General features: G+C 34.4%; 3 protein-coding genes across 4 annotated transcripts; 1 reads left to right on the top strand and 2 right to left on the bottom strand.

Annotated features, from left to right (window-relative positions):
- Positions 1–26259: 26259 nt before the first annotated feature.
- On the bottom strand, positions 26260–28906 carry LOC122291446 (inactive protein RESTRICTED TEV MOVEMENT 2-like). Its single transcript, XM_043099165.1, has 2 exons — positions 28610–28906; positions 26260–26968 (listed from the first exon to the last, which is right to left on the bottom strand). The coding sequence occupies exons 1-2, from the start codon at positions 28713–28715 to the stop codon at positions 26358–26360; spliced, it is 717 nt and encodes a 238-aa protein (XP_042955099.1). The 5' UTR covers positions 28716–28906; the 3' UTR covers positions 26260–26357.
- Positions 28907–36699: 7793 nt separating this feature from the next.
- Positions 36700–50636, top strand: LOC122292940 (outer envelope protein 39, chloroplastic). Of its 2 annotated transcripts, XM_043101510.1 has the most exons (12): positions 36700–36815; positions 36970–37011; positions 37169–37235; positions 37359–37394; positions 37831–37975; positions 38221–38379; positions 38497–38567; positions 38646–38724; positions 38841–38956; positions 39777–39924; positions 42900–42969; positions 50045–50636. In XM_043101510.1, exons 2-12 carry the CDS (start codon positions 36978–36980, stop codon positions 50200–50202), a joined length of 1083 nt encoding a protein of 360 aa, XP_042957444.1. In that variant the 5' UTR covers positions 36700–36815; positions 36970–36977; the 3' UTR covers positions 50203–50636. The 2 variants fall into 2 exon arrangements, with proteins under 2 accessions (XP_042957444.1, XP_042957445.1); XM_043101511.1 differs by lacking the exon at positions 36700–36815 and having other exon boundaries at positions 36822–37011; positions 39777–39928; positions 50045–50184.
- A 2587-nt stretch (positions 50637–53223) lies between these two features.
- On the bottom strand, positions 53224–56905 carry LOC122290737. The gene is made up of 3 exons (XM_043098350.1): positions 56503–56905; positions 53748–53855; positions 53224–53651 (listed from the first exon to the last, which is right to left on the bottom strand). The coding sequence occupies exons 1-3, from the start codon at positions 56806–56808 to the stop codon at positions 53340–53342; spliced, it is 726 nt and encodes a 241-aa protein (XP_042954284.1). The 5' UTR covers positions 56809–56905; the 3' UTR covers positions 53224–53339.
- Positions 56906–72089: the final 15184 nt, after the last annotated feature.

Genomic DNA, 72089 nt, shown 5'->3' with positions numbered 1-72089 from the left:
ATAGATAGCTATAGTCAAAACCACTATTTAAAACATGATAATTCTTAAATTACGTGCTATAGAATGCAAAGTACTAATCCTTAAATTCTTAATTATGTCAACTAAAATCTATATCTCTTTGAAGTCTAAGATTGAAGTTCCAAACTAATTTGCTTGTGAGAAAGTAATATAAGGTAATTTACATTGTGAACATCTCCAGATATGTAGGCACACTACAACAAAAGAAGGTTTTTGGACAAATGAAGATTTACTTGAATTGAAACAAAATTATTATCAAAAGTTTACCTTGTTTTGGAGAGTTAATCTCTAATGGTGAATCAGACGAAGAGCTAGGAATGGGTGTAGATGGGATGTAAACTTCCTTCTTCATTGGTGGCATGCATTTAAAGCACTAATATATTCATCACATAAAGGATTTGTCATCAAAACAGGTCAATCATCCATATCAGCTTCAGTTGACCATTCGCCCTTATCAGTATCTTCCCTATATAATGGAATCATCTCATACTGGATCAAATCAACAAATAAGTTAAAGACGAGTTGACTCTCTTGGTATACTTCATGGAGAAAACTTTTATACCACACGCCATTGATTTTCTAACTTAGGATCATAAGTAAAATAGTTGAGATACTTGGAAAGCCAAAACAAAGGATCATCACCATACCATTTTTGCGATGTATTAACACTCAAGAAATATTCATCAACGCGCACTCTCCTTCGAGGATTGCTTAAAGCCCACCAATCACAGTTAAACAGATATAATACAAGCTCCCCCAAATATTTCAAGCCAATTATATTGACAATAACTCCATAGAAATCAATGTTTTCTCCATCAGTTCTTACTTCAACTAGGACACCACTATTTTTTGTTTTTCTATAACGTTCTCAATCTATTGTGTGATACCTACTTCCCCAGGAAATATATGCTAAATATTGAGCTGCGCATCTTGATGGACCATGCACCAATGCATACAATTCATGCGAGATATCTTTTGGATTGCTCACATGTATTTGTACAACTTACATATTGAATAAAGAATAAACATACAAAAAATTAAAAAAAAATAATAATATTAATGTGGTAATTAAAACTTGTATTTGTAATGTCATTACCTGTTGTTCAAACCATTTTGAGAACTCCTCTTCATGTTTTTGGTTTATTTCATTTACTCCATATTCTTTGAGCACGTTATTATAATCACTGAAATCAAAGATTACCAAATAGTTTATAATCTTTCATTTTTTAAGTAGATTACGATATTAATTAACAAATAATGACAACTAACTTCAAGTGGCTCTCTATCTCAGAGCAATTGTTTAGCACATACTATTGAGCTTTTTCAAACTCTCTTCCACACAAATCATAAGCTCACTTTGCATCAAATGGACGTATGTGTTGGGAAAATACAGAAAACCCATTTGTTTGTCTTGCTTGGTCAACATCAAAGTTTCTTTCCAACTGATCAAACCTCATGTCAACTCCATGAAAGTATTTGGAACAAAATGTATGCCACTCATCGTCAGTATATGCTTATGCAATTGACCCTTCTTGTCTGGCCTTGTTACAACCTGTGCATATCAACTTCTCCAAGAACCATTCAATGGACCTCCATCTATACTGAACTGGTCCTGCAAGTAGAGCCTCACTTGGCCAATGAATGGCTAAGTGAACCACGACATCGAAGAAAGACAGTGGGTAAATACTCTCCATCTTATACAATATTATAGCAATTTCCTATTCCATATGTTACAAAGCTTCTACATTCAACATTTTAGCATGAAAGTCTTTAAAAAATGCACCCAACTCAGTCAATGTCACACACACATCTCTCTTTAAGTACCAATAGATACCAACTGGCAAGATACATTGTAAAAACAAATGACAATCTTGACTTTTTAATCCAATCATTTTCCAATCATTTGTTTGCACACACATTGTTAGATTCGACGCATACCCATCCGGTAATTTAATCTTCATTAGCTACTCAAAAAATCTAGCACTTTCTTTCCTTGACAATGTATACCAACCAATAGGAATGTAGACAGATGAACCACTTTATTGCAAGTGCATTTTCGGTCTTATTCCCAACCATTTCTGATCTTTCAATGAGTTTAATGTATCCTTCGTTTTGCCTTCAAATGACATCAAAGCTCCCAACATAGACTCACATATATTTGTTTTGTGCAACATCAAGACTATGCTGCAATTTTAACGTCGACCAGTATGGGTGTTTAAAAAATATGTTCTTCTTTATCCACTTCAAGTCATTCGCAGTTCATTTTCATTACGTTCTTTTTTACCAAATTCATTACTACCGACATCCACCAATTGTGAAAGTACATCTTGACTAGAAAATAAGATGGAGGTTGCCGCCATTCAACAGTGCCATCAAACATTTTAGAGTTTCCATGCCATCTATGGTTACCAGGTAAATATCGACAATGACCTATGAAGCATTGTTTCCTCCCATACGTAAGCCACTTGGATTAGGTGTGCTTGTTACAAGTCGAACACGCCATTTCCCCTTATTACTCCAACATGACAAATTTTCATTTGCGAAAAAATCATTAATTGTCCATAACACTATAACATGTATCTTGAAGACTTGTCTACTGATGCATGAAATGTGCTCATTCTCCAATAAATCTTTCAACTATGCAATCACTGGTTGTAAGTGTATGTCTATATCATTTCCTAGTAATCTCGGATCAGGAATGAGCAAACTCATCATAAAATATAGATCTTTCATGCATTCCATGGTGGTAGATTAAACAACATAAATATCATCGGCCAAGTACTGTAACTAGTACTCATGATCCTAAACTGATTATATCCATTGTTTCCAACCCAAGTCGAACAGTACGAGGTTATTCAGCAAACCATAGGTGTTCCAAATCAAACTCCTTCCAAACTTGAGATCCATCTGGATGAGGTAAAACATCATCATTTCTAACTCTGGATAATGAATGTCATGTCATGTCTACAGCCATTGCACGTGACATAAATAGCCATTGTAATCTTGGTATCAATGGAAAGTGACGTACCACCTTTTAAGGCACATTTAGCTTCTCAAATTTCCATCTTGATTTATGGCACATGGGACATTTGTTCATTTGCTCATTCTCTCGCAAAAACATAACAGATTCATTCTTGCATGCATTTATTATGTTGTTGTCAAACATGAGTCCTCGATTCAATTGCTTTGCTTCATAGAAGTTGCAAAAAACATTGTCTCATAGAAGTGCCTCTTTAAATAGTTTGAGTAACATATTGACAACCTTAATAAATAGCCGGCACATGGTTTTTATTTGAAGTAGTCTAACTATAAAGGATAACTTACTATGCCTTCTACATCTTGGATATAGCTCATGTTGTGAATCATTCCACAAGCTTGCAAAACGGTTATGACCGGCATCATTTGCAGTTGATGTGTTGGTAGCACTTTCATCCATAAACATTCCTGCACCAATGTCACCCAGCATTTACTCCATATCCTCATCGTAATCATCACCACCAAACTCTATCTGTACATCTTCATGGATGTATTCTTCTTCATGTTAAGGCTCAAATATTGGATACGGTTCACCATGTAAGACCTAATCAGTATAACGCTAGTCAATATCACTGACAAATAGATGCTCTCCCACTAAGTCTATCTTATGAGAATGCAAATTCTTGCATCATTGACATGGGCATATGATTCGCCCATCACTATCAACTATACAGCATGCTGAAATTCCCAATATATACCCATGTGTATTCACGAAATTATTCTATAACTTGAACAAATTGGTTGGATCTCAATTTTACAATTATTTAATCAAATAAACATACAAAGTAAATGAATTGCATAACACCAAGATTGGTAATAAAAATCGCTTTGAACCCTTTAAAGGTAAATCCTAAAAGCAGCAAAATCCAGAAAAGTTAATTTCATTATTTTAAAATTAATTACAAACAAGTCTCAATTACAAAACTTTTGTCAATTGAACCCCTTACTTGACCTAAAAAATGACACGTTCGCCTTTACCGTAGTAGTAGCTAGAACCTTACAACTTTCAAATATTGATTTCTCTACTGGAACTCCACTGGCTAAATTACTATCAATCAATCTCCAACATGGAGCACGATCACACTCGAAGATATTAAAATAACGAGAAAATTCAATTTTCTCATACTCAATCACTTGGAATATACTCTTTTATAATTCCTAGCCAAAATCTCTCATTAAGTTATACAACTGAATCCCTTTAAATATTATATCTAGAAGAAGTTCCAATTGTAGTAGGACTCTGCTAATGGATAAAAACTTTCATAAAGACGTCTCTAGATGAAATGCTAACACCAACGATAAATTCTCTTTGCAGAAATTGAACCCAGTTCAACTTTTTTTTTTTTTCTGGATAAAAGCAGATTCCTTGTGACTCAGTTTTCACACTTATGACTTATCTAAACAACCTCTATTATTATAGATAAAGTCAATAAATAATTTACATTCATCCAACATTACAACTTTAATGATAGAATAAACTCTATTATTTTAATCAACTAGTCTTATCCAAACTTATCAAATCAATCACCTAATCTTAGCCAAACTCTTGCATCTACAATCTCCCCATTTGACGGATTTGTGACAAAATAAACTTTTATGAATGTAATATAGACTTGTCAAAACACAACCAACAGACCAAGAAACTGAATAGAAATTCTAAGAGAATAATCAACAATAAAAAAAATATTGACATAGAACAGTAGTTAAGATTAGTATTATTAGAATTTACAAGATTTAAAATCTAACTCAAAATCTAAGCACGTTCTAATCCAATATCAAAATTTTGTCCAGCACAAATAAACATAAATAAAATTAACCATCAAGTAAAAGTTTTTAAAGTAATTTTTGCAAACCAGAATTTAGTTCTCCCTCTTAATATTATTGTTAGCTCTCCCTCTCAATATTAAACTATCTCAAACAAAAAAAAGATTCATTCAACTCTCCATCAACAACACACTTACTCAAACTCCCCCTAAATTTCACGATACCAAAATAAATCAATATGCTCCTTTAACTCCCCCTTTTTGTCACTAATCTGCTGACAAGACTTAAACCTCCTCGTCATCAGAATCAAGAGACTAAATACCACTTACATGTGTTGAGATGAAGACACTAAGTAAAAACCTGATTTGACATTGCAAAAAACTCCCTCTGATCTTAACTCAACCATGCATTTTGATAAACTTAATGTATGAGTATGAATGTATATCAAACAATGAGCAAATAATTGAGATAACTTAGTTCAGACAAAAAATCAAACACTTGGTGGGCATACCTTGTAAACTGAAATGCATAATCACATAACCCACCAAAATCAAGCATTTATACATCAATAGTATAAACCCATGTGAACATATGTATAAATGTATACTCAGACCAACAAAAATCTAATCCCCAACTTCATACTCAAAAACCAAAATCCCAATCCCTATATATATACGCATCAAACCCTAGAACTTGAGCAAGAGATGGATGTGAATAAAATATAAGACTTACTGTGATAGAGAAACATAGATTAGGATGATTTGTTCTAGTTCTTAATCATGAAAATTTCAAACATGATAAGATGTGAAGAGAAATATGGCTAGGGCTCAAGAGAGGAGAGTGTCGTGTGTAAGTGAGAGAGTATATCGGGGAGGGGGTCTAGCTGTAAAGCTAAGTGGGGCAAAAAGACTTAAGTCACTTAAGTTACCCATGCCGTGCACGAACTCTTGGCATAGAGTCCCACTGGGACATATCCCATAAAACAAAGACTAACACTAACCCATACAAAATAAAAATAAAAATAAAACCATAAAAAGAATATAAAATATATTTTCACCACTTTTTTATTTTATATAAAATAAAATATTTTTATAATTGTTTTAAAAAAATAAAAAATAAACAAGAATTAATCTTTTTCTTTAAAAAAATGAGGCAAATAACATGCCTAGATGTATATCAGTTCAAGTATAATGTCAGTCACAAAAAAAAAAAAAAAAAATACACTCTTATTTACAACAATCACAATGGATGTTCTCACCTGATAACTTCATCAATGTATAAGTTCATGTGAGTGAGCAAACTTATACAAAATGATAACTTTTTATCTCTTTTTCTCTTAGATATATTATTGATAGTATTATTCATGAATATTTCCTTCTTATAGATGCTCTCAAGAGATTGACACTCACCTCAAAAGTCAAACTTTATGCTAGGGCCTAGATACATGAGTATCTCCTCCAAATACTAGTTTGCACAACTCTTTGATATGTCCATTTTTGTTGCTCATCTTTTTCCATAATGATTAGAACATTAATTTTTTTCTATAAGGACTTAAGGGGCAGATCCATGTATGGTGTTTGTCTTTTTCTACAATGATTAAACACCGACTTTTTCTATATGGATCAATTATTGGTGTTTGGCAATGGGAGATCTCTTTATTTTTGTACTAGGTTCAACTAGTATTAGTCAATTAAAAGCATAGACTCCCTTTATGGTGAGCATCTCAATAATAAATATGGAACATAATTATAAGAAACATAAATATAAGTTACTTATAGTGCATGTAAATGAACTTTGTCAAGATGACCCATAGGGTTAGTAAGATCAAAGTTAACTACACAAAATAGAAAGATGCATAAGTTCATGAATTTACATATATGTGAGAGCTCAAGTGCTTAAACCTTGACACACTAAGTATGCACTTTCCTTAAAAAATAAACTTAAAATAGACCAGAAAAAAATAATTTATTTTAAATTGAAAAACAGAAACATAGAACAAAACAAAAATGCATGTCCTAGACTAATGTAATAATACAAGACGCCTCTCACTTGATATCACACACACCAATGGCTTTCCTCAACTAAAAAAAAAAAAGATAAAATTGAGATTCAAACCAAAAAAAATAGAAAACAACTCAAACAAACCAAACAAAAGGAGATATGATATGAACCTGCGGGAATGGAATCCCTTGAACCCACAATCAATTTGAAGACTCACCCAAGAAAGCCAGAATTGGTCCACCTTGGTGCCCATCAAGATGCAAACAAATAAAGGAATGTGAAATGCATGTCCTAAACTAATGATGTGCAAGGAATGTAAGAGTATGCGAATAGTCCTATCAATTAATGTGACTTGGCATCTTCTTTGACAACCCACTTTGCTTTAAATTTTGGCATATTCTTTTCGTCAACACCATTTTGTATGATTTTTTCTTTGTTGTGAAAATAAAATTCTATTAGTTTACCAAACTTGAGACTTATGAAGATGATTTGTTAACTCATCTCGTCAACTTGATTTTCTAGAGTCTTTCCCTTCCATTTTAACTTTCTTTCACCTCCATTTTTCTTCACTTTATTCAAGTTAAAGCAACATGGCCAGCCACACCACAGTGATTACAAGTGGGAATGAACATGCCTTCAAACTTACCTCGAATCAGTCTTTCTGAGGTTGATTTTCCCTGAGTTTTGTGAGTGACTTGGCTTGGATACGGCTTGATTTTGAGCATCTACAACTTGGGTTCTCTTGACAAAGGCAATATCTTTAGATGTAGTGGTAGCAAATGATGAGGCTAGATGTTCTTTGCCTTGAGAAGTTGTATACCCTAAGCTTGTTCTATCACAACTGGACTTTTGAAGGCTCAACATTTCCTCCAATTTCTGTGTTGCCGTTCTTTGTTTACAATCTTGAAAATTTCTCTGTTCTTCTTTTAGTGCAGCCTTTTGAGCATTTAACCTTAATATTTCAACATCAAAAATTTTTAGCGCTTCAGCAAGGTTATTTTTTTCATTCTCCACAGTTTTGAGTTTATTGTATAGCTTCTTGTTGAGCTTTTTTAGCTTGACCACCTCTTCACATAAATCATTATACGCTTTAAGTACACTTAACTCACGGTCAGAATCAACAAGAGCTACATCGGAGTCATTGTCATCACATTCACTATCAAATTTTGTTAGTATAACCTCAGAAAAATCATTTACATTAGTAGAAAAACCCATGAAAGAATTTTTTTCATCAGATGATGAAGTTAAAGTTTCAAATTATGCACTGTCACTAAGTGTGACTTTCAATGCTTTTCCTTTTTTTTTTTTGCCTTAAAGTTTAGGCATTCAACTCTTATGTGACCATATCCTAAGCATTCATGGCACTTTACTTTATCATTTTACTCTGATTTTTCTTTATTCCAATTTTCAAAATAATTTTTCTTTGCAGAAAATTTATTACCTTGCTTTTGTTTTCCAATAGGTTTTTTGTTAAACAAGAATTTTCTGAATTTCCCTGCAATGAGATCTTGGTCCTCATCGTTCAGATTTTTCTCAATAGGAAAATCATCTCAATCTTCTTTCACAATTTTTAAAGCAATGGACTTACCCTTCATTGTTTGAGGAAGTGAGGATTGATATGTTTGCAAGGAGCCGACTAGTTCTTCCACCTTAATAGCATCCAAATTCTTGCTTTCCTCAATGGCAGTAACCTTTGGGCGAAATCTTTTAGGGAATGACCTTAAAATCTTTCTCACGACCCTTGAATCCTCCACCTTCTTGCCAAGATTAAACCTGGAATTAACAATATCATTATGTCTAGCATAAAAATCATTAAAGCTCTCATCTTCCAGCATTTTAATCTCTTTAAATTTAGAGGTTAGCATCTGCAATTTCAAATTTTTTACAATTCTTGTGCCTTCATGTGTAACCTCCAAAATACCCTAAGTTTCTTTAGCAATCTCACATATTGAAATTCTTTTAAATTCATCGAGAGTACAATCATTAAAATAACGTTAAGTCCTTTACTATTCCAATTACAATTAGTGATCTCATCTCTAGTCCAAGCATCAAAAGATATCTCAGACTTAGTCCATCCTCATTCAATTACATACCACACACATTCATCCAAAGACTTGAGGAAATCCCTCATATGCATTTTTCAATAAGCATAGTTTTCCTCATTGAAGTATGGCGGGACATATAGCGACGATGACATGATCTACAGATGAGTGAACCACGCTCTAATGCCAATTGAAATTTCCAATGTACCCTTGCGTGTTCATGAAATTATCCTACTAATTTGCTTGAACAAATTGGTTAGATCTCAATCTTATAATTATTTAATCAAATAAATATATAAAGTAAATAAATTACATAACACTAAGATTGGTAACAAAGGGAAACTCTTTAAACAACTCTTTAAAGGTAAAACCATACGGGGCAACCAAACCCAGAAAAGTTAATTTCATTATTTTAAAATTAATTGCAAGCAAGTCTCAATTACAAAACCTTTGTCAATTGAACCCCTTGTTTGACCCGAAAAACGACTCGTTTGCCTCTATCACAGTAGCAGCTAGAACCTAACAATTTTTAAATATTGACTTTTCTACTGGAACTCCACTGGCTGAATCACTACCAATCAATCTCCAACATGGAGCACGATCACACTCGAAGAGATTAAAATAACTAAAAAATTCTCATGTGAGTTTTCTCACACTCAAGCACAATATACTCTTCTACAATTCTTGGCCAAAATCTCTCATTAAGTTATACAACTGAATATATTAAATTTGGAAGAAGTTCCAGGTTGCAGTAGAACTCTGCTGATAGAAAGAAAATGTCGCGAAGACGTTTCGTGATGGAATACTAACACTCGAGATAAATTCTCTCTATAGAAACTGAACCCAGTTCGACTTCTTTTTTGGATAAGTTGATTTTGTTATCTAAACAATTTTCACACTTATGACTTATCTAAACAACCTCTAATACCTCCTAGATGAACTTGATTTTGTTATAGATAAAGTCACTAAATAATTTACATTCATCCAAAATTAAAAACTTAATGATAGGATAAACTCTATTATTTAATCATCTAGTCCTATCCAAACTTATCAAATTAATAACCTAATCCTAGCCAAACTCTTGCATCTACACATGCAAACGCCAAGATTTTCTTACCACCTTCAGCATATACATTGTAATTCATACCCAATCGATCTTTAACTCACATACAACTCTTGTCCATACCTAAAATCCTATTACAAATAGTCGCATGGGCATGAACAAGTAAGCATGTACTTATCGATTGTGTAATTTCTTCTTTTCACTAGATAGTTGATCTTATCTCATTCGAGATTGTAAGATCATAGTGGCTAACCTACCAACTATTATCTATCATGTCCAACAAAATTTCAACAGCATCTCCCCATAATTCTCCAAATATACTCGTTTGGTTGGGTGCACTGACGAGTAATTCATTGATGCACCTTCATCTAAACTGCATATATGGAGAATAACACAAGATGATTCTACCAAAATCACAATTTAGAATGGGAACTGACTCAGTTGGCAAGTTTGCAACAATGATCTTACAATCTCAAACTGTCCACTTTGGACAATTCAAGAGTTATCAATCAACGTGGATTGATAACTCTTCAACAGGTCTAAGATTTTTTTTAATGCAATATACAAGACATGAGAATAATTCAAACAACACATTTTTTGGAGATTACAAATATAATTCAAACAACACATATTTATAACTGTGACGCCCCCAAATCCCCACGCACGGATACGGAAAAATCAAGACGTCTGGATGATGACATCACGGGTCACCACCCTATCGACGAGTGTCAAAGTGTGTGTATAAGCAACAAATATGCACGAGAAACACGCAACGAATAGCAAAGTCATAAACTAAGTACCAGAATTTTTCTTATTTAATACAAAACTGTTCAAAACTTACATATTAAAGTATTACAAAACACAAATATTATTTCAAAGCCAAATACAAAGCATAACCCAACTCAGAACTCCGACGGAGCCGCATCCTCGGGCTCAGCCTCCTCCTCCTCCTCGAACTCTGCACCAAAATCTACGGAACCAAAAATGGTGCCGCAGGTAAGTAAAATCCAAACACCACTAGATAAAAACATATAAAACTCAACAACATGCATGAAAGAAAAGCCAATGCACATGTCCCGTAAACCATATTTTTCCACGCACGCCAAAAACCCATTTGGCCCAAAAACATATCGCTTAAAACCAAGTCTCGCCATTATCCCAGATAATGGCCCAAACCGCCATTTTTCCAGAAAATGGATCAAAAGCCTCAAAGCCAAACCTCGTCATTTTCCCAGAAAATGGCCCGCATCTGAAAACCATAAAAACGATCCAATTATGCATGCACCATGATCTCCCCTAGGGATTATCCGCACACCCTGGCTTTGTGTCACACCGCAGGTAACGACTACACGTGTGATACCTAAATGAGCGATGCCTAGACTCGCACCTAGCACGTACCTGGCCAGGCCATCCTCTAGTCTCCGCCACTCTAGGGACTACGGAGTCGACACGACAGCGTTACCGTATCGTGCGATCCAGTCGTCACCCTGCGACAACCCAGGGGATGTCACTCAGTATTATCTACTCTCAAGTGACCAGAGGAGCTCCACCGAGATAATAACCCATCCCGGCTTGGGCTCGTGAGACACACGCACCCGAAATCCATTTACGCCAACAAAACATGATTTTCTCTCTTAAAATAAAATGCACATGTATGCAATATGTAACGCACGCCTCATGGCACAAATAATCAAGCAATCACAAACAACCAAAACCAAGCACTCCGTCCTCAATCCATCCGACCCCCGAACTTCTCGGACTCAGTCCGGAATCAACCAACCAACAGCAAATATTTATTGTAAAAGCATAATACATTTAAATCTAAAAGTAGAGTTTGGAAAATACTTATAGCGCTATATGGTATTTTTTGAAAGCTCGCGGCGTTACAAATGGCGGAGGAAAAGCAACATAACAGTGTATTTTACACTGTGGTCGTGGGTAATAAATTATCCACTTTCGAACGGGGACAAACCAAGGCACGAAATTGATAGGGAATGGTCTTGAGATGTTTATGAAGCTAAAGGAAAGGAGTTTTGGCCGTGGGTGGTGGTGGAAACGGCGGAGGAAGCAGAAAAATCTCAAATCGGAGTTGAGCTCGTAGGAGCTGCTCCGGCAACAGATCCAAGCGGGAAATGGGTGGGCTAGGTCGGCAAGAAGTAGGGGAAGAAGCTGTGAGAGATGCTGGCCGAAGGTGGTGCGACGGCGCCGGAATCGGTGAAAAACCGTGTGACTTGGAGGAGCTCGTGGTGGCTAACGGTGGTTCGGATGGAGGTGAAACTTGGTGGGGATGTTCACCGGTGAGAGGGGAAGAAAACTAGGTGGGTGGTGTAGGCCACGCCGCCAGCGAGCGGCGGTTTTGGGCTACGAAAGCAACCGACAACAGGAGAAAAAAGGGCTGGTGTCGTGACTTCCAACCGTGCGTGGTGGCTAACGGCTGGTCCGATGGCTCTGAAAATTGGTGGAGATGATCTCTGGTGGGAGGGGAAGAGAATGGTGGGGGTGGTGCACTACACAGCGGCTGGACGGCGGAGAACCGGGCGGTCAAAGGGGCGGCGACGGTAAGGAGAAAAGAGAAGGAGTAGCACACGGGGAGAGAGGAACCAGGGAAAGAGAAGAAGAAAAAGAAAAAAAGGAAAGAAAAGAAGGAAAAGAAAAAGGGAAATGGAAAAAGAAAAAGAGAAAAGAGAATAAATGAGGTCCAATCCTCACTTCGGAAACCAAAAATAAATCCGCCGAAAATGATATTAAAAATCGTAAAACGATTAAATAAATTAAACACAACATCAAATAAATTAAAAACCAATTTAAATACATTAATTTAAAATAAATAAACCAATATATTAATTAAATTAAAAACAACCCTTCAGTGAAAATACACGTAAAAGCGGGTCATCAGAATAACCGTGTTATATTTTTTTAAAAATAATAATATAATATTTATATAGTAATTAATTATGGAGTTAATTATTTTATATATATTTTAATTTAATTGGGTGTTTTTAAGTATTAAATTTCTTTTTCTCCCATTTTATATAAATGACCCCATTTTTTATATTATTACTTCTTCCTAATTAATTATATTGTTAATTGTGTTATATGATTGTATTAAATCTAATTGGGTATTTTCTTTAATTTTTAAATTTCTGATTTTTAGATATAATATATATAAAAGTGCATCATTTTTTTAAAGTATATTTACTTAGTAATTAATTACGGTGTTAATTATTTTACATATTTTTTAATATAATTTAGTGTTTCTAAATATTAAATTTCTTTTTCTCCAATTTTTTAAATTATCACTTATTCCTAACTAATTATGTTGTTAATTTTGTTATATGATTGTATTAAATCTAATTGGGTGTTTCTATGTTTTAAATTTCTGATTTTTGGAAATAATATAAAAGTGCATTATTTTTGTAAAGTATATTTACTTAGTAATTAATTACAATGTTAATTATTTTACATATATTTTTTTTATTTAATTAGGTGTTTCTAAGTATTAAATTTCTTTTTCTCCCATTTTTTAACTTATTACTTCTTCCTAATCAATTACGTTGTTAATTTTGTTATATGATTGCATTAAATCTAACTAGGTGTTTCTAAGTTTTTAATTTTTGATTTTTTTCAAAATAATATAAAAGTGCATCATTTTTTAAGGTATATTTATTTAGTAATTAATTACGGTGTTAATTATTTTACATATTTTTTAATCTAATTGGGTGTTTCTAATTATTAAATTTCCTTTTCTCCAATTTTTTGAATTATTACTTCTTCCCATTTAATTATGTTTTTCATTGTGTTATATGAATGTATTAAATCTACTCAAGTCTTTCTAAGTTTTAAATTTCTGGGTTTTTTTTTTTTAAATCGTATAAAATTCTTTTTTCTTCCTAATTAAGGTTTGGTTTGGTTTCACAAACATTTCAAACCATCTAATCTTATCTCAACATATATCTAAATAATATTCAAGCACAAATATTTTTTAATTTCAAATTTATTAATTTTTCATCTAATTATTACCTATTCTAAAACTTCCAAAAAAATCAACTTTTTCAAATTTCAAAACAAAAATAATATTATAATCTTCTTTTAATTTTATAATTTCTTTGTTCAACTTTTTTTCTCTCATTTTCTAAAATCTCATAAAAATCTTAATTCAAGTCATTTCACATTTCACCGGTTATAACTTCAACCCCTATTTGCTCTTTCGAGATCTATCCATAAATGATGTTGAGTTATGAGAGTTGCAACTGCTGGCCGGCCCCATTGATCACTTCCTATTTAGTGCATCAGCTACAACATTGGCTTTGTCAAGGTGATAGTTGAAGGCACTAGACCTGATAAAACCCTTGTCGAATAAATCTAATAGATGCTCTTTAAGTTCTGCTAGCTTGAATGGTGCCATTCAGTAAGGGGCCTTAGAAAGACGTGTCATACCTTGAGCTAACTCAATGGCAGGTCCTCAGGGAATACTTATGGATACTCTCACAACCTGAGCAACAGATATATAACTGGTGGGAGAGAATGCACTCGTGATCCCACAAGCTGAAACCCACCTCCCTTCGGAGGCTTGAATACCAAATCCCTTTCTGAACAGTTAATACTAGTATAGTTGGAAGTTAGCCAATTCATCCCAACATTACAATTGAGAAATGTAGTTTTCACATCCATTATGAAAAGCTTCAAATTTAAATGAGCAACTATAACCGGAATGAGATGAATTGAAGCAAATCTCACCACACGGAATAATTTTTCTTCTTAATCTACACCCTTTCTTTGGGTATAGCCCATCTTGTAGATTTACACCCACCCCCTATAGCAGTTGAATCTACCACAACATTGAAGTTTGTAGATAAAACAAACCCTTCTGTCTATAACGTAGATTAATGATTAAGAACTTCAAAACATATGGAAGGACAATATCACCACATAAAAAAGTCATACGAATTGAACAAATCAAGTATGTAAATTCAGTAGAGTAGTATGGAAGAAGTGATACTATATACGAAACAAACCTGCTTGGACTTTTAAACCAAAGAGTGATACTTGTCAAGAACCTCACCCTCGGCAAAAACCTCAGGTTTGGTTTAGGACAAAATTACTTTCTTCCCCTTCAAAATTCAAACCTAAATGAATCTGAAACAGTGAAGATTTAATAGAAAATCGATTATCTATTTTGAAGAAGTTGCATTTTCCTTTACCCGTCTATGGATACTTTCTTTAGTCTTTACCGAAAGATCGTTGGTTATTCCATCAAAAGGAAGGCTGGCAAGGCTAACTTTGCTTAAAGCTTCCCTTCCACAACTTTCTCAACAAATAGAGTATCAATATAATTTTGAAGAACCCACCTAGCTAGTTTCTTTCTATTATAGAGAATCAAAATTAAAAAAAAAAAAAATTGAAAAAAATATCATTAACTAGAATAACAATGCAAAAGAGAATACCAAATTTAGGGCAAACAAAGAAAAAACAGTAAACAAACTAATATCACTAACCCGCTTCAATGCAGTAGACGCTTGATTCCACCCCTAACAAATAGTCTACAGCAACTGATACCCCAAAGCAAGAAAAATCAATAAATTTCCCTTTTAATAGATTAAGGATGTGTTTGGGTAGTGAGATCACTCCATTACTATTCAATATTTTATCATTACTTTTCAATACTTTTTACTATTATTCACTACCATTCAATATTTTATCATTACCTTCTTTATCATTTTTTCACTACTATTCATAAATAATCTGAGATCACCTCACTATCCAAACATAGCCTAAGAATTCTAATAGGGCGATGAAACAACACTACTTCTGAAAAATCTTTTCAGATGATATAGCATTATCATAACTACTATCATCAAATTTATCAACCAAGAGAGCAAATGCTATTTAGAATCTAGGTAATGAAGAAATGCATCAATCCAATTTTCTGAGTAAAGCAGTTGAAAGCAATTTTTTAGTACTAGCGCACAATCAAGCAAAAAGGAGAATTCATTTGTATATAAGAACCCAATATATATTACCAGAAAGAAACCAAGACTAACTAAAAGCAAGTATATGATAAACTAAACATTACAATATCTAAACTCTGGGCCATCTAATGCTCAGAGTTTTCATCCAGTAGTATGTTTAACAATAAAGGGCAGTTGAAAACGACAAAGGTTGACTAAAGAGTGCTTCTATCAAATCATTTTTCTCGATTTGATTGCTTAGATTATGGGATCAATCAACAAAAGTAGAAAATATGGGATCAAACCCTTCAAACCTCTTGAACCATTTTTTAAAAATTGAAATTAAATTAGATCAAGGGTCACTAAACAAAAACAATCCAAATATAATTATATGAACCTACCACAACACTGAGGTTTGTAGATAAAACAAATCCTTTTGTCTATATCGAAGATTAACGATTAAGAACTTCAAAACATATGGAAGGACAATATGACCATATGAATTGAACAAATCAAGTATGTAAATTTAGCAGAACAGTATGGAAGAAGTGATACCATATACAAAAGAAACCTACTTGGCCTTATAATCCAAGCAGTGATACTTTTCAGTAACCTCACCCATGGCAGAAGCCTTGGGTTTCGTTTAGGGCAAAATTACTTTCTTCCCCTTCAAACTTCAAACCTAAATGAATTTGAAATCTTGAAGACTTAACAGAAAGTTGATTAACTATTTTGAAGAAGTACTTGCCTTTTCCTTTACCCTTCTCTGGATACTTTCTTTAGTCTTAATTTACTGAAAGATCATTGGTTATTAAATCAAAGGGAAGGCTAGCAAGGCTGACTTTGCTTGAAGCTTCCCTTCCACAACTTTCTTAACAACTACAGTATCAATATAATTTTGAAGAACCCACCTAGTTTCCTTCTATTATAAAAAATCAAAATTTAAAAATTAAAAGAATCATTAAATAGAAAAACAATGCAAAAACGAGAATACTAAATTTGGGGCACAAAGAGAAAAAACGCAAATCAAAATAATATCACTAATGTGATATTCCATTTTTACGTATATTTTTACTGAAAGAGTATTTTAATTTAATTAATATATTTATTCTTTTATTTTAAATTATTGTATTTTAATTAGATTTATTTTAGTTTGATGTGGTGTTTAATTTATTTTAGTCGTTTTATAGTTTTTATATTTGTTTTCGTCGGATCAATTTTTGGACTCCGGAGGTAACTATTGGACCTCATTCCTTTTCTCCATCTTTTCTTTTCTCTTTTTATTTTTCCCTTTTTCCTCTTTTTTCTTTTTCTTTTCTTTCTTTTCTTCTTTCTTTCTTTTCTTTCTTCTTCTTTTTCTCTTCTCCCCCGTGTGCTACGTTTTCTCTCTCTCCTCACTAACACCGTCCAGCTTGTGCCACCCAGCACTGCTACTTACCGGCAAAGTGACCGACACCACCCACCCAGAAACTTCCCCCTCCAGCCGGCGCACCTCCCTACCAAATCTCACCTCCATCCGAGCCACCGTTTGCCGCCGAAAGCCCATCTAAGCCGCATGATTTTTGGCTATTTCCATCACCGTCGCTCCACCTCCGACCACCATCTTTTCACCACTTTATCACCTACCTCTTGCCGTCCTAACCCACCCTTTTCCGACCCCGATCCGTTGCTAGAGCAGCTCCCACGAGCTCAACTCCGATTTGCCTTTTTTTCGCTTCCACCGCCATTTTCACCGCCACCCACAGCCAAAATCTACTTCTATTAGCTTCATAAACATCTCTGGACCATTCCCTATCAATTTCAAGTCTTGCTTTGTCCCCGTTCGAAAGTGGGTATTTTACAAACCATGGCCACAGTGTATTTTACACTGTTACGTTATTTTTTTTCCGCCGTTTGTGATGTCGTGTTCCTTCGAAAAATATCTTATAGCATTGTAAGTATTTTTCAAACTCTATTTTAGATTTAAATATATTATTGCTCTTACAATTAATTATTTGACTGGTTGGTTAATTTCAGACTGAGTCTAAGGAGTCGGGGGTCGGATGGATTGAAGACGGAGTTGTTTGGTTTTGTTGATATTGTGATTGGTTGGATGATTTGTATCTTAAGGTGTGCATTGCATGATGCATTCATGTGGATTTATTTAATTGAAAAAAAATCTGTGTTATTTGCGTAAATGAATTTTCGGGTGCGTGTGTATCACGACCCCAAGTCGGGATGGGGTATTATCTCGGTGAAGCTCCTCTGGTCACTCGGGAGTGGATAATACTAAGTGACATCCCCTGGGTCGTCGCCCAGCGACTACTGGATCGCACGATACGGTAATGCTGTCGTGTCGACTCCGTGGTCCTTAGGGTGGCGGAGACTAGAGGATGGCCTAGTCCAGGTACGCGCAGGGCGCAAGAACTGGACATCACTCGTTTAGATGTCACATGCGTGGTCATTACTTGTGGTGTGGCACAGGAGCCAAAACGTGCGGATGATCCTTAAGGGAGATCATGGTGCATGCAATAAATTGGAACGGGTTTGAGATATTGGATACGGGCCATTTTCTGGGAAAATGGCGAGGTTATGTTTGAGGTTTTGTGATCCATTTTTTGAAAAAATGGTGGTATTCTTGATTTGGGCCATTATCTAGGATATTGACAAGGATTTATTTAACGGATATCTTTTGGGCCAAAATGAAATTTTGGCGTGCGTGGAAACTGAGGTTTTATGGGACATGTGCATTTGGCATTTTTTCATGCATATTGTTTGAGCTTAATATGTTTTTATCTTGTGGCGTTTGGATCTTTACTTACCTGATGCACCATTTTGGTACTGTAGATTTTGATGCAGAGGTCGAGGAGGAGGAGGAAGCTGAGCCCGAGGAGGCGGCTCCGCCAGAGTATTATTTTGGAGTTTATGCCTTGTAATTTGGTTTGAAACGATATTTGAGACTTGTAATATTTTATTATATATGTTTTGAACAAGTTTGTATTAAACAAAGAAAAAAATTCTGGTACTTAATTATAAGACTTTTTGTTATCTGCTGCATGTTTTTATTTGCTTATTTGTTGCATGTACACACACTTGGCACTTGGCGATAGGGTGGTGATCCGTGTTGTCATCATCCCGTCATCTCGATTTCCACGTGTCCGTACGTGTGATTTGGGGGCGTCACAACTAACCCCGCTTCAATGCAGTAGACGCTTGATCTCATGACAAAAAAAATAGTTTGCAGCAATTGAATGCCCCAACACAAGTAAAAATCAATCAACTTGCCTTTTAATAGATTAAGGCTATGTTTGGGTAGTGAGATCACTCATTCAATATTTTATCATTACTTCTCACATACTTTTTACTAATGTTCAGTATTTTATCATTACTTTTTCACTATAATTTACAAATCATCTGAGATCTCTTCACTATCCAAACGTAGCCTACGAATTCTGGCTGGGCAATGAAACAACATTGGTTCTAAAAAATCATTTCATATGATAACAATGTCATAACTGTTATCGTCAATTGTGTCAATCATGAGAGCAAATGCTATTTAGAATCTTGATAATGAAGAAATGTGCGTAGCAAGTCAGTTTTCTGAGTAAAGCAATTGAAAGCAATTTTTTAGTAATAGTGCACAATCACACAAAAAGGAGAATACATTCGTATAGAATAAACTCTAGGGCATCCAATGCTCAGAGTTTTCATCTAATACGTTTAATTAATAATAAAGGTTGAGTTGCAGTTGACAACTACGTACAAAGGTTGATTCGAGAGTGCTTCTATCAAATAATTTTTCTCAATTTGATTGCTTAGATAATGGGATCAATTAATCAACAAAAAAAAATCTGGGATTAAACCCTGCAAACCTCTAGAACCATTTTTTGTAAATTGAAATTAAATTAGATTAGGGGAATTGGGCATTCACCGGAAGAAATAAATAAATAAACAATCCAAATATAACTGTATGAATCTACCTCAACACTAAGCTAGGTTCGTAGATGAAACAACCCTTCCGTCTATATCGCAGATTAATGATTAAGAATTTAAAAAATATGGAAGGACGATATGACCACATAAGAAAGTCATACGAATTGAACAAATCAAGTATGTAAATTTAGCATAATAGTATGGAAGAAGTGATACTATATATGAAAGAAACCTGCTTGGCCTTATAACCTAACCAGCTTAATTGTCAGGAACCTCGCCCTCGGCAGAAACTTGGGTTCGGATTAGGAAAAAATTATTGTTTTCCCATTCAAAAATTAAACCTAAATGAATCTGAAGCAACGAAGATTTAACTAAAAGTCGATTATCTATTTTGAAGAAGTTGCCTTTTCCTTTGCCCGTCTTTGGATACTTTTTTTAAGGCTGTGTTTGGATGTTGAGCTGAACTGAATTGAAAGTTGAATAAAATATTATTATAATATCATTTTTAATATTATTATTATTTTGAAATTTGAAAAGGTTGAATTGTTTATTATATTTTATATTGTAATTTGATAAAATTGTAATGATTAGATGAGATAAGTTTGAGATCCAAACTGGCTTTCTTTACCGGAAGATTGTTGGTAATTCCATCAAAGGGAAGGCTGGCAAGGTTGACTTTGCTTGAAGCTTCCCTTCCACAACTTTCTCAACAACTAGAGTATTAATATAGTTTTGAAGAACCCACCTAGTTTCCTTCTATCATACATAATCAAATTTTAAAAAGTGAAAAGAATCATTAAATAGAACAAAAATGCAAAAATGAGAATACCAAATTTGGGGCAGAAAAAGAAAAAATGAAAAGTAAAATAATACCACTAACCCTCTTCAATGCAGTAGACGCTTGATCCCATCCCTTAAAAATAGTCTACAGCAAATGAATACCCCAAAACAAGGAAAAATAAGCCAACTTGCCTTTTAATAGATTAAGGTTGTGGATGGGTAGTTATATCACTCCACTACTATTCAATATTTTATTATTATTTTTTACATACTTTTCACTACATTTTATTACTGTTCAATATAATATCATTACTTTTTCACTATTATTGACAGATCATCTAATATCACCTCACTATCCAAAGTAGCCTAAGAATTTTGGCAGGGCGATGAAACAACATTACTTCTGAAAAATCATTTTAGATGATAGTAATATTACGAGAGCAAATGCTATTTAGAATCTAGATATATAATGAAAAAATGCAGAAAATCAGTTTTTTGAGTAAAGCTGTTGAAAGCAATTTTTTAGTATTAGTGCAGAATCACACAAAAAGGAGAATACATTTGTATTGAACCCAATATATATTACTAGAAAGAAACCAAGGCGAACTAAAAGCAAGTATCCGATAAACAAAACATTACAATATCTAAACTCCGGGGCATCCAATGCTCTGAGTTTTCATCCAGTATGTTTAATAATAAAGCTGGAATTGCAGTTGACAACTACAAAGTTTGATTCAAAAGTGCTATACACGAAAGAAAATTGCTTGGCCTTTTAATCCAAGCAGTGATACTTGTCAGGAACCTCACCCTCGGCAAAAACTTTGAGTTTGGTTCAGGGCAAAATTACTTTTTTACCCTTCAAAATTCATAAATGAATCTAAAACCGTGAAGATTAACGAGAAGTTGATTATCTAGTTTTCAAGGCTTGGCAAAAGAACCCACCCCGCCCTTTTGGTAAGCCAGTAAAGAAATTAGAATGCCCAAGAAAAAATATATACTAAAATAAACGTTCTGATAGAGTACCCAATGAAACCGATTAAAAATCATAAGGGCCACAAGAAAATTATCAAAGGATGAAAAAGAAAAAGGAAAATAAAGAGCAGAATTAAAAAATAATATTTTAATAATATTTTATTCAACTTTCCACTTTCATTTCATCTAATCTCATATCAACTCACTATTTAAACTAAACGGTTATTAGCCAATTTTCTTCTCTCATTCTAGCCCACTCGTAAATCAATCCCCTCCCTTAGCCTTGAAGACTCAATCTCTCCCACTACTCTCTGTTTCTGCTTTTGATTTTTCCTTAATTTTTCTCAATTCAAAGATCTTATTATTTTTGTTTTAAGATTTGAAAAAGTAGAATTGTTTATTGTATTTTGTTTAGAAGTTTAGTAAGATTGTAATAATTAGATGAGATAAAATAAGATGATTTCACTATCCAAACTAGGCCTAAAATCAGCAGTCATTAGCTATGCCCTGCCATAATTGTTTTGTTTCGTTGCAAAATAATAATTGGACCGCCATTACATTTAGCGATACAATCAATTGAAAAACGAGTGGTACTTTCTAGCCAAACTAATTGAGTTTTTCTACTCATCATCCATACACTACATACTTGCTAAGAAAAAAAGCAGTAGGTATATGGTATAGAAATAATGAGTAGAATTGTTCTTTAGAAATAATAGTTAACCCGAAGTTATATGAAATTCGAAGGAAATATGAAATGGGTAATGATACCCTTGTGTTTACTTTACCATTGTTTTGTTGCTTAGTCCACATGACTTTTTTCTTCTGAATTTTAACTTTGAGATTTAAAATTGTTGTCAGAATGTTGAGACCCATTTTCCCTTCACACCCAACACTCCCGCTCTCCCCCTCCAAGCTCAAGGTCTATACTCTCGCTCACGAGCACACTCTCCCTCTTTCTCATAGACACTATAACATATTTGGATTTTTATGTCGGTTTAAAATTTGTGATGGTTAAGAAACCGTCACCAAATATAATCTTTAGTGACAGTTTCCGCAAACCATCACTAAAATTGGAAAATAAATTGAGCAACATTCAAACGTTAAAAATACGCTAGCATTTTTTAAATCAATACATTAGAACGTATATCATTAGACATGCGAATGTAGACAGTACATTCAAACATATAGTTATACGTACGATTAGTTTTGTAGTTTATTTGAACGTTAAAATATTTAAGTGTGAACTTACTAGTTTAAAATTAAATTTATATTATCTAAATGAATAACATTTGAACGTTATTATAGACATGCATACCTTACTACTATATAGTTCAAATGTAATCTCTTCTCGTGCGAACGATATGTATTCATGTTTGAACATATGTGCTTAAGGTTCAAACGTTTGAATGCTAAAAATTAAATTTACAATTTAAATATCAAAACCAAAATAAATAATATAATATCAAATAGCAAATTGCAAATTAAAAGATTTTTGAGAACTGAATTACATAAACATGAATATATTAACTGATATTGTTCTTTACATAAAGAAAACAAAAACTGACATGAAATGATAAACAAAATGGATCAGTAGAGTTATGAGTACACATTGTTTAAATATGTACTAAATTCTTCTAACAACATGTTGACCTTTTTCGTTGAGGACATAGTGTCCTCTATAAGGATGAGTAGTGAGGGCCTACACCTAGCTACCTTGCCCCCGTCTACCCTACCCCACATAGTGGAGCAGGAAACCACGCTCGCCCATGCTAAGGCAAGGGGCCACATCGGGGTTAGGCATATATGTCATAATCGATGTTGGCAAGAAAATCTAAAATACGATAAAACTTGCATTCAAAATTACCAACAACGAGGTAGAGTATGAAACATTATTGGTAGGAATCGCCTTGGAGGAAATGTTAGGAGCAAAAGAAGTAGAAGTAACAGGAGAATACATGGCAAGGGGAGAAAAGCTTAAGGTGTACCTACAATGAGTATGGAAAAGGTGTGACCATTTCCAGTATTCGAAGCTCAACAGATACCACAGGAAGACAACTGGAAGATGGACATATTAGCACAAGCTGCCTTGAGCATTGATGAGTTAATCCCACCCTAGGAGGTGACCCCCAATACACTAGAAACCCCCTCAGTTGGGCTTGAGATATCAGAGATAAGGTCAGGAGCCCCTTCAGGGGGCACTCAATGTGATGAAGTATCTAACTGTCAATGAACTCCCAACAAGAAGTGGAAGGCGAGAAAGGCAAAGACAAGGCAACTTGATTCACTTTAATGGAGGGATATTATACCAATGGAGTCTTTCCTCATCTCTTTTGAGATGCATTTTATTAGAAGAAGCATAATACGTGATGGTGGAATTACACAAAGAGGTGTGCAGGAATCACTCTGACAGAAGGACTATGGCGAGAAAGGGCTTGAAGGCGGGTTATTATTGGTCGTGAGCTCTTGGTAATGCAAAAGAATTCATTAAGAAGTGTATAAAAACTACACATGCCAATGCCCCATTGCCTGTCAAAAGAACTAATGTCAATCACCGCATCCTAACCTTTCACGCAATGGTGGGGTCAACATCATAGTACCTATACCCCTGGCAAAAGAGGAGTAAAGTTTGCTATCATTGTTGTAGGCTATTTCAAGAAATGGGTGGAAGCAAATGACAACGATTACAACTAGGGACATTACAAAATTCCTTTGTAAAGTAGTCATATGCCAATTTGGTATACCTCGAAGCACAATTTTGGACAAATAGATGACAATTCGAGTCAAATACAACTCTCTGGATCATCTCCAGACCAATGGGTAGGTCGAGGCTACCAACAAAACCATGCTCAGTAGTTAGAACAACCATGAATCTTATGGACATTTAGGACAACCATGAAGACCTCGATAGGAGAAATTCCATTCACCATGGCCTATGAGAGTGAAGTCGTGATATCGGTTGAGGTTGGGATACCGAGCTATAGAGTTCAACATTATGACGAAGAGTCAAATAACAAAGAGAATCTTGACTTGCTAGAGGAAAGAAGGTAAAAGGCAGAAATCAAGATGACCGCTTACAAAAGAAAGATGGAGCACTATTTTAACATAAGGGTCAAACCTAGGTCATTCAAAGAAGAAGAATTAATGCTAAAGGTAACAAGAACGAAGATGCCCGCAGAAGGAAAACGCGGCCCTTGGTGGGAAAGGCCATAAGTGGTCATGGCCAGTCATAGACTGGGACCATACCGCCTCAAGGACATGGAAGGAAAGAAGTCAACTCACTCGTGGAACACTGGACACCTTAGGAAATATTTTTCTTAAATTTTCTCATGTAACTTGGAAATACAATAAAATTGACTTTGTTTCAAATGTACAATAATCCAACAAATCGGATGGCCAAAAACACCACTTAAAATAATTGTGTTAATCCTCGCTAGTGGGATCAAGCATCTATCCCGGCATCCTTGAAGCCGAGTGTTAGCAACCCTTATGTAATCGAGGCTACCATCGCACTTGGCGATCAAATGATAACACCACTTGAACAAGTGTGTTAGTCCTTGCCAATGAGGTCAAGCATCTCTCCCGCCATCTTCGAAACCAAGTGTTAGCAATGAGCATGTGATTGGGGGCTAACACTCCTATTCGGTGATTAGTAAGGGTGGGACTTCTCCTTTTTTCGAAGGCAACAAAAAATTTTCGCTATATGTGGGCTTTCCTAGTGTTTTATTGTTAAATATAGTTATGATTTTTTTAATCAATATGTCTATTCAGAAATAAAAAATAATAGTAATCTATCAATATGTATGGTCTTGGACTATCAATAATGACTTTTCATTAGAGTTCAGCTACTTGATCGATCCACTTACTTCTATTATGTTAATCTTAATTACTAATGATGGAATTATGGTTCTTACTTATGAGTTTTTTCAATACTTCAATGCTAGGATTAGTGACTAGTTCTAATTTGATACAAATTTATATTTTTTGGGAATTAGTTGGAGTGTGTTCTTATCTATTAATAGGTTTTGGTTCACACAATTGGAGAACTAGCATGCTCAAGCATCTCTTCTGCCATCCTCGAAACCGAGTGTTAGCAACGCGCATGTAATTGGGGTTAACACTCGCACTCGGCGATCAAAAGATAACACCACTTGAACAAGTGTGTTAGTCCTTGCCAACACAGTCGAACATCTCTCCTGCCATCCTTGAAACCGAGTGTTAGCAATGCATATGTGATCAGGGCTAACACTCACACTTTGCGATCAAAGAATATATAAACACCACTTGTACAAGTGTGTTAGTCCTTGCCAACACGATCGAGCATCCTTATTCTGCCAGTACAAATAGTGCTTGATTTTTAATTATTCCACTACTATTTAAATGTTTATTTCCTTACACATGCACTTTAGTGTGAACATTGTATGCTTATTCTCTATCTAAATCCATGGTGTTGCCGACCAGCTGGCACTCTTGATATCACGGATCCTCGCCGGATCCTTTACCGAGGAACAAGCTGGGTTCCACACATTATATTTTCTCCTCATTAAAAAAAATAATATTTTGATCATTGTCTCCTTTGAAAAACTAAACCTCACACAATGAGATTAGAGAGTGTTAAGATATAAAATAAATAAAAAAAATCTTCTTCTTCTCATCAGTTTAAGCTTTTAGGACAAGTGATAATTTCATATCACATGGTATCAGTTTAAGCTTTTGGAACATGGGGTGATTTCACAAGGAGAAACCTCCAATTTTGAAGCCCCTTTATTCAATTCATGAATCCATTATTTGAGTTTACATGCATTGAAAGTTTTACAAATATAACTACACTGCGGAATGTGTACTTTTAGATTGTCCACTAAGCTTCATTGCAATTATAATAGATAGCACAACTGCCAGAACCAATAATGCAACTACAAATAGGTTCATCAATGCCTTTGCCTTCTTCAAATCCCAGGTTAAGCCCCCAACCACTAGCTTATTACCTTCTGGCCCTCCAAGTAATTTACCTGTAGCATCTGCAACCTGCATGCAACTCTTTCCATCTCTACTGCTCGACTCCTCTTTCTTTGGTGCCTTATGAGGATCTTTGTTAGCATGGTCTAAGACATTTTCTTGCACAGTAGTTTTCTCATATGATCGTTTATCCACATTACTGGCCTTTGAAGCCACTTCTGGAGCAACCTGTTCTTGAGCATCCTTCCGATCTTGGGGTACTTCACTTTTGGGCTTGTGTTGAGAGATCACTTTCGGTTGTCTGACGTAAAGTTTGTCTTTTTCAAACTCTGCAGTAATTTCAGTTGTCTCTACATTCGATGGGACCAAGATTTCCTTCTCGAAACGCCGATATTTCTGGTCTGCAAGCGGACGTTCGCCGCTAATCCTAAGAGTATGGTTTGAGGTGACCTGAACCCTTAATTGCTCCTTTCGAAAACCTACGCCATCAGTACGGCAGATTGTTTAAATAAGAAACACAGACACAAGTTATGTTAATATTTTCTTGTCTTTTGTGGGTGCTTCTAGGTATATATCTTGCATGTTTTGAACATTTTACTTTTTGTGTGTTTCTAAAGGTTTGTCTTTTTCTCTTTTCAATCGATGCATAACCTAACACTCTTCCTCAAGTACTGTAAACAAATCTAGCATCTAAAATAACAAGTAAACATTATTAAAATAATTAAAATGCACAAATCTTATTTAAAAAGCATAACAAAAAGGCTGAATAACTTAAGGGGTAACCAACCACGTCCCCTGGCCATTGGAGACTCATACGTACGTAAGTCTCCACGACCATGATCAAGATTCACGACCCTTTGTTGGGTCTCCATCCAATTCTTGTCATCGGCTGTTCTGTAGATAGTATAATCATGGACATCTAGACTTTTAGTTCGGTTTGGCCACTAAGAATTTTGAAATGAAAATTTTGAGTTTTAAAATCAAATATTAAAATATTATATTTTAATATTATTATTATTTTGAAATTTGAAAAAGTTAAGTTATTTATTATATTTTATATCGGGATTTAAGAAAATTGTAATGATGATATAAAAATTTTGAGTTTGAAGTAAGAATTTCTAATGGCCAAACTGAACCTCGACCCACAATAGATCCTGATCAAGATCATTAGATACCATGGCCATGGTAGAAGGTCCATGGTATAGTTGTAGGTCTTCAATGGCCTGCATGGGTTAGTTATGAAAGACCAACAACAAGATCAGAGAACTACAATCTAGCCATAGGTCTTCTTCCATGGTGTGTCCATGGAGACCAAGCCTTGGAGACCATAAGTAAGCCTCCATGACCAGAGAGCTAGGTCCTGGCAAAAGACCAGCGGTTTTAATTTCCAAGTATTGCAATAGCCTGGTCTCTATGGGTCTGATTAGGGTGGATCAATCAGTTAACTTTCTTATTTAATTTTTATGCTTTCAAAGATTTTCTTTTTATCCTTGTAAGACTTGATTTAATTCTAAGACATGGACCATGTCGGTTTTTTAGTTCAAACGATGAATGTCATGTGTATTACCACATTAGTTTATAATATCATCGTAATGAAATATGTATATCAGATTATAAAATTTGTTGTTATATAAAATATATATAATCATCATATCAAATTATATCAATTTATAAATATTATTTTTTAAATTCTCCGTATAGGCCGAGTTGGCTCTCCTCTCATTACTAACAAGCTGATATTGGAGTAGCAAGGGCGCGCTTGTCTTGCTTGGCCAAGTCATAGAACTGTGAACAAATTAATAACTGTTAAGATATCAAATAAACAATAAAATTTATCTCTTCTCATCAGTTTAACATTTTGAGATGAACGATGATTTCATATAATATCAGAGTAGAGGTTCTGAGTTCAAATCATAACTCAACGATCTATCCCATTTAATTACATATTCCACGTATTGGGCTACCCATTGAGGGAGAATCTGACCCACACGTAAGAAGGATTGTTAATATATTAAATCAATAATAAAATCTATATTTTTTCATCAGTTTAAACTTTTAAAACAAGTAATAATTTCACAATAACTACGAATACTCTAGGGAGGATTGAAAAATAAACTCACCTGGCAGAAGAAGGATTAAAGTGTCGCAGTCCTCCTCATTAACCCACTCCATTTGAGGTTCAAAATCCTGATAAACGCGATCAACTATTCGTAGCTTGGTATCCATCTTAAAGTACTTAAGTAGTTTCTTTTATGATGAGTTGGCTATTGATCTATTTGTTCTGATAACTTCCAAATGAACTCAGGCATGAGGTTGAGTTTTATACACATGAAGGGATCAGCTAATTACCTAGCTAGCTAGGCTGGTTATTACAATGGGATCTCATGAGCTTATAACGTGTTTTCTTTGAATTTCGTTATTCCGGTCCTTTTCTTGTGTTTTCTTTGAATTTCGTTATTCCCTTTCCACCTACCTTAAACGTCTATCCCAATTGTTTAAGAATACAAAAATCCCTTGTTCACGTAAAGGTAATTACTTCATGCAAGGGGAAAGTGATGGTTCTTTCTTTGTCGCCTTTTGGAAGTCTTCTTATCAGAATATCTTCCTTGGAAGAAGAATTGCCAAGTTAATTGGGGGACACGATGCTCCTTATTCGTACTCATTTTGATAGCTAGGTGGAGTTTACAGGCTTGTCAATTATGTTAGCTAGGCTATATCGCCCAGTTCAAATTATTTATAACAAATTCACAAAAGAGAGATATCAGTCCATGCGGAGGCCGAGGGCATGCCCTAATTCTCACCACGGGTCCACTGGAACGAAGTAAGGAGACAAACTCCTCTGACCGATTTGGATACTTAGAATATTTGTGTGTAATAAAATTATTTGTCAATATTTGTGAAATAATTTAAATTAAGATTTTTTTTATTAAATTTTGAAAAATAATAAAGAAAAAATTGAATAAAAATATTATAAAATTAAAAAAATATTTGAATATAATTTTTATTTTAGATTTTGAAAAGGTTGTATTGTTTTTTATGCTTAATTTATTTGAGAGTTTAGAAATTTTATAATGATTAAATAATGATTAGATACAAAATTTGAATATTTAAAATTAAAAATATTTTGTGTTTGAGTGATATATATTTAAAAATGAAATATTTAATAATACTTAAGAATATTTTAAAACAGTTCCCAAACAAGCCCTTAGTCAAACAATTGAATTTGGAACCTTCAGCAAATTCTTTGAAACCCTGAAAGGCTTTTCCATATTTCAAGCACACAAGAGTTTTTTTCAGTGAAATCATTGAATTTGATGAAGAAACAATCTAGTTTGTTCATCACTAATATACTAATTTTAGGAGTAATGCTATTCTAAAATTTTAATATCTCCACACTACACATTACTTAGGTGTCGTAATTTGATTTGAAAGATAAATTATAAAATTTGAGTTTTATATATCAAATTTCATTATTTAAATGATTTTGATTACGTGCTCTACGCAGTACTTGAGATCGAATAAAATACACAAAACATAATATTACTTAAACCGCATCAACGTGCAAATATCATTGTGTAAAATATACTTGTAATCCTAATAATTTCCTTATTTTTTTTTCCCCTCAAATTAATCACATAGTTTTTAAGGGAAACAATTCCCATTGGTCATGCTCTTGGTCATAGCCAAACAATGAGCCCTCATTGGAAATCATCCAACGGCATTCCGAATGACACCTCTTATGATCTCTATCATCCGAGTACGCATCGAAATGATACCAACTGGAGTTGTCCCATCTCACATTGCAGTAAAACAACGTCGTACCCCAGAAATTGACAGAGAAGCTCCATTCGGTCTCGAATCCATCTTCCAGGACGACATTGCCAACATCATTGTCTTTGGATCGACAGTGGATGTTCATGCTTCGCCCATCTCCAAGCCTGTTAATGACATGGATATGCACTTTTGCATTAGCACTTGACCCAAAATGCAACAACAACAAAAGCATTACAAAGCTATATAAAGAGCTCATTTCAATAATTATTTATATATATTAGTTGAGCATCAAAAGAAAAAGATGTTAGGTGTCAGGTATATAGTTTTCGTTTTATATATGGAACAAAAGAGACATGTTCTTGGCGATATACTCTCTTATCATCATCACAAAGAAATGACAATTACCTGCCTCTCTTTAATTGTTTCTTTATATATATATATATATATATATATGTACTCTAGGGGTGTAACTCGGTCCAGCGGGACCAGATCGGATCGGACTAGTAGCTATCGGTCCGTTCGGTCTAACCCAATTTTTTTTTTCTTCTTCTTTTTTAATAAATAAATAATTTTAAAAAAAATTACTAAATTAAAATTAAGTGAATTATTAATGTTGATTATATAACTAACTAATTAAAAAAATATTTTATTATAATTATATTTATGATGTTGATAATTATATATACTAAAGAATAAAATCTAAGTTAGTATAAAATTTAAGTTAACTTAGACTTTATTAATCTTTAGTATGTAAAATTATTGATAATGTCATACATTTTATATATAGTTAATGAATATTAAATAATTTCATTGTACATAGATTATTTATGCTTGCTTGCAACTTAAGTATTTAAAAAAAAATTACCTAATTATTTTAATTAAGTGTAAATAGTAGAATATGTATGAATATATGATGTATCAATTAGTTACATATAATGACGTAAATTATCATATGATTTATGATGTATTATTAATTGATAGCATATATTATATTCTATTTTATATGGTTAATGATAATAAATTAGAACATCAACTTATATAATTACTATATAAAAATAATATATTAAATTATTAAAAATATTTTAAAATATACATATATATAAGGTTCACTCCAGTTCGGTCCGGTCCGGTCCAAAATTTGTAGACCCAGGACCAGACCGAATATCATCAGTCCACATATTTTGAGACAATGACCAACTAGTCCCAACTTCAGTCCAAACTGGTCCGAATCGACCGGCTTACACCTTTTAATCTACTTTATATTTTATATATATATATATAAAGAAAATACTATTTGTTTTGATAAATGGATCCCGACAATTTTTTTTTACTTATTAATTAAGTACATTTTTTTAAATGATTTTGTGAGTTTGTCTTTTAAAAAAAAATATGTAAGGATAAAAAAATAATAATGAAAAAAAATAAAAAATAAAAAACCAAATAGCCTTATTAGAACTCATCCTCAGGCTACACCCTCGAAGGGTGTAGCACTACTCATATATAAAAGCATCTATCCCCACATGAATAGCGGGTTTTGTTTGATTGAGAAAATTTCCTCTTTGTCCTTAGATTTGTAAATAGTTTGTTTGATGAAAAATTACATTTTTATCCTTGAAGTTTGTTAGTAGTTTGTGTTTGATGCAAAAATTACCTTTTGTCCACAAGGTTTGTGTTTGGTGAGCAAAACTACCTCTTTGTCCATGAGGTTCTAAAATATTTTTTATTTAGTAGGCAAAATTACCAAGGTTTCATTTTGATGATTAGTTTCTCTTGTGTTTTTCATTTATTTCTTACTGTCTATTTTGCCTTAATTAGATTTTATTGTCTCTTAAATAAAATTACATTTTTAACCCTAATATTTCTTTTGGGCAAATTTTACCTAAATTTGGTCATCACCTTATGCTATGACTCTCTTAAGATTAGGTTCAAGATGATCTTCATATATACAAAAAATGTAGACCTAGGTATGAGTCTTGCAGTAAAAGAGGATTATACATGAGTTGGGAAGATCAATTTTATGAACAAAACAAATTATCCATACTCTTAATAACATAATCATGTGTAAAATAAATACATAGCCTAAACTTTACAATGGTTGTGTATATATATATATATATATACATACTAGATCAAAACAACGTGTAAACCACATTTGCCTAGTTAAATTAAATAGTTGTTTTGCAAAAATAATATATTTTTTTACAAAACTTGTAAAAATAGTTGATGACATATATAGCTTAGAAGACATTGTTTCAACTTTTATACAAGTAATATAATTAATAGAGTATTACAAAGAAACTTTAACAAACAAATTAATTACTACGATCAGTACTTTCTTGCCAGCACACGTGCAACAAAAATTTGCTGGGAAACCATTAGGAGAAATATACAATTTCTAACATGCCTGGACGACCATTCATAGACTATGAGTTGCCCATCAGAGAAAACCCTACTGGCTGATATGGTCGCCTATCCCTGCCCCAACATAGTACGGTTCAAGGAAAACTGTACCAACAGGTTAGGCAAGTGCTTTCTTACTGCCCCAACATAATCGGTTCTTTTGTGATATTCCGTATTTTCGTATATTTTAATTAAATAATTATTTTATTTATTAGTAATATTAGTTCTCTTGTTTGAAATTTAACATGATTTTCATTGTATTATTTTGTGATTACTAAGTTGTGAAATTTATTTTAACGTGCTTTCTTGGTATTAATTATTATTTAGTATTTAAATTACTTTATATTTTAAATTATTTTATTGTTGGGCTTTATTGTTTTATTTTATTAATTTTTAGTTGTACTGTTTTTATTTTCCTTTTTCTCTATTTTTTGTGTCTTTTTTTTTTTTTTAGACTTGTATTTTTTGGATAGGAATTTTTTTTCTTATGTGAGTTTTTTCTATTTTGGGCCTAGCCCGTTTGGCTTTGTGAAGCCCAACCCTCTCTTCCTCAAACGGTGCCATTTTGGCCTGCCCTTAGGGTTTTCTTCTTTTCCTGAGTGACGATGCCTTCCTTCTTCTTCCTCTTCTCTGTTTCATCTCTTTTCTTCTTCAAATCAGAGTTGTCGCAGCTCCCTTGCTTCATTTTCGTCTAGTTTTATTTCTTTCCTATTTCTCTCTTTAATCCTCTTTTCTTCCCATATTGAACTCGTGTATTTCCCTTCTCTCAATTGCATTTTATTTTCTCTATTTTTTCTCCATTGCAGGCCTTATCCGTGAGCCTCCTTGCTAGCCTCTCTCTCTCTCTCTCTCTCTCTCTCTCTCTCTCTCTCTCTCTCTCTCTCTCTCTCTGTGCCATTTCTCCTCCGCGCCGCTTATTTCGGAGTGAGAACTACCATTTGCCCTCACCTTCATTTCTCCCCCATCCTGTGCTATGTTTTTTGGCCCTAACATGTGCCCTATTTTAACCCCAAACTGTGAGCATAGCTGAGCCTCCATACTCTCCACTTTCTCTCCGTCGTTCCCTTAGTATTTCGGGTTCAAGCTTGTGAAAAATCCCCTTGCATTTCCATTTCTTTTTCCCTCTACTTGTGCTTTGAGAAGATTTTTCGGTTTCATCTTTCTTCATTTGCAAATGTAGTTGTGACACAGCTCTCCTCCTCCATTTTCATTTGGTAATAGCTTGCATTTTAATCTCTATGATCTTGTTACTATTTTGTTGCAAATTCGAGCCTTCTCTTCTCCACTTTTGCATTATTTTTCATATGATTTACTCTTCTTTGCAAGTTTGTCTGTAAGCCTCCATGTTCGCCACTCTCTCTCCATCGTTCTCTTCTTTGTTCTTCAGTTATGGCTAAGCTATTGGGCGGTAAGGTGAAGTTGCCGCTTGAAGGAACTCACTTGTGGTGGCTGGCTTTGGTTACAACCTGGGGTTGGGCAAAAGTTAACAAATTTAACAGAAAACAAGAAAATTAACGAAAAAACAAGAAAAAACATTGTTCACAAATAGAATAGATATGTGCCTCTTGCTAAACTTATTTAGAAACCATGTTTTGATTCACATATCTATCATTGGTTTGCTAGCTATGCTACTACCAATTAATAAGTATTTTTATAATCGACAAAACTCGAGTTGATTTAGATAATGAGTTGAGATGAAAGTTGAAAGTTGAATAAAATATTGTTAGAATATTATTTTTAATATTATTTTTGTTTTATAATTTAAAAAAGTTAAATTGTTGTTTATATTTTATTTAAAAATTTGAAAAAGTTGTAATAATTAAATGAGATGAGATAATATGAGTTGAGATAGTTTTGATATCCAAACCACCCTTAAAACACTTTCACATTATTCATTATCATATTAACATTTATTATTTTTCCTCAATGATTCTCCGTCTCAATGATTATACTAATATGTATTTTAAATATTATATTTTTTCATATAAAAGATTATATTTTAAAGATTATATTTTTTTTCTCAATGATTCTCCGTTTCATATTATTTTATTATTTGTGTAATAAAATAAACCTAAATCAATTTTTTATTATTTAGTTGTATAAAATTTATTATACAATTAAGTTGTTAGCTTACAATTATTCTTTATGAAAATGCCCCACACACATGGTGACATTGGTGAGAGCTTATGAAGAGCCTGCTATTATATAAATAAAAAATGATATTTACAGTCGTGGTTGTGCAAGCGGCGTGCAGTCACTTTTAAAAAAATGAATTAATATGAGACCTACATTAAAAAAAAAAAACTAACTTTTTAATCGTGGACACAACTTTTTTTCAAAATGATTACGCGGCATTTGTAATTCCACAACTGTATATAATACTTCTCTATATAAATATACAAAGATGTGTATCGTACAAATTGTAATATAGCGTTTCAAATTGAAAAATATAAAGGATTCGGTGCTTGATTGATGTATTATTATGAAATACGTACAGCTTGTATATATGTCCTCGACTGGCTAGGTGGTTTCTTTGCGTGAAATTGTAGCGGTTGGATCTTATTCTTGGTTGACATTACAAAAGAAATAGATTTTTGTAATCAATTTATTATAATAAAAAGATTATTTATAATTAATTTTGATTGTAAATAATATTTTCATTACAATAAATTAATCATAAAAATCTTTTTTTTTTTTTAGTGTGACTTGATTGTACGTGCAGATCATGTGTATTGTCAATGGTAGTAATTAATGTATCAAATTCATTTTTTAATTTTTTCATATTTTTTAAATATATTTAAATATTTTAAAAAGAATTAATATACTAAAAATTATTTTTTTAATAAATAAATAAATAAAATAAATAAACTGTCAACTGAAGCGATACACTTAGGGCGACTTAGGGCCTTAGAGTAGTGTTTTCCCTGTCACATATATAATTTTATGGAATGTTTGTCCTATTTATTATTTGGAAAAATATAGTTATAAGTATAATTATACAATAATCTGTACATCAATATGATGTGATTGGTCAAAAAGTAGATTTTATTAAAAACAGTATTAATTTAAATTTTAAATATGAATAAATCAGTATTGATACATAGATTAGTACACGACTGTATTTGTATATAACAAAACTCTATTTATTTTGACTAATCGAGACTTTTCACCTTCCATAACGGTCATACGTGTAATGACCCTAACCTGTAAAGTACATTCCATCCCACTGGACTATAACGACGTAGTTAAATAACGAAAGAAGCAAGATACATAAATGAAATATCTAGATATGACGATTGATATTGATAACAAGACAAAATATATATCCAAATATATATAAAATTAAACAAAACTCATCATATGGGTCATTTCGTTATAACTATATTAGTAAATTACATTTTATTGTGCTAACATTTATGCCACGTCATGTAAAGAAATTAAAATATTGAAGAAATGTTAGAAATTTAAAATTTAAAAATAAAATAAATTAAAAAAATGTAAAATTATATCACAATTTATCAAAATAAAAAGCATTTAGTCGTAAATTAAAGATATGACAAAAAAAATTAAACTGTATTCAATTGAATTGAATCAGAACATTCGATCTAGTTTGTAAGTAGTTCGATTAGATTTCGGTTCTTAAGAGCTCTTAAGAACCAAAATTAGGGAAATATGGTGTATTGGCTCTTTTTATTTTTATTTTTTATAAAACATTGAAATTCATTATTATATTATCTTTGAACTTGAAAATTCTAAATACAAAAGAGTGACACGTCTTAAGATATTTATTGTTATCTATATAAATAATATTTTTTGGATAACATTACAAATGTTGCATGCTAGCTACTTCATTTATTCCTTTTACTCATACTTGAGGCCTTTAGAGCATAGAGACTCGATTTCTAGACATTTTCTATTAAAAAGAAAAAAGAGAAGCATTTCTAAACATTCTCTATTAAAAAAGAAAAAAAAGGGAAGAAGAGGGAAAAATAATATTTAAAAATGCCAGCTAAATATAAAAGATTTGTTAGGGTTTCTTCCTGTACTCTTTATATTATATTGTCTGAATGGAAATGTAAAATGGAGGAGAAGAAGAGGGGGAAAAGATAAAAACTATATATTCAATTATCCATTGCAATCTCTCACGTGCAGGTAAGAACAATGAAGAAGCAAAGGCCCAAGGGATAACAAACTTCACAAGCTAGGAACTTTGTTTCTTCTCTCTTAAACACCGAACAGTCTTTCATCCATGCAATCTCTGTCTTTCACTTCATAATTTCCGGTAAATTTAATGGTTAATGCACAGGTGACTCGATGGGAGCTCAGAAGAGCATCCATGCTGGCAAAGGTCAGTGTACTCAATCTTATCTTTTTTGTTTCTCTTCAACCCATTGGAAATAACCCTGTAGCGTTTCAATTTTTGGGGTCGAATATATGGTTGGAGTTGTGCTGTTTGTTTGTCATTCATGGTGATGAGTAATGTGTCCTCTTTTCGTATGTGACAGCCAAGATTGATGTTAATGTCGATCTCACTCACAAGCTATGCGCTTCGTTGATGCTTACTCCTTTCAGGTTTTTGCTTTTTTCATTCTTTGATTCCTTTTTCTTCCTTGCCCAGAACTTTTCATTCAGTAATTGGTTTCTTTCTGGTTTCTTTCTCGCTTCTTCTTCTTCTTCTTTTTGTTTTTTGTACAGGAGCACCGGTAGTCCTTTATCTCTGGTAATTGGGAGGTAACTTTTTTTGGATCGATCATGACGAGAATGGACTGCTCCAATTTTCGTTTTGAATTCCTTTCATCTTATTTATGTAAAGTTCGTTTGTTTGTCTGTTTTTTTTTTTTTTTTTTTTTTTTTGGTTTTTTTTTTTTGTTTTTTCAATCTCTATGGTTTCATTGGTTTTACAAACATATATCATGTTTTATTGATGAGAAAATGTTAGGAAACCGGAAACACTTTGCCACAATTTTTGGGTTTTCTCATTAATGGTTTAGATCAACGCCCAGATCAAATAGTTGGTTTGTTTGTGTTGGTTTTCTAGTTTCTGGAACCAAAAAAGTGTGGAACCTGAAATCAGAAGCATTTTATGTTATTTTAGTTTAACTATCTCATTAACCAAGTGTAGAACCATTTAACTGGTATAATAGCTCGTTCAGTTTGTTTGTTTCAGTCTTTACATTAAACACCCGAACTTATTTGGTGGAAGCGAGAAGCTTGATGTATCATGGGACAAGGGCCTGTATGATTCAAATGTCTTGGTAGCTTATAGGAGGCCGAGACCTGAATGGCTTGCTCAACAGTCTTTTATTATTCAGGTCTATTTCTGCTTTATTTTTGTTATTATGTTGTTGCATTTTATTGTTGTTATTGTGCAAGAAAACTTGAAAAGATAGCTAAATTTGAACTGAGCTTTAAGGGAAATTTCCAAAGCCGTTTGATCTAAATTAAGCAAACAAAATTGATAATTTGAAATGCAATTATTTTGAGTTGAAATTGTGCCATGATCTCATAGTTTGTAACTTTTTTTCTTTCTTTCTTTGAATTTTTTTCCTCCTCCCAGCACTCAATTTCACCTGAGATTGGGGTCCATGGTGTTCCCATGGACAATTTCTCCCGTTCAGGCAGTGGGAGTGTGAATTTGTCTCGATTATCACTTGGGTTGGATCTGAATGAGCCAGCAAGTTCCAAATGGAGCAGTGCAACCAGCATAAAATTTGAGGTCCGCTGTGGTGTTATCAGTATTTTTTAGGCATCTATTTTCATGTATTACATTCTTCTGCAGTTTTTTTCTGTCTGTCCTTAACATTTCGAAACTATTTACTGCAATCCTGTGCAGCATGTTCGTCCGGTGAATGATGATGGCCGCTCAATAAGCAGAGATCTTGATGGGTTTCCTGTGACTTGCAGGTAGTTGTCAAATAGTCTAGTATTTAAAAATTCGTTGATATGATTTCTAAACTTTTCTGTGAGCCACTTGCTATGCAGTGGCAATTTCCATGACAGTATGGTAGTGTTAAGGCAAGAATCTCGTTTTGCAAAGGCAGATGAATGTAGTTTTTCTCGTGTGAGTTCTCTTCCCCTGTTAATCTATGATATGAGATTCTTAGACTAAATTGGATTTGTATGTCTTAGGTTACAGTCCCATGTATTCTGCTAACTGCAAGTTTGTCTTGAATTCAGTTTAGTCTGCAGATAGAGCAAGGGATTCCGGTTCTATCGAAGTGGCTAATCTTCAACCGGTTTAAATTTGTTGCCTCAAGGGGAGTCAAACTTGGGCCAGCATTTCTTTTAGCAAGGTGCGTTACATTTATTTTCTGTATTAGAGAGATACTGCATAGTTTCTGGAGTCGGTGGGGAGAATGGTATGCCGAAGTGAGAAGCAGAAACATGAAATTATGGAATGAAGGGAAGCAAGCAGCATTGAGGACATGAATATGAATCATTAGAGAAGCTTTTAGAACTTTAATGGCACAAGCATTCATGATTTCCTTGTATCTTTAGACAGTCACGCATAGGTGTTGCAATTTCTTCTTCACTGATAAAAAAAAGTAGAATGCAGGATGTGTGTGAGGGTGTGAACTAAATGAATCACAAAAATTTACTAAAAGCATTAGATTATTTGGAAATATTATTATGCTAGATATTGAAACTGATAGCACTCTTAGAATGTACTTAGGCATTTCTTCTGTATACTTCCTGTGTACATAGGCTTTGCCTACTTTCATTCACTTTGATAAAATTTACTTCTTACTTATAAAAAAAAAAATAAAATAAAATAAAAAAAAAAGAAAAAAAAAAGAAAGAAAAAGATAATGAAACTGATAATTTCTTGAAAAAGGAAAAGTGTAAAAAAGAGAATGGCTTTTGCCATAATGGTGAAGAGGGACCTTAGTAAAGTGTGTGAAGAAATTGGTGAGTGTTAATTTGCATAAACAGAATCAATTGATTGTGCTCAAAAGCATGATGCCTACCCTATAGTGGAAGCTTCATTTAACCCGATTTGAAAACATGCAGGGCTTTCCTTAGTGCCCCCATGTGCTTTCTATGGTTTATGGATAACTAAATATGGTTTTATATACTTGTTCTACTTCGCTACTCTTATGTTTCCTATGACAGCTTGACAGGTGGTTCCATTGTAGGCGACATGGCTCCTTACCAAGCATTTGCAATTGGGGGTCTTGGCAGTGTTCGAGGTTATGGTGAGGGTGCTGTTGGATCTGGAAGATCGTGTCTGGTTGCTAACAGTGAATTGACATTACCATTCGTAAGTATGCCTTTATCAATATTTAGATGGTCTTTGAACTTTGATTTAATTTTCTTTTTTATTTGGGGTATGATCTCCATTTTAATTGGAGTAGTCATTGTAAAGTCTGCTTAGTCCTTAGCTTAAGAGAATCAGTTAACAATAACTATTTAGCACTGCCACACAGCCTGTACCAGAGTTATGTCTAAATTATTTTGGCTTAATTTTACCAATTTCCTGTGGCTGCAAATTTTTGCAATAGCCAAACCTTGATTTTTTAGATTATTACCGTATGTACTTACAGCCAGGCAGCTAATAGCTGACCACTCTACTACTGAGCTACTGAGGAACAATGGCAAATTAGATCACTTAGAGTTCAATTCCCGTTCTCAACCCATGATCGATATGCACCTCAAAGTTTCCTTCATAACTCAAGGACTCCTTTGTAGTGGCTCCATTCCATGCCTTATTGTGAACCTCAGAGCGACTCTATTTCATTCTTTTTCTATTTCTATTTAAAAAATCATCCAGTAATCCAGAAATTTCTATTGAAAGAAAGACTTTTATTGGAAATTTGTAAATCTAAATATACGGATAAATATACAAATTTCTTGTGGATGAACTTATCAATTTACACTCTCACTGCTGAGGCTTATGTATTGTCTGGTAACTTATATCTAGCTATCTACAAATATTGTATTTTCGAAAAAAAATGCATGTGTATAGGGATGCTAGCTTCTGAATGTGTGATTTCGTTTTCTGATAAGCATGCCGTGACCACAGAATGATTTAACTAGTTATAGTATTGGAAACATTGCTATTTGTTTTCTAGTAACCTGCCAGCGTACAATCATTGTTATATCTTGACATGCATTATTCATTTAAAAAAAAAAAAAAAAGAATCTTGACATGCTTTGCTAGCTGGGTCAAGGTTTATACAATCTTGTCACGCTCTGTCCAGTTAAGGGTGTTACCCATCCTATACCAACCTAATTTTCCCTGCACCTGCCTCTAAGTGAGTTATTTGTTCTTTGTTAAAAATAGGGTATAGAATGAAAATAACTTTCAGGGTTACTGCAATATAATAGATTGCACGATGGTATCAAATGTTTCTTAATAGTCAAAAGGTCGGCTAAGGGCTTTCTGTTGAAATAAATATAGTTATGTGCCTTTAAGCACTTTTAAATGATGCTAAGGCGGAAAAAAGCATGTGTAAATGACTGCCAAATTGTTCAGAAACCATTGCTTTTTGGTTTATAATTAAAATATGACTACTTCAAGCTTTAAGATAAAAGGAATAGTTATCATATATAAAGAAAAGCATGTGGGTATCTCAGAAGAGATTGCCTTGTTGAACAATACAACAATCCAGTGCAAAATCGCAGTTGTCTTTTTACCTGCCAATGAATGATACTTTTGTTTGAGTTGAAGGGCAAGGTTACTGGATGTATGTATAGCCTATATGTCTGAGTTTTGTTTCTTGTTCTACAGGGGTAGAAACATATTTTTTTTTTTTCCTTTCTCGTCCTTTTTTGAGAGGGGGGAAGGGGTTGGGGGGGGGGGGGGGGGGGGGTGGAGTTCTTAAAAGTATGAAAATAATGAATAGAAAACCTTCAAAATAAATTGTTGAGAGATTTTTTGGGAATCTTGCCAATGCATGGGTTCACACCTGTGTTCTTATCGCTCAACTGGGAAATAGAAGTATGTCTTCAGTGACCTTTTGACCATCTGAATATTGATAAATCCAGCACGTGATTTAAAAATACAAGAAGGTGGAATCAAGCCCTGAAATATGATCTTTTTCCTTGCTTTGTTTCAAGGTTTGGAGTTTGTAGAAGAGGGATATGTTTTGGAGCTTCAATCTCATCATCACTTTCATGGAAATATTCATCGAGTTCTCCATGCAAAATACCCGAGACTCTCTTTCTTTTCCCTAAGATGCTATTGTTGAGGACAGTCGCATATATTCTTATAGCATTATTAATTTTTAATGACTATGGTCATAGGTTGAATAGGTCCAATGCCTTTGGTGGCATCCTCACTTGCTTTTATTTTTTTTTGGGGGGGGGGGGGGAATGTCATTATGAATAGGGATGGCAATTCGTGTTCATGTTTGTGTCATGTCAAGTCATGAGTATTAGACTATATGTCAACCCGAACACGACCCGTTTAGTTAAATGGGTTAGATCCTAAAACCAACACAGTCCGTATAAATAACGGGTAACACAATAAGTTCTGTTTAACTCATTTAATAATTAACTTTTATTGGGTTAACTAGGATGTGACTCTATTAACCCATTTCATATAAATGGGTTGAGCTGATCCATCTACTTATTTTTTAACCCAATTAATATAATTTCATATATAATACAAGGATAACTATATAAATTATTTACAATTACAATTCAATTCATGATAAAATATTTTATTATCAATATCCAAACCAATAATATATAAATAAATTTATATATTCATTATAAAATTACATATTAACAACAAAGTTTAATAGTTTAGAATTTAGTCGTGTTAGACGGATTGATTGCAGATTTTGTGGGTTGACTTGCAATTGACTCATTCATTAATCGTGTCTGATCGGGTCAACCGGTGTTGGCCCAATTTATATCAAATCCAACCCCGTGTTGACATTTACTATGGTTTGGGCTAACCATTCTGTCTGTTTGATAGCTTGTAAGACTTCTCTTCATTTCTTCCTGCGCATGTATTTATCTGTTCATGCTATTGCTGGTACTGTCATCTGCACATGTTATTGCTTTCATCATGGGAAATTTGCCTACTTCACGTCTTTTGATATGAAAGCTACTTTCAAAAAATCATTTGATGGGAAAGCTAAATCTATAAATCTTTTGAGTAGAATCACTTATAATTAACTGTCAAACTCTTCATAATTTTGCATTTGATTCTTTAATTTTTTTACATATTATTGAATAAGCTACCACATTATTACTTGACCTGACACCCTTGCTTATTGTTTTTAGAACAAGATGTTGGAAGGTGCTATTTTCGCGGACTGTGGAACTGACTTAGGTTCTGGTCATCATGTACCTGGTGAGTTACAGTTCTTTCACTCCATTTGAGAATACGAATAAGTTGCAGTTTTCCCCCTTGCAGTTATAAAACTTTTTGTTTTTACTGCTGTTTACACAATGGCTTATTAAAGAAGATTTTTTCTTTTTACTATTACAATATGGGATATATGTCAGGATAATAATGCTAGAAGTGAGAACTGATGGTTGTGTATGATGAAGGCAAGAGAATTATGGTTTGATGATTTGGAATAGTTTTGAAAATATGCCCTGCATGTTTACAAAAACGACATATCATAAGTCTTGAATTTTGGTATTAAAAGCTCGTAGTTCTTGGAGGAACTCGCTGTTTAAGAGAGAAAAAAATGTTTACAAGTATTTGTTGAAAAGGTAATGGAGAAGAGATGCTTTGAATTGCTTGCTGCTTGGAGTGTACACAAACTGGGTTAGGTTGGGATCCATTGGCTGGGCCCACTGTTTGGCCCCATATTTTAAGCTCAAACGTGCGCTAGGTGAAAATTTCTAGGTTCTGGGCTGCTGGCCAATGCCAACCTCCCCCTTTGATAACTTTTTCCATTTATAGGTATTCTTCTTGTGCATCATCTTTAAAATAGTTGTGACTCGTATATGCTAAGCAATAGAGCCATGAGTTCTTGGGCTAAAATCTCTACGATCGGCACCATCTATTTTTATGAGATAGAAGTAAATAATTATTATTAAAATAAGTGGGATAACAACCTGCCAACTGAAAGAGGCTGAATTTTCTTTGGGCCTAATAAATTTGGCCCAACATTGCCAAATTCCCAATTCCCTTGGCGTAGGCCCTAGCTCTACCATTCTCTAACAACCAACCCCTCTTTGCTGCCTGATATTCAGATTGTCATGTGAGTGACTTAAAATGCCTTTTTAGGAAATCTTTGCTTCAAATTTTGTATAGATCGTTTGCGTAATATTTCTTATGATACTTATGATATGATCCAGTCTTCCCAAGTATATAATGTATTTGCCGATAGGATCGAATCATTGACGCTGGATTGTTTGGTATCGCAATTTTTTTTGTTTTTTTTTTATATGTTTTTTGGAGTTTAATTAATTTGCCGGAATGCTCTCAAATAAGGAAACATTGTCTCTGGTAACTGTTATATAGAGTTACTTTTCTTTTCAGTTATGGGTTTGTACAACAAGGAGAAGATAATACCTCATTTCTCACAACATTGTGTTACATAGAGTAGCACTAATCTGTACTGTTGACGTAATAGTTATAACCATGTTAGGTCACAAAAAGTGAGCCATCGCCATATGCATGACTCTGCAGTAGACCCAATCACCACTTTTTGTTTCTTACTCTTCCATGAAACCAAATTACCTCCTTGAAATGTACAATACCTTGTACTTGTTTTTTCTATCTGAATGAGAGCCTGCTGAGTCAGCATCAGTGAATCCGTCCACGTTAATATGTTCATTCGGTTTATACACTAACCAAGAGTAGGAACTCGCTTAAGGTAGTAGAAATGCTAACAACATTCCAATACAACTTTCTGACAATTGATCACCACACTGACTGCATACAAGATATAATATTTAGTAATAATAAGACTATTTAGCATATTTGTTTGGGCCTCAGCTTGTGTTTTTAATGGAGCCTGCTTAAATGATTTTCTTATATAATTTTCTAGCTCCTAATTTGTAATTAGGTGTATGTTGTTTGTATACATCCTGTGTACTTGGGCTATCCCTATTTACTAGTTTCTATAAAATGTTAATTTTACTTGTAAAAAAATAATAAGATTATTTAGCTTTCCAACAAGCTGACTATATCTGCTCAGTTTTTCATGTAATTCTCCCTCGTCCTTTAGGAGCTCACTACTTGGATCCAAAGGAGCATCAATATGTCAAGCTCCTAATAGATCTATCTCTTTTCTTTTTTCTTTTTTTAATTGGCACTGTATGTCTGAGAACAAAGTCCCGACTAATCCCAGGGGTGTATAGGCCATCGGTAAGAAGTTTCTTGTAAGTGCATCTCGGGTAATTCACAGGAAGTTCCCCAAGTCCGATGCCCCTTAGAAATTGTTTGAACCGACGAGGATTTGAACCTTAAACTTAGGGGGAGCATACCACCAAGACCACTGCGTTTACCACTTGAGCCAACCCCTAGGGGTTTATATCTATCTCTTCTGAAAATTCGAGAACATATTTACTCTGAGATGTGGTAATACCTTTCCGAGACGTAGGAACTTCATATTAGATCTCGGTATGATAAGAAAATATTTCAACTTAGCAATACCTCTAGAGTAGCTCACATTAATCACAATATCATCTACAATCTACACGGTGGGATAAGCAAATGACATACTGAATGGTCTATTTGGGTTATGTTTTTTTTTTATAGGTAGTCTATTTGGGTTATGTAAAAAAACAAACTCTAATATTGCTTTAGAAGTTATCCAAAATCATGCTCTCGGTTATTGTTTTAGGGCATATAATGCCTTCTTTAGTTTACTTAATGCTCACATTACCTTGGTACTTTTCCTAAGTCACAAATCCATGTGGTTGCTCCTTTTTATCCTCAAGCAAATCACTGTGTAGGAAGACATCTTCACCATCCAGTTGATGCAACAATCAATAAAGATTAGCGGCAAGGAAAATTAATATCCAAATTGAGATCTTGTAACATGAGGAAAAGTCTCCCCATAATCAACACCACATGTTTGAGTGTAAGCTTTGACTACCAACCAGGCTTTCAAGCACTTGATAGAGCCATCCAGACTAAATTTTTTACTGTTTACACCCATTTTTGCATCCAATAGTTTGTTAACTAGGAAGTAATGCTACAAGATCCCATCTCTCATTTTGATATACAATGATAATTACAATTTCATGGTTTTCTCCGGTCAGAGTTGACAGCACATCCAGAGATAGATATGCTAGAAAGCTAGGAGGTAATGCAAGCGGCACAAAAAAACTGAATGCTCTAAAAAGGGCATGAGTGGTCAAAAGCGAACAAAATAGGTAAAAAATTCAACTTACTCAGACAGGGAAAAAACCAAACTGGCTGAAAAACTATCTAAACCGGGCTCAAACAGTCTGAACCTTCCAAAAACTCGATGAGACTGAAAATTGAACCAGCTTGAAGTTTCCAGATCCTTGTTGAATTGGTTGCAGGTCTGACCTGATATTGTGGGCTGGGTTTGATTGCCCAAGGTTTTTTTTTTTTTTTTTGATTGGCACCAGGTGTCCAGGAACGTCCCGACTAATCCCGGGGGTGCACAAGTCCTCGGCAATGAGTTTCCCGCAAGTGCACCTCGGGTAATTCAAGGAGAAAATCCTCCAGTCCAATGGCACCTAGAGATTGTTTGCCCAAGGGGATTTGAACCTTAGACTTGGAGGGAGCATATCCCCAAGCCCAAGGCCTTTACCACTTGAGCCAACCCTTGCCCAGGTTAACCGCCACTATAGTCCGAACCAAGAATAATCCTCGGTTGTCCTTAAGTGAGAGATAGGAATTGTGTTTTCATTCATAACCAAACACCTCTCTCCAATTTTAAATGGGAATTCAAGCATTCTTCGGCAACTACCGGAATAGCTAGCCAACTGCCACAAGAGCTACACTCCAACGAACGCAGAGAATACAGGCACAGATAACCAAGAGGACAACAGTACAAAAGCCATGGACAACCACACAACATTCAAGCACACCTTGAATACTGTCACGAGTGACAATGCTCATAAAAAAATACTACTACCACCACTGCAGACAGCTGAAGACAACTGGCTGCAGGAGCCCACTGCAAGTACCTGATTTCCATGAGGCAAGTATCCTCTCAGCCAAGGAATTTCACTACAAAGAGTCAAGACCATGATCTGGTTCTGCTGTCCACCATGTAAATGATGCAGTGACAACAGTGTCCCAAGTATCATTGTGCGCCATCACACTAGCATCGTCGAACAACAAGTGAGACCAAACCTCAATAGGGAAACTAAATAAAAGAAGGCTAAATAAAAAAAAAAATGGAAATGAAAAAAAAAAGGGATTCAAATGCAGAGCTGTAATGCACTTAATCCTTGCTAGAGTGAAGAGTTGGGCTTGCAGATTCCTTTCTTATGGTTGGATATTGCAAATGGGGAAGACTATTTAATTTTCCATCTAGGATTACTGGTCTTCTATATTGATCCTTTCCAAGGCACCTATGATCTTACTCTGATACCATGTTAAGAATTCAATTTACTAAAAACGGCGAGGAAAAGATGATACCTCCTGAACATTCTGGTTTATAGGGCAGCTATAATCAATGTAGTTGACCTAGTAATTATTACAATAATTCAGTCCCATGTACACTGATGTACTTAAGATTTCTATACATGGGAAGGTAGAATAAGGTCTGCTATTTATGGATAATGGTATGCATCCGTTCCATTCATTATAGTTATCTTGGAGCCTTGGGCACCAAAGGAAGAAGCATATTGACATCAGATCCTGCTTCTGAGTCAGTCGTTGGACTTTTGAGAAAGTTTTCTCGATAACTACTTTTCCATGTTGAACCTTAAAGGATCTTATATCACTGCAACTTTGGTAAACTTTGTAAACATAGTAGAAAATTGTTGACTATCTCTTCTGAAGGGATAAATCTTTGTCTTATATGTTAAAGGCAAACTCATGTCAATCCCATTCGAACGAATTTCATGATACGGTAGTTGTGGCTCATGCATTCTCTCAAGAAAGAAAGAGATTTTGCCAACTATGAGATCATAACTGCCACTGACGTATGTGATTGGTTTATTGTGGAGCTACAAGCAAATCGGGATGTTTCAAACAGCAGGTTTACGAGGGAGATATTGGATATTTTAAAGCTCCTAAATCAATCTTGCGATACTATCTAATCTCCCTTGAAATGTATACCAAGTAAAGATGAGTATATAATACAAGTGAGTAAAGAATGTTTTCACAATGATCAGAAAGAGTAACATGGTTCATTGTGAAGAACATTTCTTTTTTGGGATAGAAAACATAAAATGTAGCACTGAAGCCCCTTGCAGGCTCTATCATAAACACCTCATAATAAAATAAGAGAATAAGTCAATTGGAAAATTTCAATTCCGTATTTGCTCAATCCCAGTGATGTGATCAAACCAGTTGCTTGATTTGTTTTTATCTAATTTGCATCTAAATTGTTCTTTTAATTGTTGTTCTCTCTTGAAGAACAATTTCTTTTGGTAATATATAAATTTTTTTAGAATGTGATTCTAGGAGTATAGTGCCTAGATTGTTGTTTGGCATTGACCAATACCCATGTATGGATCTAATAGATAAACATATACAGCTAGGTGGTTGGTATAAGAGACCTTACACAGAGAAGGAAGCCCCACTTGCTCAAAGACAGCTCGAAATAAAAGTCGGGTTTACAAGACCAGTTATTTGGTGTGAGCACAACCTTATTATGTCTTGTTACTAAGAAAAGAAAGGTTATTATGGCCAGATATAAACTTGTCAAACATTGGGCTTGGGATTGGTTCAAGTGGTAAAGGCCTTGAGCTTGGGGGAATGCTCCCCTTAGGTCTAAGGTTCAAATTCCCTTAGGTGCAAACAATCTCTAGGGGCCATCGGGCTGAAGGATTTTTCCCTTGAATTGAACTTGCAGGAAACTCCTTGTCAAGGGCCTGTGCACCCCTAAGATTAATTGGGACGCTGTCTCCGGACACCTAGTGCTAATAAAAAAATAAAATAAAATAAAATAAAATAAACTTGTCAAACAATCTTCTAAACCTTGGTTACCACTAGACCCACTATCATCAACTTATATAGATGAGTAATGCTAGGTACAAGCCCCAAATAGATAAGCCTCATATCAGCCCTTTGTAAAAAAGTGGGTCCCACTGATAAAGAATAGTTTTTGTTTACACTTTTTTAATGTGGTGTCCATTTTTTTACAAGGGCTGGCATGGGGCTTGTATAAAGGAATTAGATTTTATATTTTATTTTTCTGGGTCAAGAACTCAAATTAGCTGCAAGCTTTCAAAGATGTGAGAGAATACACCAATCCCCCAAATTGTTCAATCCTCAGAGAATTGAGATCCCTAGCATGAACTCTAGGGCTGAAGTGGACTACACAACATTTATAGTTGCCTGAGTGAATTTATCAAGCAGCATTAAATGCTCGATAAATGCTATGGGACCCACTATGTGTTTATCTCACACCCAATTTAGACCCTAGAATTCGGTCAAAAACTCTAGGGGATTCAAATCCTTCTAGAGTTTGGCAGGTTTTGTACTCCAAAAAGCATCAACAATTTCTGATGGGTTTTGCCAATTGCCTCAATGAAATTGTTGGTCTCCGGGGGCATCAGGGCCTTCAGCAGAAAATGCAACTACTTGGTGAAACATGCAATCTTATTTTGAAACACCCCTTAAGTTGTTCACCCAGACCTGTATACTTGGGCTTTGCCTAGTCTCCTTCCAATGAAAATTCTTTAAAAGAAAAAGTTTTTCTGGCAGACCATTTAAATTCATTCATGATACATGCAATCGGCACTCATTGGGAGGGGAACCTGAATTTTTGTAGATCATTAGGCATTACCTGTGAGACCTCATGGAATATTAGTAATTTGTTATGGTGAATTCTCTTTTTTTAAAGAACAGGACAGTACTCCGTCATTTTATGTATGAACCCTCACTTATGATGGAGAAATATTGTGATAACATCTTTTTTTATTTTATTGGCGCGGGTGTCCCAGAACAATGTCCCGACTAATTCCAGGGATGCACAGGCTCTCGGCAAAGAGTTTCCCGCAAGTGCATCTCAGGTAATTTAAGGGAAAAATCCCCCAGTTCAATGGTTCCTTGAGATTGTTTGCACTTAAGGGGATTTGAACCTTAGACTTGGGAAGAGAGTATATACCTTCAAGCCCAAGGCCCTTACCACTTGAAAGGGGTTTTTGATAACATCTTTGGATTCCTCATGTCCTTGACTTTCTTTGTTCTTATGAACCTAGCTAATTTCTATGAAAATCAATATACTTTTGTGACTACTTTTGTGTTGTATTATTAATACTCTTCCTTAAATTGTTATATCTTACCGATACATATTTTTATTGGGTTCCAGGGAATCCAGCTCTGCGGCATGGCAAACCAGGATCTGGTATAGGGCTAGGATATGGTCTTCGGTTCAAATCTCAGTTTGGTCACTTTCAGGTTGACTATGCAATCAATGGATTTCAACAGAAAACTGTCTACTTCAGCATCAGCAACCTTGCCTCCTGAATGCTTAATTGCAAATTTCATGCGGTTTGTGCAAATTCCAAGTTTCTTATTGAGAGCTACTACATTGCTGTTCCCAATCTCTGATGGAGTTGGCTTCACCTCTTTTAATAAAATTCCTATTTACCGATTAAAAAAAAAAATCTCTGATGGAGCATTCAAATTCCGTCGACTGTTTAAGTTGCAGATATCCAATTTCTTTTGGGTCTCCATTTGACCATTGTTTTGAGAAAATGAGAATTACAGGAAATATGTGCTTCTTTTTTATTTGGAGCATTTATGATTTTTTTCCTTTGCAAGACTGAAATTCTGAATAAGATTTACTACACAAGGTGTTAATTTTTTTCCCTTCATCTACTGCATTTCCTTTTTTTTTGGCAGGGGGGAGGAATATTGTACAGATATTTCTTCTTATAATGAAGCTTTAAGTTATTGCATATTGACATTTGTCTGAGCTTTTCAAAGTTTAATTTATGTAACTACATGATTCAACCTCCCAGTTTCTATTGTAATTGTTTTTGTGATTAATGATAATTTGTTTGTTTATCAGAAAATAGTTCAACATGTGAGTCACATTCCATCACAACATTATTCTACACTAAATAGGCAGGAAATCTTTCAATAATTTACTACATCCAAGAACTTAGAATCACATCAACAAAACCTTAAAGAGGTATGTTTAAGGTATTGTGCTAGCATTCACAAAAACACTTGAGCAACGATTTTCTGCTAAACAATGTTGTATGATGTTCGAGTAATTTTAAAGAATGTTGTTTGTTTCATCATTTTACATTGTGTGATGATTCCAAGTTTTTAATTGACCACTTGTGTTACTTGGGAAGCAGAAGCAATTGATTTATGTTTAAGCAAAATGATGGTGTTAGGGATGTGGTTTCATTACCATGTTTAGAGTATGTATTTGTGTGTTGAAGGAACTATGTTGAAAATGTGATGAAGTATTAAAGCTTTCAATTGTATGCTTTGTTATAAAGTTTTATTATTGAAGAACTATTTACTGTTTAGTAAACACCCATAAAAGCATTTTTAAAGTTGCTGTGGTTTTCAGCACTCTCTGAATGCGCCTTTTGGCAAAAGTTTCAATTGTGAATTTCTTTCAAAAGTAGCTTCTCAACTTTTTATTACTTTTTTTTCTGCTAAATGGTGGTCAGTTGATCATGTGTCGGAAAGTTTACTTGTTGGGAAAATGCTTTTAGCAAACCGATAAATCCTACCCAAAAAGACTAAAAATTGAAGTGAAATGTAGTTGTCGTGAATGTACAAGTGCAGTACAATGACTTTGGAAAAAATGAATAAATACAAGATTGGCATGAAAATAAATTAATTTTTTAATAATAAATCTCACTATTTTTCAAAGTAATTGTATGATATTTGCATACTTTACGATAATATGCAGGATTACTCTTTTTTTAATGATTAATTAATATGGAGAGGAACCAACCATGGTGAGTTCACAGTGAGGAGTGCATATCACATTCAAGGGGACTTGCAAGACAGAAACCAAGCTGGGACATTTAGCAAATTATTCCAAAAAGAAGACTGGTGCAAACTATAGAAGCTCTCCCTATTCCACCAGCCTCGAAGAACTTTTTGTTGAGCGCATGTAGAAACATTTTGCCCTCTAAAGATAATTTGTGTAAAAAGAAAATTTTGAAAGATTCAACCTGCCCAATGTGCCTACAACAACCTGAAACGGTGGAACGTATTTTGTGGAATTGTGTATCAGCTTCTGATGTTAGGAGTGTCTCCTCCATAAAGATTCAAAAGAGCTTAATGGCACAAAGTAACATCAAACAGATCATGGTTTCAAGAGTGAAATAACAATTGGAGGGAAGAAACCGTACAAAAACCAGAAGATATCTACGCTGGCTGGAGAGCTCTCAAAAGGAACTAACCTCTTTGGTTCCTACTAGCTAAAAAAGCATTGTAAAAGAAGAAGGAAAAAAAGGCAGCTGCGTACACACACGGGAAAACATGTAAAAAGAAAAGGAGTCGTGGAGCGCCGCACACATGGACGGAAGGAAAAAGTAAAGAATGGCAAACTAACAGCTCAAATGAATTATTGGCAATGTAAGAGAGCTTAATAACTCACGTTGAGGGTTAGAGCCTCCAGAAAAAGTAAAAACCTCCAGAAAGAGTAAAAATTAAGACGCAACCCCTTTAACCTGCTTCAACCTATTTTACTTGTTTCATATATAAATAAGTTGAGCTGACCGGCCCACATATTTATTTTTTAACCAAAATTAATATAATATAAGGATAACTATATAAATAATTCACAATTATAATTATATTTATGATGAAATATTTTATTATCAATATCCAAATCAAGAAAACTAAAATTTTCATAAAATAAAATTATATATTAACAAAAAAACTTTTAATAGTTTGAGATATAATATAGTCAAACACTTATCTTAATCACATTTTCCCAACAACAAAAAAGAAACGAATAAAGCTAAAGATTTATAAAAAAAATTTTAAAAATAGAATTTAATCATGTTATACAAATTGATTGTGGATTTTGCAAGTTAACCTGCAATTGACTCATTTATTAACTCATGTTGATCCAAATTCATTTGTATCAAAATCAAACCCGCTTATTTGATTCATATTCATGTTAAATTCACAAGTCGTGTCATATATTGACACCCTTACTTATAAGGAGATGATTGTATTTTAAGATGAGCGGGATTAGAATCAACTTCTCGCCTGTAACGGGAGTGGATGATTATGTTGTAGTATCTTTCAAATTCTTCTGATTGCCAATAGGAAGATATGATTAAGATTCTCTCTTCATAACGATTCAACATGTGAAAGATTTAATTGAAAAAAAGATGAAGGCATAATGCGAGTGAATGGTATGTTTAACATCTTTCAGATTGTTATAATTCCTAGCTTAAACTGGTGGGAAAATGTTCGAATAACAACTTTTAAATACTTCAAGAAAAAAAAAAATGTTAAAACATCTAGCAAGCACCAATGATCACATCGACAAAATCAATATAGCAGTAAAAACGAATTAACAGGAAATAATATAAAAGAAAATGACGCAACAGTCACCGAATTACAACATAATCACAAATGAACACAATCTTTGGAATCATGTTTGAGATAAGCATCTAAAAGAAGTTATTATACTGGCTAGTGAGAGAATTTTTGAGGTTTGAATATAAGCCATAGAGTGAATACTGCCGAAGGTTTTCCACTTCATACCATGAATTGAGAGCCATAAGATGTTTATCCGTTCCAGAAAATGCTAGCTGTATTCCGAGACTGCAATCCACGGAACCCCCTCGGTTTTTACAGCTAGATGTTCTGATGGCACAATCTTGTTTGTTGAGGCAAACGAAATTAGATTTACTTGAGCATGAAGCACATCCATCCCTCTTCCAATACAAATTCTGCAGCCTACCCTTTTGAAACTCGAGGACCTGCTTTGACAATGTAACTTGGTGTAATTAGATCGTAAAAAATGGGAGATCTATATTTAATAGAGACTGAACCAGGTATATGCTTTGCATCTTTACCAGAGTGAAACTGGTTACGGTGTAGGTGCTGTTTGCAACAAAAGCAGGGAGAGACCTTGCAGCATATTTCCGTCCAGCAAAAGCCACCATATATCCACCATTCAAATCCTACAAAGCACACAATACAGGTAGTTTTAATTATATTGATGCGAATGATGTGATCCATGCTACATGCACAAAAACAAGACATTTAGGCCCCGTTTGGAGTGCAAGATGGTCTCATCTCATCTCATCTCATCATCCCATCTCATTTTAACATCCAAACACCACAAACACAAATACTTTTCAATTTCAAATTTTCAACTTTTTTCATGTAATCATTACAACTTTTCCAAACTTACAAACAAAACGTAAAAAACAATTCAACTTTTTCAAATTCCAAAACAAAAATAATATTAAAACAAAATTTTAATTTTATAATATTTTTATTCAACTTTTTCTCTATCATTTCCCAAAAACTCATAAAACATCTTAACCTAAACCATTTCACTACTATTCACTAATTTCTCATCTAATCTCATCTCAATATCCAAACAAGCCCTTACAGCACATGATGTGGGTGTGGGACAGAGCATTAGAAAAAACATAGCATGGACCCACACGGAACACAGCACAACTGAACTCAATCTTTTCTATCATTTTCTTAAACAGAATTCACTATTATAATTTGTTTCTTTCTTAAAGAAAAGAATAATTCTAGCCCAAAGTTTCCAATTTGTGACCATTGGTGGCAGCCATACATAGAAAAAAAATTTATGAACAAATTATGCAGTTGCAAAAGAAATATAAATATCTTACGTAATGAGAAATTGAGAATTGATATACAAATTATAGGGAACTGCCAGTTGGGAATTTACCAGAATTAAGCCTTTCAATTGATGGATCTATCAAAGTGTGGCAGGAAATTAAAATTTTGGCAATTGTGGTTTTCATGATGCCTTTCTAAACAGCAATCAAGAAATCATGAAGGGCTTAATCTACTTAGAAGAGCTAAGGTTTGATACCCCATGTTGAGTGATGAGACGAGTGTAGGTGGTGTCACCTAAGATGGAATGGCCTAACAAGGACGTCGGGAATTTACGGGTGGGAGATTATTATATCTCATATTGACTGATAGTGTAGTTGGTTTATGGACTCCAAGATTGCTTGGGGGAGAAGTCCATGCTCTATAGAATGATTCCAATGGGGCTCCAATTATACTATTGACTAATCCTTTTGGAGTATAAGCTCAGATGTGTCTTGGGCTTCCCTTAGAGCATTACACAACAAGCATCAAATTTTATCACAACTATGAACATAAAGCTTCAAACCTTACTCTGTTCATAGTACCTGAAGTTGAATCAATTAGTATGGATAAAGAATCTGATATCCACATGCATTATGAAGTGTGATGTATTAATCTTCTAATAAGTCCTTTAATGGTAGTTCTATCTATCGCTTTATTGTGAAACCCATTTGGCCATAAGCGGCACCATTTTCTACTGAGTGGGCTTCGACAATGGATTAAATCAGTGATGGAAAAATCCTCAGTTCAATTTCAGTTTGTCTAGAAATTCAGGAATCATGATCCTAATTGAACTAGATAAGGTTCAAGTCTACTGGTTTGTTAGGATTTTAGTTTAATTTTTAATTTGATCTTATCCTTAGGTTGATCATATTCATTTGAATGGACAAGTTGGATAACTAAAATGTCAAAAACCTTTGAAGTGGAATAAGGAAAGATCACAACATGATATTAGAAAATCAGGAAAAAATAAAATTGAACAAGCCTTTAGTGAAGAAAGGTTGAAGCATCATACTTATTTTTCTTTTCTCTTTCTATTTTTATGATTGAGTTGGCCTCAAGGGGTGGAAGAGAAGAATAGATTCAAACTAATAACCTCCACTTCATGAGGCATGGTTCTCGGCAGATTGTGCAGCCCATGGGGTCGGTTGAACCAAGTTTATGACTTGAAAGTTGACTCTTCCACCTACTGCTTGAATGGTATCCATTGTTCAGCCGTGAGGGACTCCTTTTCATGTCTTAGTTCATATTATGAAATCCTATAGATGAACACGTTAATTTTCGAAATGACTCATACTGTAACCTTGTAAAATTACTTGCCCATTTCAATTAAGAATGCTATATCGGATACCTGCATTCATTAAAATTAGTATCTGTCAGGACTTCAAGTGCCAATAACCAGTCACTCGTCTTTATTTAACTCTAAACCATCAAATTTTTTAAAAATCTAGATCCTATAATTCCATCCAAAGTTGCCAGATTCCCTACCCACCGGACAAAGCGTGAGCTGGCTCTTGCATCCAAATTGATGGAACATTCACCCTCCAATTTTCCATAATTGGTGATCACAACATATTATATTTGGTCATCATTATTGAATAAAGAAAGGATACTCATACCACAAACCCAAACGCTAGTAGGAAATTGATTCTAGCATTAGCATCAGAAGATTTGATGCTGCTCAACTCATCTAAACAGTTTCCATTGCGCTGCTTAAAGTTGATAATGCCCAGCTCGAAGTCGATACATCTAAGACCCTATTTCTGTTGGCACATCTACGTGCATATTCAGAACACACACAAATGAAACTTTTCACGACTTGTGAGAAACGTGCCCATAATCCCGCTAAGCAAAACTAGAAAATGAATCTTAAATCTAAAAAGACTGAATAGAAGTGATTGTCAGAAAAGAGACTTGGAAAGATACCGATCAATAAAAAAAAAAAAGAAAGAAAAGAGACTTGAAAAGTACCGGGAAGAAGGTGGAGGTGTTGATAGAGAGGAGGGAGATCTCGTCAACTCTGGGCCTGAAGAGTGCAAGCTGGGAGCCGAGCGAGGAGAGCGAGAGGCGGCGGTCACAGGGTGAGAGCTGATGCGACTGGTCGTTGTAAAAGTTGTTTTTTGACGAGAATGCTATGCCGAAGGTGAAGCCGTCGGATCTCTGGATCTTGGTGTCTGCGCAGGGCTGGTGTACGCCGTTCGTGTCGGCGGCGTCAGAGACGGCCGCCGCCGCCACCACCATCGCCACCATTAGGATTGGCCAGATTGCCATTGCCATTTGGCGTTTGCTCACAGCTTCTCAGTTCTTGGCGATGAGATGCTGGTAAAGTTGGAGTTTAGTGCGGCAAACCGACTGCCACTGGATTTTAAATTATTCAAATTTATCATTACAAAAACTCGTATTATCTTTTAGCTGTCGGCTAGACGTGGTTTACAAAAGAAAAATGATGTACACACCGTACTTTTTACGATACATTTTACGATCATGTTTTAAAATGAAATGTATTATTATAAAATATCGTATAAAAGTAACACTACTTTATAAAAATATCATCATTTTATATCATATATTGTAAAAAATATTGTGAAGAGTATTGTATGTGTATCATTACTTGAAATCATATTAGTTTATATATTTATTTTTATGAAATCTCTTTATAGATGTAAAACTTTCAAGAAAGATGTGCAATTTTATGGTAATTAATATGATATATATATATTTATATAAAGATCAATACTTTTTTTTATGAGTTATTTTATTTTCAAATCGTTGTATAAAGCACATCATCCATATCGCTTAAATGGTAATATTTGATTTGTAATGTTTAAATTTTTAATTTTTTTTTTCTAAATTAAATTATACTATGTAAGCACTTTGTTAGATATGTTGTCCTCGCCGGCTTAAAAGTAGAATTTTTCCTTTTTTATTCCTTCATACTTCATTTGAAAGTTTTTATTCCTTTAGACTTCATTTAACTTCTATGCACCACAACTACTGCCACATTGATCCCTCATCCCCATACCACACTGCTTGCCATACAACCATATCTTAGCCTCTCCCACATCGCCCACCCTCTATTCCGTCAGGTTGCCATGTCTTTGTTCTGTCAGTCCTCTGCAGCTCACCTTAGCCAATAAGCCCCTCTCATCTATATCGATCTCTCTCGCACTTTGCTCTCTCTCTTTGTTGTAGGATAATCCGTGTGACTCGTGGAGGCCACCAAAACTAGTTGCACCTCCTCATCTTGCCATGTGTTTTAGACCACCATGAACCACCGCTAGGCAGAGTCGCCTCTCTCTTGGTTCCAACCGACCACCTCTCCGAGTTTGGATAAGGTATCCTTGAGTTCTAACCTCGTAAGGACATTCTAATTTTTGTGATTTATATGTTTTGGTGCCTATCGGAAGTTCAGGATGTTTATGTTGGATGTTGGGATTGTGGTTGAGTAATTTCATGGCTTGGTTGATATTTGGAAGCTTCCTTGATCATAACGTTGGAAGCTTCATGGCTTGGTTGATATTTGGAAGCTTTCGAGAAAAACTTGATTGGTGCAAAACTGCAAGTGTACAGTATCGTAGTTTTATAATAAAGTGATAAGAAGATAATCGTCCTCAGGGATTGGTACCTTACTATTGCCAAATATCAAAATTATACTAATCTCGATTTTATCTAGAGGCATCACTAAGATTTTTGTAGTTGCCAATTAAACTAAGATCAACTCAAAGAGTAATACGCAAATAAAATAAAACTGACATTCAAAGATCAAATTTATGAGAAAGAAAACTTCTAGAAAATCGAATTCACCTATTTCTTCACTATGCTTTTCTCATCCAGCTAATTTAATTTAATTCTTTTCGTCTATTAGCAAATCTCTAATTTATCCAAAAGCCTCTTTCGATAGTCAATTAGAAATGACTCTTGTTTATCAATTCACACAAGAATATGCAAATTAAATAATCAAGAAAGCAATAAGATCAATGATTTAATTACTACATAGGTTCATACAAGTCTTTCGATCTCTATATTTACCTATGCTGAAATATTCAAGATCTACCCTATGATTCCCTCTTTCGATAGCAAATCACAAGATTAAATATCATCTAATCAATGGCCAGTTAATTAGAAGCAATAAACTCAGAATAAATCAGATAAACAAAGAGAGAATTGCCTTAAATTAGCATAGACAATCAAGCATAGTTCGGAAATAGGTTACATCGTTTTCTTAGAATAAATAAAATTTAGCTCATGCTAGAAATGGAATTCAACATAAACGAATTCACCATAATTGTTCTGAGAATATTGGAAGAAAATAAACGCTGAAAAATACTCCTCGCAGCCGCCACTCATCTTAAAAAACTCAAGGAAATGATTCAATGCTTTTCTCCCGTCTGTGCTCGTGTATGATTCCAACATACGTACAAAATATGGAATTCCCTCTCCAAAACAGATGAATTGAATCCTTCTAGCTGTGTTTTTCTGTCCCAAAAAGTGTTCTCAGTCAACAACCGCGACCATAGAGTGAAAAATCCCTTTTATATGATGTGACAGCGGAAAATCTTAAATCTGTCAAAATACGATGTTCGCTCGAGCGGGGTGTCGAGCGCACATCGAGCGTTCGACTCTGCCTGATTTCGCTCGAGCATCCTATCGAGTGCACATCGAAAGCATCCTATCGAGTGCACGTCGAGCGTTCGACTTTGCCTAATTTCGCTCGAGCGGTCAATGTCTCCGCTCGAGCAATCTTTGTTTTCCAGCAACCCGCTCGAGCTCACTGTCGAGCGGCAGTCGAGCATTTGAATCTGCCTGAATTTGCTCGAGTGGCCAAAAATCTCCGCTCGAGTGATCTTGTAAAATCTGCAATACGAAATTTTGCAAGTCATCATAATGAATGTAAGATGTGAGTTGGTGTTTTGATGTATCGAGAGTATGATTGTTAATGGTGTGGTGCGTTGTGGTTAAATTTAAGTGAATACAAGACGGTTGGGCTAATCTATTGCTAGAATAGTGAGTTGAATGTTGTTCTTGGGTAATTATAAACCCAAGGCACCATGATGGATTTTGTTTATGGGCTCACGTTGAGCTATGGTTTGGGTTATAGAACTATGGTAGTTAGGTAGGTTTTGTACAAGCATGAGTTATTAATATGACAACGATATTTTTCTGCATTAGGTTTTAATATTGCTATGGTTCGGATTTAAGGCTTAGAAAGTGCTCTCCAAAAGTTAGGTAAGAGGTGGTGCTTGCTAAACTTTGTCAAAAACTGATTGAGATTGATTTTGTTAAAAACTTGCATTTTTGTTATAAAAATAGCATCAATTATTTTTTACACTAGTCTTTGTATCTTAATTTTGAAATCTAACATGTTATAATGACTGGTGTAGATATGAGCAATTTTGATACTCTACTTCTCTACTACATAAAATGTGAATATTCAATTTGAGAATTTGATCCAATTCTATGATATTATATGTTTAGTACATTATTTTTTGTTTTTACATTATATTTCAAAACCTTGAGGCATAAGATTTTGTTCTAATCTAATTTTTGGCCCTGCAACGAGATTTAATAATAGCCTTTGGCCATGCCACGGGATGCAATAGTGAAGAGCTTTGGAAAGAAATGACCGGTTGTAGTTGACCTAAAGTATATTCAGCAACAAATGATTGTAGTTGACCCGAATTATATTCAACTTTGAAAACCTATCCTACGAAGAATGGCCAGTGTAGATCGTCAATAGGAATGACCAAGAATTGAGGAACCAGAAGGTACCCTTGGTCAAAGTTGTTTGGAATAATCTAGCTTTCCAAGAAGCTAGTTGGGAAAGAGAAGATTCGATGAGAACCAAATAACCTCACCTGTTTGTATCCAAGAAAGGGAATTAGGTGATTGATTGTTGTTACTCTATGATTTAATTATGACCTTTTGATTCTACAGTGTGATTGTTTGTCGTGATTATCTCTTTTGCTTGATGCTTTGTCATTTTGTAAGTATAATCGTGTTAGCAACAAGAGCTAGAGCACTACTTGTATGTTCGTATTGTCAACTGCTACGGTTAGAAGGATGTGAGAATGTAGACAAAGGATTCGGTAGGAAAAGCGAGATCGGATGATTGCCATCTATTGGCAACAAATGGAGAAGTTCAAGCATCACCACATGCATGTGATGGATGTAAACTGTGACGGCCATAGATTTTGCTTGGGATTGGACGAACTTTGAAGTATCAAGATATGCAATACAATATTGCCTGCTGCTATTCATGACAATTAAAGATGCATGTGGTGATGCTCTAAACAGAATGCAATATTTGCAGCAAACTTTTTTTTCTTTAAGCAATACTTTGTTCCAGAAGTAATATATCCTAAAACATAAACATGCTTCATAAATTCACATGATAACTGATATCCAAAAGGTTACAATACTTGTCCAACAGGTCTGCAACATAAAGAGTACTTGAGACAACACTCCATATCTACAGTCTGGAAATAAAAACTATTGTGCTAAATTGTTGAGCTACTCACTTAGCTTAACTATGATATCCAAATTGATGTCCAGAAAATGGGGGGATAGAATCCATCAACTCCTTGTCTGTGCTCCACATTTATTCGACCTCGTCTAATTTTTCATGTGTGGGTTCTCCAGGTCTTGACACATTGTTGATTGAGCTGAGATATTGCATATTTTCAGCTATTTAAAATCAATGTATTTTAAATTCTTCGTGACATTATTATTGATTTTAGATGGAAAAATAGTTGATAAGCATAAATACGAGTTGTGATTTTTAATTGATTGATATCATGTTTATGCTTAATTTTATAACTATGATGTAATTGGGCAATATTTCCTCACATATATAACATATTTTTGATAATCTATTTTTCATTTTAATTTATGTTTGAGTGTCATTTTTATATACTTATTTTCAGCTTAAATAAAATTCACATGGGATCCAAGACAAGATGACTTTTCTATGGTTGTTTATAGATGCACGCGGGACCAACATTAGTGGAAACACGCAAACAGAAGCATTTTTACGAAATCAAAACAGGTGGTTGCTAAAAAGAATTGTTGAGGCTTATTCTTTAGGCTTATGCGGGACCCCATGGAGTAAATAAAAGAGACCACAAGGGAGACCAAGTGGACGCATGAAAGCACATTGGATATATTAAAAAAGAAATATTGGTTGCTTTTGAATTTTTCTCTATTGGAGCATGGGCACGATTTTACACACTTCTTCAATGAGTTATGGGTTCAGTGGATTCCACGTCTGGAAGAATGAAAGGAAAGCTAGATGCATGATGATAAAATAAAAGAGAGCTGGTGCATGCTTAAATAAAAGAGGAGCCGGTGCATGATTGAATAAAAAAAGAAAAAGTCGATTCATCATTGAGGGCAAGAAGTGATGAGGCAAGGAAGGATTTTGAGCTAGTTGAAACGTGATCCCACGTCTGGAAGAAAGAAGAGAGCCGGTGCATGATTAAAGTGAAAGAAAAGTTGGTGATGAGCTAGAAGAAAGAAGAGAAAGTCGGTTCATAAATGAAAGCAAAGTTGGTGCATTTGACTTGGCTGAAACGTGGAGAGGAGTGTGAAAGTCGGTGGGTTGGTCATTAAATAAGGGTGTCGGTTTCATTGAGAGGGGGATTAATTTTCAGATTAATTTTCAAAGTGATACGTGGGGAGTAGAGGGAGTTGAGCTTTTCGTTCAGGAAGGGAGTGAGTCGATTGGGATAGGATTAATTTTTTTGGAGAAGTTTTAGTCGGTTTGGATTAAGTTTTCTGGAGAAGTTTTAGTTAGTTTGGATTTATTTTTTCAGAGAGTGAACGAGGGAGTTTTAAGAAAGAAAGAGTCTTGGAAGTAGTTGTATGTGGAAGGGAATGCTTCATTGGAGGTCGGTCGGTTGAGAGAGAGTCAGTTGATATATATTTTTTTGCAGGAAGTCGGTGCTTGAAGAGGGAAAGGAGTGGAGTTCAATCGACTGGGGATTAATTGTTCTGGGAGGAAGTCATACGATGGGGAGAGAAGAGGATATGTCGGTCGGTTTGATTGGTTAATTATCTTAAAAGAGAGTTGACGTGATGTAGGAGGGAAGGTGTGTGTCGGTCTGAGATTTGGATTGATTTTACATTGTTCAGTCGGTGGGAACTTGAGAAGCTGGTTCTTTTCTGCTATGGATTTCAACTGAACGGTGAAGGGGAGTTTTTGTCCAGACTTTTCATTCTCTATTTCTTATTTAATTTCAATTTAAAGTTTATGGAATATTTTTGAGATTTTTGGCTTAGAAGTTTGGTCAATTTATTTGCTGTTTATTTATTTTGTATTATTTATTTTTCTCACTTCTTTAATCTTTCATTTAATAGTGATTACAATTGCTATGGATTAAGTTTAAAAATTTGTGATTTGAATACAAGGATGAACTCTAGAATCTTGGTTTTGGGGCTTTTCAATTTTCAGTTCGTATTTTGTCAATTACTTTCTAATCTAATTTAATTTTTAGCTTAGTTTTATTAATCTCTTAGTTCCATTGCATATTAGATTGATTAAAGTTTAATTAGGACTTAAATAATTTCAGTTTCATTGTTTAATTTTCAGATTAATTAAGATTGTTCAGTTTAGTTGACTCTTTGATTGTTAATTTCAATTTGTTAGTCTTTTACATTTCATTTTAATACTCAAAAATCTAAAAATATGAATATAGTCTATGACTAATGCCCTTTTTCATTCTTGTTGCACTCTTCCATCCATTGCACATATCATCATTTTTATTTTTCTCTTTGTGAATATTTTTACCATTTTAAACGAGTTTGATTTTAAGTAACTTTCCCTGAGGAAACAATTTAGGAATTTATTCCTAATTATTATACGGCATCCTCATGCACTTGGGATAACCTTTGTGCTACTCATTTTTGAGCGAGTCAATTGTCTACCATTCTGCGGGAAATGATAGTTGTGACTATCAAGTGATATTTGATTACAAATATCATGCTTTTTGATTAAGAAATAGGAGTACTTAGTAGCTCCTATGGCTTCACCATGAGTATTCTTTTTGTATTGTGGTAGGTTCTACTCCTTCACCATAGTACCAAACAACACATATGCCTTGACCACAGGACAAGACAAATCATATACTCCTTAACCGTAATATAAATTAACTTATAAGTGTTTCACGCTTAACTCAAAAATATTTCATGACTGATTTTTATGCTTCATGACATGATAATTGTGACACGTGACAAATGTTCATGGTCAATGCTTAAAACAACATGGCATGGAATAACATTGTAATCATAGTAATCATATAACTAAAACAACATGGCATAGAATAACATCATAATCATGGCAATCATATAACTAAAATAACATGGCATAACATGACATGTAATAAATAAACATGTGCTAGAAATAAATCATGAGAAGGCATAACATAACATTTATAATAAGCATAATAAACATAAATGATGGTCTCTTACCATCATACATATATAAATATCTTGAAAGTAAGTTAGAAGCCAACTTACAGTAAGCATAGCGTGGTGAATAAAATGTGCGAATAAGTGGAAACTATAAGGAGACATTTCTAAACGTTAAAAACTCCTTACTAACAAACTTAGAAACATAAAAATACTAACTTAAAGTAAAATTACCATTTTACCCCTCTACATGTGAAAAAATGACTATGTTAGTTCTAACTTAAAGATTTTACATTCTAACTCCAAAAGTCACCAAAATTTATATTCCTTTTATAAATTTTTTTTTCTAAATCCAAATATCTAATTAGGAATATTTAAAACATAACACAATTATATGAACCAGGCATAGGCCGAAACATGACAATGCTAAAACTCTTGATTTTTGTTGCAATTCTTTCAAATCCTATCTTTCATGCTAAAACTAAAATATAAAATATGCAACATACAAAATCACATCCTATGCTTAAATAATATGCTAGAACAAAGAAAAAACTTATATCATAAAAATCACAAGCTTTGTTCATGGTAAAACTTCAAGTTTTTTACCTCAAAGAAGAACCCTTGATGTTCATAGTCTATCTCCTTTCAAAACAACTCCAAAAACTCTAAAAGTTCAATATTATACTCTCAATATATTCATAAAACATTCCTAAGGATTCCTAAAGACTATCATGCTTTGAATAATTAAGCCAAAACCACAAACAGTCACAAAATCAAACTTAACACAATCGGTTTGTACCTATTCTCCAAAACCAAGCACTATGAGATTTGGTTGTGATCAAACCATTAGGTCTGAAACTTACATGAAGTAAATCATCAATAAATAACATCATATGGATCATATCCAAGTCCTAAAACAGATCTAAGCATCAAACTGAAGATCACATGGTAACATGTTCATAAAAACATAGTTCCATCAGTGAGTCTTACATACAAGATCTAACCAGACCTTTGCATGCATAAAAATTCATATCTTCAAGATCAATACAAAAAATCTTCAAAATAAAATTCTAAAATGTAGATCAAAGTCTAAGAGCATCACATGTGAAAATCAAAGTCATTGGTGCATGCTTTCATAATAAAAGACCTAAGCTTTTCCAAAACAGAAACTGTTTTCTTACTCCCAATTTCTAACTTTTTAGATCCATACAAAATTGTTATAAACAACTTACAACATGTAACAAATCTTCATCAAACTTATATATTATCATGTTAAATATAAATCATAAAAAGATCATACCAAAATATTGCTAATAACTTAGTAAAAAATACCAAAATATCACAGACTGCCCAGACTATCGCTCAGAATGATCTCTTCATGTTTAAAAATCTTTTTCGCCCATCAATCATCCATGAGAATTTACACAAAATATACCAGAAGAAATTAAACTAAAAGGGGAAAAATTATGTGAAGATACATTCATGAGAATCTACTTACAAGAGCTATGAAAAAGTCGAGCAAGAAAGGCTAGAAAAGCTCTCAAAGATTGCCTCTTGAATCTTATCCACGAAAGTGAATGGAAAGTGATCAAGGGTAAAGGGAAAGCTATGAAAGACTTATATAGAAAAGAAGACTGGCTTAGTGGCCAAGATAATTCAATTTGATGGGAGGTTGGTCTACCAAAAGTAGTGGAAACTGTGTGCCATACAGCCCATGGTGTGCCATACAACCAAGGAAGCTTCCCTGTGAATGGTGGTTTTGGGATTGCTTTTTGGCCTCCCATCCAAGCACTATTTGGGGATGACTTGGCAGTAAAAGGACACTAATGGCAGGGGGAAGCTTCCTCCACAAGCCTTACCTTGGTGGTGCAATTTCATGGGCCTTAACCGAATGAGCCACATTTTGGGTTTCAATAGGGTGGTTTTCTAACGAACCCAAATCTAATTTTTCTTAAACCAATGAAATTACCAAGATATGAAATAATAAATAAGGATGTATTGACAAGGATTTGAGTGGTTAATAGCACATGAAATTATTTAATCAAGTGATTAAACACTAAGCTACAACCAGTCACAATTAGGGTTTTGAGGTGAACATTTGGGATTTGGGAAAACCATTTAGGGTTTCAGTTTTCACCAAGGTTTTAGGATTTCAATTAGATTCCAAGTATTTGGGGTTTCATTAGAGTTCAAATCTTCTTTGCTTTGGCACGAATTGAATGGTTGGATGGAATAGTATTTGGCTTAGGTGGCGTGATCACAAGGCTTGATTTTTCCATTACAAAGCTTGATTTCCATCACAAAGCCTTGTTTTTCTTGGTTCCAAGTGTCCAAAATTATTTCACAAAGTGTAGTTAATATCTTTTCATATATCCAAATAAAACTTCTCTAACCTAATTTGGATATTCCACGCTGTGATTTTGAAAACACTAGACTGACTGCTAACACCGAGGTCATTATTCACTTCAAAAAAGTGAAAAAAAAAAACTTTATATTGTAAGATTCTAAATAATCATACTAACCTCAAAGCGCAAATCGTTTATCAAAATTTGACTCTAAAGTGCCTCGAATAAATCAAAACATGATTTCAAACAACTGTTGTTCCGAAAATCAAAAATCATTTTATTACGCAATAAAATCCTAAATATTAATTTGAGTCTAATGGCATATAAATTTTCTCATTCTTACACTCGTAAATACCTCATATAAATAAAATCACATTTCTGGCATCATATTGAGTAGTAAGACTAACTATACTGATAGACTAAAACCTACGTGATTGATCGATTTGTGAAAACTTTCTAAAGTTTTTACGGCGTTCCTAAAGCCTAAAGAAATACATCCATTGAATTTATGATGGGCTGTTACATAAACTTTAGAGGAGATCTTCTCTTACGACGAGTATTGTCGCACGAAGAACGTCAACCACCTCACGATCCATTAATATGGAGAAATGGTTCAAGGTTATGGGCGGTAGATATTAATAGAAATCATGCAGAGTCAAGTTGTGTGGTGGAGACTCAAGTTAGAGAATCGGTAGATTTTGAGTTTTTCTAATTCATCATTCGATCGTCTTCAGGTGAGAAAAGAAGGACAACCAATAGAAGACGATGAAGCTACCATAGAGTAAAGCCTAAATGAGCTAAGAATGGACTTGTATTATGACCCTAATGTTGATGTAATATTCTATCTGTCACAAGATTCGGTAACAGAAGAAGGGAGGAAGTACCATCACCTTCTTCATCCAAAGAATCAATCACTGATAGTAGATGTAGTCCTCCAAGTGAGTTATTTTATCCTTAGTATTTTCTTCCTTTATTATTGCAGCATGGTGTCAATTTTGAGGAAGAAGTCTTTTCTTAAGGGGGGATGTGATACCCCAATTGAAGCTAAGTTCTTGAGGTTGAGATTTAATTCTTAGAGTCAACGTAAGTGGATATAAATTGAATGGCCATAGAAACTAGAACCTTGTGAAATGAGATGGATTTTATCTTTTGATTAGTAGAGTAGGCACCCAAGCCTAAGAGAAGGCCCTTGGCCTAGTGATTTTTGGCCACTAAAAGGATGAGAGCTTGAGAAAAGCCCACTAGGGTTTTGAAAGTAGGAAGAAGGCACCACTAGGAGCTAAGTGAGAAGGAAACCTTTGTATTTTCGTGAGAGAATCATTAGTCGCATGGGAAAAGGGAGTTTTAGATTTTCCATGAGCTATGCCACTTAACAAACATGCAAGGTGGCTTTGAGGATTTCTAGAAAGAGCAATGATGATGAGGGAAGAAGGATGAGAGGATTTCGGCCATACCACTAGGTGAGCATGCATAAGGCCATTAGGGTTTCTAGAAACTTGTGATGATGAAGCTTTAGGGTTTTGGCCATAGCGGGAAGTGCCACTTGTCCTTTATACAATGAAAGCCTTTTAAGTTTCCAAGAGAGGGAAATGATGAAGAGAAAAGGGTGAGCATTTTAGCTATAATACTTGGTAAGAATGCATAGGATGTTTGAGGTTCTAGAAGATGCAATCATGAGGGTATTTTCAGAAAACAAAGGGACACATGCTACATGGCAATTATGCAGAAGTTTCTAGGGTTTTAGAAATATGGAAGGGCAAGGGACAAAAGGAATGTTCGGCTAGGGCAAGAAGAAGGGGCCACTCGGCACCCATGCGAGAGATTTCTTGTGGCTCTTCACTTTCAAGCAGAAATAATGATGAGATAGAGAATGAGTGGAAGCAAGAAGACCCATAAATAGGGTCATTAATGACCGGCGTCCATAGTGAAGGAGGAGGGAAGATCAAGAGTGATTTGGTGCTTTTTTAGCTTTTCTCCCATTCATTTCCTCTCTATCTCGCCCATACTCTAGGAGATAGCTCTATAAAATTTCTATCCATCCAAACACCCACTTCATGCAAGCAAAGAAGGAAGATTCAAGGATATATTTTTGGTGGAGTTTGGCACAGTAAGGGAGTTCAATCATAGTCTTATTTCATACACACTCACACATGCACAACAAAAGTTGTAGGAGGCTTTGGTTTGTAAGGACTAAAGGAGGTGTTGTGTTTTGTAAGAAGCTCCATAGAGATGATTGAGTGGTAGGTTCAGCCATAGAGGGATGAATCATGCTTAATATCCAAATTTGCGAATGGTTAGCCCTTAGAGTTTTTCTTGTAAACCGAGTCTTTGATGTCAATATAAGTAAGGAGGTAGCTCTTGGAGGTTTAAAGAATGTTCGGTCATAACTAGGGTTTCATGAAGAGTTTTATCTAGTCATCATTTGAAGAAGTACAATCTTAAGTGCTATGCACTTTTTAGCCACTAAGGTTTGTTTGAGTAAAATCATATTTGTCAATACACACACATACTCAGCCACTAGGGTTTCACACAAGGTTAAGGAAGGTTGATATTATTCGGCCCTAGGGATTCTCATGATAGGTGTGTAAATGTTTATGAAAATTGAAAAAAGGGCTTATAACCAATAAGGGTTAGGAAGTCCAAACACTTGATGCACGAATCACATGCTTAGTTTAGTGCTTTGATTTTGAAAACCTAATGTTTAATGCATACACTTTCAACTTATTTGATCGTTGAATATGTTGGAAGCTTTGTAAGTTAGACTTTAACTTACCCTTGGATAACCTATTTATGTTCTTGTGTAAATTTTGCATCTTAATATTCTTTACCATTGCCTATTGAAAATAACATATTTGATTGTGATCTCTACATGCTTTATGTTCTTTGTAACATGATCAGTTTATACATTCTGGAATTTTGGATTGAACAACATTATTAGTTTCCTATTTGAGTTGTATATGCCATATTGAATTGCCAAGAGTTTGTTTACGTTTATGTATCTAAATGTTCTAATTCTTTTAAGCCGTATACATGATGCACCTACTACCTATTGAGCATAAGTACATAAAGTCTACATGGTCTCATGAAAAGTGTTACATGCTAGTTGATTTTTGAGTTTTGCATTAAAAATGGCTTTTGACACTGCCATAATGATAGGATGAGGGAATATCCTAGTGAAACTCTATTTTCCACTCTGGAGTGATTAAACTAGAAGTGGTAGCCCAAAGAATAGTTAATAGATTTCGAATGGGTTCTTTCTAAAGAATTCTAGAGCAGAATAGTGTCTAATGCTGGTGGGTCCAACATATTAAAATATGGTGAATGTGAATTTGTGAACTGCCATATCATATACCTTAGACATGCTCACACTGGTCAAAGGGTTGGTAATGTGATGCGGTAACTAGTAGAGAGTCCATAGTGCTTTTGGGAATTGTGAGGTATCCACTCATATTGTTATATTGATCTGTATTATATTTATCTTTGTTATATATAATACACAATAAGTGTTATAAGAAAATGGCTAATGGTTTTATGTGTCACATGTTCAGTATTTTTGAAAAGGAATCTGGATTGGAGAAAAATGAGTCTTTGTAAAACCTGTATCCATGCTCATACATTCATACTCATGTTTACTTATTACATGATTATGTTATCTTTGTATATGTTAATAAGATTTTGTTGAAATATCACTATGGTAGTTTCCACTACCATTCTCCCTAGAATTATAGAAGTTGTGACAAGTCCCGAGGATAGTAACAAGGATGTGGGAAACATAAGTTTGAAGTGTTCAAGGATAAAGATCCTCGAAGTTTCAAGAGTTCAGCATCTAACTCCCATCAACTCCCATCCTATGAATGATGATAGCCTTGAAGAGGCCGTGATTCTTATAGCAGGAGCTTTAGAGCGATTCAAGGAAATCGTGAGGGTTCTAAACCAAAAGGACAAGTGTGCGTAGAATGTGATAATGAAAATGTTATGACTTAATTGATGGTTTTGGAAAAAATGGGTCATGGATTAGACACTAACTTTTATATTTGGAGATTTTTAACAATTTAATAGTATTGCATTTGGTACCATATTACTTTTCTCAAAACTTTACCATCTTACATTATAGTTTCACTGCGATTATTGCATACTACTAGAAAAAGGCTAAGTGCATTGCATGTTAACCATTAAGAATGAGGGTATGTAGTCTTATGTTGTATGCCTCGACATTTCAGTCTTCGTCAAATCCCAAACTAGGTCTGGGGTCATCACATCCTCATTGATTAAGGAAACTATCCATAATTCACTAGAAGTCTTGTGTTTTACGTCACATCCTCATTCATTAAGCAATTCCATCTTGGAATTACTTTGAATGCATCTCTTCTGTGGTGATGAGATGTGGGGCAAAGCTCCCAAACTTTATAAACGTAGCGGCATATTGCTCGATTGTCATGCCGTCTTGGACTAAACTGGTATATTCTTTTGACTTGTGCTTTCTTACTATTGCAAGGAAGTACTGGTCATGAAACTCCTTTTTAAACCTTTCCAGGTAATGGCTTCCATGGACCCCAATTCAATTATTAATAGTTGCCTTTTTGCATCTCACCAAATCGCTACCTCTCCAATGTTGCAGCCCTTCTACTAGTGAGGGTTTTCCACGTGGTGTTATTCCATACCTCTAAGGTCAGATGATATGGCTTGCAAGTTCGTATTTTGACTTCCTAGACATTTTCCAAATATGAAGTCTTTGATGGAGCATGGGCTTTGGCTATGACACCTACTGCCCTCTGAGTTATGTTAGAGTGGTCCTAGCTCTACATTGGGCTTGTCCTCACCCTATACTCACCTTCGTATGATCAACACTTCCTTTGCACAAACCTTCCTTTGTCGCCTTGTGTTGTCTTGCATCTACCAATCTCTTTACAACATGTTGTTTGCCATACTTCTTGTTTGTCTGTAAGTTGCCCGCTCAACTGTCTTCTAGTTGCTAGTATTTTGTCCACAGCAGGGGATCCCTTACTAATAGATCGAGCCTATGATACTTAGGATTCAAGCCCATCATGCCAAAGATCAACCTAAATGCTCTAGTACTGTACCTACGTGACATTATGGATTTACCTAGAGTCGTAAAAGCTTTGATACCAAGTTGTGGCACCTTTGGTCCTCCAGTTCATTTTTTACGAGGGAATGTGCTAGCGAATGGCCATACCCCTTACATTCCTGGAAATTTTGCATGCTCATAAGCCAAGCACATGTAAATTAGAAATTGTTAGGCATGTAGTAATCTCAAGGGAAAGTACATGTATATGAATTCCAATTTATGACAATGTAGCGAAAATATGCAGAACACATTGTAGTTACAATGTTACAAATATGTACCAGAAAATTAAATTTCATACAAAGGGGATTCTCGCCTTTAATAACCTCAAAACAATATATTATCCAGGATACATAGAGTGTTGGCCATAGGTGGCTGACCAATTTACAAAATGTAATAAAAATGCTTCATGTAAATATTGGAAGAACATGTATGTGCGTGGGGAAGTATCACCCTCTCTCTTGTAGTTATGTGTATCCTCAAGACCTAGCAAGGAATCACCCTCTTAATGAAAACATATATATATATATATATATATATATGAGAGGAATCACCCTCTATGGACGTAACCCTTTCTTTATATAAAATAGATAAAAACTCAATGTACTATTATGGCAGGGAGTTACCCATCTCCATATAATAGAAAATCTGTTACAACTAGTATTGGGTTAAGTATCATTCTTTACTCATAGGCATTCATTTCCACAGTTGCTCATAGGTGCACG

Source organism: Carya illinoinensis, chromosome 13, assembly GCF_018687715.1.
Source record: "Carya illinoinensis cultivar Pawnee chromosome 13, C.illinoinensisPawnee_v1, whole genome shotgun sequence".
Taxonomy (NCBI): domain Eukaryota; kingdom Viridiplantae; phylum Streptophyta; class Magnoliopsida; order Fagales; family Juglandaceae; genus Carya; species Carya illinoinensis.
This window is presented reverse-complemented; position numbering and strand designations above follow the sequence as displayed.

What these genes read in the sequence shown, in the direction of transcription:
- LOC122291446 (XM_043099165.1), bottom strand. Translation starts at nt 28,715, where the DNA reads ATGGATACCAAGCTACGAATAGTTGATCGCGTTTATCAGGATTTTGAA. An exon ending in TTTAATCCTTCTTCTGCCAG is followed by an intron (nt 26,969 to 28,609) that starts GTGAGTTTATTT and finishes CTGATGGCGTAG; the next exon opens with GTTTTCGAAAGGAGCAATTA.
- LOC122292940 (XM_043101510.1), top strand. Translation starts at nt 36,978, where the DNA reads ATGGGAGCTCAGAAGAGCATCCATGCTGGCAAAG. An exon ending in GAGCATCCATGCTGGCAAAG is followed by an intron (nt 37,012 to 37,168) that starts GTCAGTGTACTC and finishes CGTATGTGACAG; the next exon opens with CCAAGATTGATGTTAATGTC. An exon ending in TTATCTCTGGTAATTGGGAG is followed by an intron (nt 37,395 to 37,830) that starts GTAACTTTTTTT and finishes TGTTTGTTTCAG; the next exon opens with TCTTTACATTAAACACCCGA.
- LOC122290737 (XM_043098350.1), bottom strand. Translation starts at nt 56,808, where the DNA reads ATGGCAATGGCAATCTGGCCAATCCTAATGGTGGCGATGGTGGTGGCG. An exon ending in ACACCTCCACCTTCTTCCCG is followed by an intron (nt 53,856 to 56,502) that starts GTACTTTTCAAG and finishes TGTGCTTTGTAG; the next exon opens with GATTTGAATGGTGGATATAT. An exon ending in CCGTAACCAGTTTCACTCTG is followed by an intron (nt 53,652 to 53,747) that starts GTAAAGATGCAA and finishes TTGTCAAAGCAG; the next exon opens with GTCCTCGAGTTTCAAAAGGG.